The 72,089-nt window shown below is 36.1% G+C and overlaps 3 protein-coding genes across 6 annotated transcripts in view; 1 reads left to right on the top strand and 2 right to left on the bottom strand.

The window, feature by feature from the left end:
- The first annotated feature begins 21,180 nt into the window (after nt 1-21,180).
- Nucleotides 21,181-37,647, top strand: LOC116302756 (uncharacterized). Its single transcript, XM_089030645.1, has 23 exons — nt 21,181-21,226; nt 22,103-22,428; nt 22,828-22,969; nt 23,253-23,569; nt 23,868-24,018; nt 24,221-24,534; nt 24,903-25,041; nt 25,123-25,430; nt 25,985-26,126; nt 26,692-26,926; nt 27,132-27,247; nt 29,143-29,445; nt 29,940-30,239; nt 31,059-31,168; nt 31,677-31,872; nt 32,518-32,617; nt 33,006-33,264; nt 33,676-33,724; nt 33,877-33,936; nt 34,808-34,879; nt 35,799-35,820; nt 36,026-36,065; nt 36,490-37,647. Exons 1-23 carry the CDS (start codon nt 21,181-21,183, stop codon nt 37,021-37,023), a joined length of 4,281 nt encoding a protein of 1,426 aa, XP_088886771.1. The 3' UTR covers nt 37,024-37,647.
- Nucleotides 37,648-38,513: 866 nt separating this feature from the next.
- LOC116302754 (antigen WC1.1) lies at nt 38,514-65,741 on the bottom strand. Of its 3 annotated transcripts, none has more exons than XM_089030276.1 (33): nt 65,519-65,741; nt 62,996-63,062; nt 61,386-61,553; nt 60,847-60,954; nt 59,471-59,730; nt 58,677-58,803; nt 58,092-58,229; nt 57,620-57,867; nt 56,700-56,838; nt 56,289-56,603; nt 56,028-56,189; nt 55,307-55,566; nt 55,107-55,230; nt 54,534-54,854; nt 54,196-54,408; nt 53,095-53,265; nt 51,942-52,088; nt 51,368-51,550; nt 50,600-50,740; nt 49,666-50,094; nt 48,572-48,846; nt 48,193-48,328; nt 47,888-48,055; nt 47,238-47,515; nt 46,136-46,262; nt 45,063-45,383; nt 44,177-44,497; nt 43,066-43,365; nt 41,726-41,860; nt 40,878-40,921; nt 40,337-40,416; nt 39,596-40,006; nt 38,514-38,816 (listed from the first exon to the last, which is right to left on the bottom strand). In XM_089030276.1, the coding sequence occupies exons 1-33, from the start codon at nt 65,522-65,524 to the stop codon at nt 38,720-38,722; spliced, it is 6,420 nt and encodes a 2,139-aa protein (XP_088886402.1). In that variant the 5' UTR covers nt 65,525-65,741; the 3' UTR covers nt 38,514-38,719. The 3 variants fall into 3 exon arrangements, with proteins under 3 accessions (XP_088886402.1, XP_088886401.1, XP_088886403.1); XM_089030275.1 differs by having other exon boundaries at nt 38,514-38,819; nt 65,519-65,734; XM_089030277.1 differs by lacking the exon at nt 41,726-41,860 and having other exon boundaries at nt 38,514-38,819; nt 65,519-65,736.
- A 2,807-nt stretch (nt 65,742-68,548) lies between these two features.
- Nucleotides 68,549-72,089, bottom strand: part of LOC116302779 (uncharacterized) — a 12,074-nt gene continuing 8,533 nt past the window's right edge. For both annotated transcript variants that reach the window (XM_089030286.1, XM_089030285.1), the window contains exons 6-8: nt 71,826-72,089; nt 70,471-70,739; nt 68,549-69,207 (exon numbers count right to left, since the gene is read on the bottom strand). The exon at nt 71,826-72,089 is cut by the window's right edge and continues 27 nt beyond it. In XM_089030286.1, coding sequence (XP_088886412.1) covers nt 68,972-69,207; nt 70,471-70,739; nt 71,826-72,089 — 769 coding nt within the window. In that variant the 3' untranslated portion in view covers nt 68,549-68,971. The remainder of the gene's footprint in view (nt 69,208-70,470; nt 70,740-71,825) is intronic.

The following is a 72,089-nucleotide window of genomic DNA, read 5'->3' as shown; positions in this document are numbered from 1 at the left end:
CCAAAAATGACCTATTTTTCATTACCATAAGTTAACGCATAGTTTCAAAAGGTGTGAAAAATGTCCCAAAATCGATCACAACCATGGGCTATAGTCCATGCTTTTAACCTGAAAATGTCCAAAATGACCTATTTTTCATCACCAATAAATTATGCATATTTTTCAAAAAGGTGTGAAAATGGCCCAAAATCGATCAAAATGATGGGCTATAGTCCATGCTTTTTACCTGAAAGTGGCCAAAATGACCTATTTTTCATTTACCAGAAATTACTGCATATTTTTCAAAAAGGTGTGAAAATTGGCCCAAAATCGATCAAAACCATGGGCTATAGTCCATGCTTTTACCTGAAAATGTCCCAAAGACATATTTTGCATCACCAATAAATTATCATATTTTTTCAAAAAGGGTGTGACAAAAATGGCCCAAAATCGATCAAATATGATGGCTATAGTCCATCCGTTTTACCTGAAATAACATGTGCCAAATGACCTATTTTCAATTTCCCTAATTTACGCATATTTTTCAAGGTGTGAACATGTCCGCAATAATTGATCAAAACCGTGGGTCAATAGTCCATGCTTTTACCTGAAAATGTCCAAAATTACCTATTTTGCCTTCCAATAATTCTGCATATTGTTCAAAAAGGTGTGAAAATGGCCCAAAATCGATCAAAAAAACCATGGGCTATAGTCCATCCTTTTACCTAAAATTTCAAAATGTCCAAAAATGACCCGGTATTTGCCCCCTACCCCATAAATTATGCATTTTTTTCAAAAAGTGTGAAAATGGCCCAAAATCGAATCAAAACATGGGCTATAGTCATGCTTTTTACCTGAAAGTGGCCAAAAGGACGTATTTTTCATTTACCATAATTACTCATATCTTTGAAAAGGGTTGAAAATGGCCCAAAATCGATCAAAACCATGGGCTTATAGTCCAATCACACTTTTAACCTGAAAATGGCCAAAAATGACCTATTTGTGCATCACCAATAAATTATATGCATATTTTTCAAAAAGGTGTGAAAAGGGCCCAAAATCGATGAAAACCATGGGCGATAGTCTATAGTCCTTTTTGACCTGAAAAATGGCGCAAACATGACCTATTTGCATCCCCAAAATAAATTATGCATATTTTTGCAAAAAGGTTGTGAAAATGGCCTAAAATCGATCAAATTGATGGGCTATAGTCCCATGCTACTTTTAACCTGAAAATGGCCAAAAATGACCTATTTTATCATCCCCATAAATTACGGCATATTTTTCAAAAAGGTGTGAAAATGGCCCAAAATCGATCAAAAACCATGGGCTATAGTCCATGCTTTTTACCTGAAATGGCCAAAAATGACCTATTTGCATCCCCAATAAATTATGCATATTTTTCAAAAAGGTGTTGAAATGGCCAAAAATCGATCAAAACCATGGGCTATAGTCCATGCTTTTTACCTGAAATGTCCCCAAAAATGACCTATTTTGCATTCACCATTAATTACGCATATTTTTCAAAAAGGTGTGAAAAATGGCCCCAAATCGATCAAAGCCATGGGCATAGTCCATCCTTTTACCTGAAAATGGCCAAAAGGATCTATTTTGCATCCCCAATAAATTATGCATATTTTTCAAAACGGTGTGAAAATGGCCCAAAATTAGATCACAAACATGGGCTATAGACCATGCTTTTTACCTGAAAATGGCCAAAAATGACCTATTTTGCATCCCCAATAAATTACGCATATTTTTCAAAAAGGGTGTGAAAATGGCCCAAAATCGATCAAAAACCATGGGCTATAGTCAATGCTTTTACCTGAAAATGTCCAAAAAGTACCTATTTTGCATCCCCAATAAATTATGCATATTTTTCAAAAAGGTGTGAAAATGGCCCAAAATCGATCAAAACCATGGGCTATAGTCCATGCTTTTTACCTGAAAGTGTCCAAAAATGACCTATTTTGCATCCCCAATAAATTATGCATATTTTTCAAAAAGGTGTGAAAATGGCCCAAAATCGATCAAAATGATGGGCTATAGTCCATGCTTTTTACCTGAAAATGGCCAAAAATGACCTATTTTGCACACCCCATAAATTACGCATATTTTTTAAAAAGGTGTGAAAATGGCCCAAAATTGATCAAAAACATGGGCTATAGTCCATGCTTTTTACCTGAAAATGTCCAAAAATGACCTATTTTGCATCCCCAATAAATTATGCATATTTTTCAAAAAGGTGTGAAAATGGCTCAAAATCGATCAAAATGATGGGCTATAGTCCATGCTTTTTACCTGAAAATGGCCAAAAATGACCTATTTTTCATTTCCCATAAATTACGCATATTTTTCAAAAAGGTGTGAAAATGGCCCAAAATCGATCAAAACCATGGGCTATAGTCCATGCTTTTAACCTGAAAATGGCCAAAAATGACCTATTTTGCATCACCAATAAATTATGCATATTTTTCAAAAAGGTGTGAAAATGGCCCAAAATCGATCAAAATGATGGGCTATAGTCCATGCTTTTTACCTGAAAGTGGCCAAAAACGACCTATTTTTCATTTACCATAAATTACGCATATTTTTCAAAAAGGTGTGAAAATGGCCCAAAATCGATCAAAACCATGGGCTATAGTCCATGCTTTTTACCTGAAAATGTCCAAAATGACCTATTTTGCATCACCAATAAATTATGCATATTTTTCAAAAAGGTGTGAAAATGGCCCAAAATCGATCAAAATGATGGGCTATAGTCCATCCTTTTTACCGGAAAGTGGCCAAAAATGACCTATTTTTCATTTCCCATAAATTACGCATATTTTTCAAAAAGGTGTGAAAATGGCCCAAAATCGATCAAAACCGTGGGCTATAGTCCATGCTTTTTACCTGAAAATGTCCAAAAATGACCTATTTTGCATCCCCAATAAATTATGCATATTTTTCAAAAAGGTGTGAAAATGGCCCAAAATCGATCAAAATGATGGGCTATAGTCCATGCTTTTTACCTGAAAGTGGCCAAAAATGACCTATTTTGTATCTCCAATAAATTATGCATATGTTTCAAAAAGGTGTGAAAATGGCTCAAAATCGATCAAAATGATGGGCTATAGTCCATGCTTTTTACCTGAAAATGTCCAAAAATGACCTATTTTGCATCACCAATAAATTACGCATATTTTTCAAAAAGGTGTGAAAATGGCCCAAAATCGATCAAAGCCATGGGCTATAGTCCATCTTTTTACATGAAAATGGCCAAAAAGGATCTATTTTGCATCCCCAATAAATTACGCATATTTTTCAAAAAGGTGTGAAAATGGCCCAAAATCGATCAAAACCATGGGCTATAGACCATGCTTTTTACCTGAAAATGGCCAAAAATGATCTATTTTGCATCCCCAATAAATTACGCATATTTTTCAAAAAGGTGTGAAAATGGCCCAAAATCGATCAAAACCATGGGCTATAGTCCATGCTTTTTACCTGAAAATGTCCAAAATGACATATTTTGCATCACCAATAAATTATGCATATTTTTCAAAAAGGTGTGAAAATGGCCCAAAATCGATCAAAATGATGGGCTATAGTCCATCCTTTTTACCTGAAAGTGGCCAAAAATGACCTATTTTTAATTTCCCATAAATTACGCATATTTTTCAAAAAGGTGTGAAAATGTCCCAAAATCGATCAAAACCGTGGGCTATAGTCCATGCTTTTTACCTGAAAATGTCCAAAAATGACCTATTTTGCAACCCCAATAAATTACGCATATTTTTCAAAAGGTGTGAAAATGGCCCAAAATCGATCAAATTGATGGGCTATAGTCCATCCCTTTTACCTGAAAATGGCCAAAAATGACCTATTTTGCACACCCCATAAATTACGCATATTTTTTAAAAAGGTGTGAAAATGGCCCAAAATTGATCACAAACATGGGCTATAGTCCATGCTTTTTACCTGAAAATGGCCAAAAATGACCTATTTTGCATCCCCAATAAATTATGCATATTTTTCAAAAAGGTGTGAAAATGGCCCAAAATTGATCAAAACCATGGGCTATAGTCTATGCTTTTTACCTGAAAATGTCCAAAAATGACCTATTTTGCATCCCCAATAAATTATGCATATTTTTAAAAAAGGTGTGAAAATGGCCCAAAATCGATCAAAATGATGTGCTATAGTCCATCCTTTTTACCTGAAAGTGGCCAAAAAGGACGTATTTTTCATTTACCATAAATTACGCATATTTTTAAAAAAGGTGTGAAAATGGCCAAAAATCGATCAAAACCATGGGCTATAGTCCATGCTTTTTACCTGAAAATGTCCAAAAATGACCTATTTTGCATCCCCAATAAATTACGCATATTTTTCAAAAAGGTGTGAAAATGGCCCAAAATCGATCAAAACCATGGGCTATAGTCCATGCTTTTTACCTGAAAATGTCCAAAAATGACCTATTTTGCATCCCCAATAAATTATGCATATTTTTCAAAAAGGTGTGAAAATGGCCCAAAATCGATCAAAACCATGGGCTATAGTCCATGCTTTTTACCTGAAAGTGTCCAAAAATGACCTATTTTGCATCCCCAATAAATTATGCATATGTTTCAAAAAGGTGTGAAAATGGCTCAAAATCGATCAAAATGATGGGCTATAGTCCATGCTTTTTACCTGAAAATGGCCAAAAATGACCTATTTTGCACACCCCATAAATTACGCATATTTTTTAAAAAGGTGTGAAAATGGCCCAAAATTGATCAAAAACATGGGCTATAGTCCATGCTTTTTACCTGAAAATGTCCAAAAATGACCTATTTTGCATCCCCAATAAATTATGCATATTTTTCAAAAAGGTGTGAAAATGGCTCAAAATCGATCAAAATGATGGGCTATAGTCCATGCTTTTTACCTGAAAATGGCCAAAAATGACCTATTTTTCATTTCCCATAAATTACGCATATTTTTCAAAAAGGTGTGAAAATGGCCCAAAATCGATCAAAACCATGGGCTATAGTCCATGCTTTTAACCTGAAAATGGCCAAAAATGACCTATTTTGCATCACCAATAAATTATGCATATTTTTCAAAAAGGTGTGAAAATGGCCCAAAATCGATCAAAATGATGGGCTATAGTCCATGCTTTTTACCTGAAAGTGGCCAAAAACGACCTATTTTTCATTTACCATAAATTACGCATATTTTTCAAAAAGGTGTGAAAATGGCCCAAAATCGATCAAAACCATGGGCTATAGTCCATGCTTTTTACCTGAAAATGTCCAAAATGACCTATTTTGCATCACCAATAAATTATGCATATTTTTCAAAAAGGTGTGAAAATGGCCCAAAATCGATCAAAATGATGGGCTATAGTCCATCCTTTTTACCGGAAAGTGGCCAAAAATGACCTATTTTTCATTTCCCATAAATTACGCATATTTTTCAAAAAGGTGTGAAAATGGCCCAAAATCGATCAAAACCATGGGCTATAGTCCATGCTTTTTACCTGAAAATGTCCAAAAATGACCTATTTTGCATCCCAATAAATTATGCATATTTTTCAAAAAGGTGTGAAAATGGCCCAAAATCGATCAAAATAATGGGCTATAGTCCATGCTTTTTACCTGAAAGTGGCCAAAAATGACCTATTTTGTATCTCCAATAAATTATGCATATGTTTCAAAAAGGTGTGAAAATGGCTCAAAATCGATCAAAATGATGGGCTATAGTCCATGCTTTTTACCTGAAAATGGCCAAAAATGACCTATTTTTCATTTCCCATAAATTACGCATATTTTTCAAAAAGGTGTGAAAATGGCCCAAAATCGATCAAAGCCATGGGCTATAGTCCATGCTTTTAACCTGAAAATGTCCAAAAATGACCTATTTTGCATCACCAATAAATTATGCATATTTTTCAAAAAGGTGTGAAAATGGCCCAAAATCGATCAAAATGATGGGCTATAGTCCATGCTTTTTACCTGAAAATGGCCAAAAATGACCTATTTTTCATTTCCCATAAATTACGCATATTTTTCAAAAAGGTGTGAAAATGGCCCAAAATCGATCAAAACCATGGGAAGGAAGGAAGGAAGGAAGGAAAGAAGCTTCTTTATTTTGCCACGGTAAAAACATCAGTCGATTGCCTAAAAATATTTAAAAGTAAAGATTTACGATTAAAAAGCTAGTTACTGTTTTACATGTTTGCCGTGGAGCCCTTAGTTACAACTTTTCTTACTGTACAAACTATCAATTTCCGTTTTAAATTTTCGTACTGACTTGACCTCTTTTATATTTAACGGTAGGTCATTCCACAATTTTGCCCCACTATAGCTGAATGATCGTTTTAGATATTCAGTGTGTGGCTTAGGTATTGACAGTTTATGATCATGATTTCGAAGGTTGTATTTAGTATGGTAGTCGGAGAAAAGGTTTTGTAAGTAAACTGGTGTACGTCCCTGCATCGTCTTAAACATTAGTAGGGCTTTTTGTTTTTTACGACGAACTGCAAGTGTATCCCAGTTTAATTGGTCAAGGAGATGGCTAGATCTTATGTCATAGTTAGATCTTGTGATAACTCTAGCCGCTCGATTTTGACGCTTTTGTAGTTGAACACATAGTTTATCACTTAATCCATCCCAAACTGCACTACAATAGTCCAGTTTGGGTAGAATTAAGGCTTCGTAGATTTGGATGGCACTATCGGTCGAAATAAATGGGCGAACACGTTTTAGAGCCCCTATACTTGAAGAGATTTTCTTCGAAATGTTGTTAACATGTTCTGACCAATTAAGGTTTTTATCGATAGTGACACCCAAAGATTTGGTGTGATCAACTTGTTTAACGCTAGCTCCATTAATCGCAATATTAATAGTGGAATCGCATTGCGCTGTGAACTTTTGGCGGGACCCAATAATCATAAATTCCGTTTTCGCTACATTCAAGCTTAGCTTATTTGCTAACAACCACTGATGTATATTAGTGAGTTCAGTGTTGATGCTTGGTTCCAAGTCTCCTACATTTTTACCATGAACGCTGATGCTGGTATCATCAGCAAACATTCTTGTTATGGCTTGCGCCAAACAATTTGGTAAGTCATTAATATACAGGAGAAATAAAAGTGGGCCTAAATTACTGCCTTGTGGTACACCGCAGCTCACAGTACAAGGCTCAGACAGACTTCCGTTAACACTGCACAGCTGAGACCTCGTCAGTAAATAAGAACGGAACCACTTGAGTGAGCCTTCATCTACACCATAATTCGATAGTTTGGACAAAAGAATTTCATGATCTATGGTGTCGAAGGCTTTTTGGAGGTCTATGAAGATTACTCCGTTAAGTAGTCCCTTGTCTATATTAACTGACCATTCGTTCGTTGCTTCGAGCAACGCGGTGACAGTGCTGTGCAGGGAGCGAAAGCCTGACTGGCATTCCGTCAATAACTGGTTTTCATTCAAATAATCGTATAGTTGATCATAAACGATCTTCTCAAATATCTTTGAAGCAGTGGGAATGACCGAGATTGGGCGATAATTGTTTAGGTCAGTTTTCTCCCCTTTTTTAAATATAGGCGTTACTTTCGCTATTTTCCACTCCCTAGGAAAAATGCCCATTTTAATAGATTGTCGAAAAATCACAGTGAGAGATGGTCCCACTATAGAGGCGGACATTTTTAGCAATTTGTTGGGTATGTTATCTAAGCCTGCAGCTTTCTTTTCCTTTATACTTCCTAACAAGTCCTACCATTCCCATGCATTATGCATGGGCTATAGTCCATGCTTTTTACCTGAAAGTGGCCAAAAATGACCTATTTTGCATCTCCAATAAATTATGCATATGTTTCAAAAAGGTGTGAAAATGGCTCAAAATCGATCAAAATGATGGGCTATAGTCCATGCTTTTTACCTGAAAATGGCCAAAAATGACCTATTTTTCATTTCCCATAAATTACGCATATTTTTCAAAAAGGTGTGAAAATGGCCCAAAATCGATCAAAACCATGGGCTATAGTCCATGCTTTTAACCTGAAAATGTCCAAAAATGACCTATTTTGCATCACCAATAAATTATGCATATTTTTCAAAAAGGTGTGAAAATGGCCCAAAATCGATCAAAATGATGGGCTATAGTCCATGCTTTTTACCTGAAAATGGCCAAAAATGACCTATTTTTCATTTCCCATAAATTACGCATATTTTTCAAAAAGGTGTGAAAATGGCCAAAAATCGATCAAAACCATGGGCTATAGTCCATGCTTTTTACCTGAAAATATCCAAAAATGACCTATTTTGCATCACCAATAAATTATGCATATTTCTCAAAAAGGTGTGAAAATGGCCCAAAATCGATCAAAATGATGGGCTATAGTCCATGCTTTTTACCTGAAAGTGGCCAAAAATGACCTATTTTTAATTTCCCATAAATTACGCATATTTTTCAAAAAGGTGTGAAAATGGCCCAAAATCGATCAAAACCATGGGCTATAGTCCATGCTTTTTACCTGAAAATGGCCAAAAATGACCTATTTTGCATCCCCAATAAATTATGCATATTTTTCAAAAAGGTGTGAAAATGGCCCAAAATCGATCAAATTGATGGGCTATAGTCCATCCCTTTTATCTGAAAATGGCCAAAAATGACCTATTTTGCACACCCCATAAATTACGCATATTTTTTAAAAAGGTGTGAAAATGGCCCAAAATTGATCAAAACCATGGGCTATAGTCCATGCTTTTTACCTGAAAATGGCCAAAAATGACCTATTTTTCATTTACCATAAATTACGCATATTTACCAAAAAGATGTGAAAATGGCCCAAAATCGATCAAAACCATGGGCTATAGTCCATCCCTTTTACCTGAAAATGGCCAAAAATGACCTATTTTTCATTTACCATAAATTACGCATATTTTTCAAAAAGGTGTGAAAATGGCCCAAAATCGATCAAATTGATGGGCTATAGTCCATCCCTTTTACCTGAAAATGGCCAAAAATGACCTATTTTGCACACCCCATAAATTACGCATATTTTTTAAAAAGGTGTGAAAATGGCCAAAAATTGATCACAAACATGGGCTATAGTCCATGCTTTTTACCTGAAAATGTCCAAAAATGACCTATTTTGCATCCCCAATAAATTATGCATATTTTTCAAAAAGGTGTGAAAATGGCCCAAAATTGATCAAAACCATGGGCTATAGTCCATGCTTTTTACCTGAAAATGTCCAAAAATGGCCTATTTTGCATCCCCAATAAATTATGCATATTTTTCAAAAAGGTGTGAAAATGGCCCAAAATCGATCAAAATGATGTGCTATAGTCCATCCTTTTTACCTGAAAGTGGCCAAAAAGGACGTATTTTTCATTTACCATAAATTACGCATATTTTTCAAAAAGGTGTGAAAATGGCCCAAAATCGATCAAAACCATGGGCTATAGTCCATGCTTTTTACCTGAAAATGTCCAAAAATGACCTATTTTGCATCACCAATAAATTACGCATATTTTTCAAAAAGGTGTGAAAATGGCCTAAAATCGATCAAAGCTATGGGCTATAGTCCATCTTTGTACATGAAAATGGCCAAAAAGGATCTATTTTGCATCCCCAATAAATTATGCATATTTTTCAAAAAGGCGTGAAAATGGCCTAAAATCGATCAAAACCATGGTCTATAATCCATGCTTTTTACCTGAAAATGGCCGAAACGACCTATTTTGCATCACCAATAAATTATGCATATTTTTCAAAAAGATGTGAAAATGGTCCAAAATTGATCAAAACCATGGGCTATAGTCCATGCTTTTTACCTGAAAATGGCCAAAAATGACCTATTTTTCATTTACCATAAGTTACGCATATTTTTCAAAAAGGTGTGAAAATGGCCCAAAATCGATCAAAACCATAGGCTATAGTCCATGCTTTTAACCTGAAAATGTCCAAAAATGACCTATTTTGCATCACCAATAAATTATGCATATTTTTCAAAAAGGTGTGAAAATGGCCCAAAATCGATCAAAATGATGGGCTATAGTCCATGCTTTTTACCTGAAAGTGGCCAAAAATGACCTATTTTTCATTTACCATAAATTACGCATATTTTTCAAAAAGGTGTGAAAATGGCCCAAAATCGATCAAAACCATGGGCTATAGTCCATGCTTTTTACCTGAAAATGTCCAAAATGACATATTTTGCATCACCAATAAATTATGCATATTTTTCAAAAAGGTGTGAAAATGGCCCAAAATCGATCAAAATGATGGGCTATAGTCCATCCTTTTTACCTGAAAGTGGCCAAAAATGACCTATTTTTAATTTCCCATAAATTACGCATATTTTTCAAAAAGGTGTGAAAATGGCCCAAAATCGATCAAAACCGTGGGCTATAGTCCATGCTTTTTACCTGAAAATGTCCAAAAATGACCTATTTTGCATCCCCAATAAATTATGCATATTTTTCAAAAAGGTGTGAAAATGGCCCAAAATCGATCAAATTGATTGGCTATAGTCCATCCCTTTTACCTGAAAATGGCCAAAAATGACCTATTTTGCACACCCCATAAATTACGCATATTTTTTAAAAAGGTGTGAAAATGGCCCAAAATTGATCACAAACATGGGCTATAGTCCATGCTTTTTACCTGAAAATGTCCAAAAATGACCTATTTTGCATCACCAATAAATTACGCATATTTTTCAAAAAGGTGTGAAAATGGCCCAAAATCGATCAAAGCCATGGGCTATAGTCCATCTTTTTACATGAAAATGGCCAAAAAGGATCTATTTTGCATCCCCAATAAATTATGCATATTTTTCAAAAAGGCGTGAAAATGGCCTAAAATCGATCAAAACCGTGGTCTATAATCCATGCTTTTTACCTGAAAATGGCCGAAACGACCTATTTTGCATCACCAATAAATTATGCATATTTTTCAAAAATATGTGAAAATGGTCCAAAATCGATCAAAACCATGGGCTATAGTCCATGCTTTTTACCTGAAAATGTCCAAAAATGATCTATTTTGCATCCCCAATAAATTATGCATGTTTTTCAAAAAGGTGTGAAAATGGCCCAAAATCGATCAAAATGATGGGCTATAGTCCATCCTTTTTACCTGAAAGTGGCCAAAAATGACCTATTTTTCATTTACCATAAGTTACGCATATCTTTGCAAAAGGGTTGAAAATGGCCCAAAATCGATCAAAACCATGGGCTATAGTCCATGCTTTTTATCTGAAAATGGCCAAAAATGACCTATTTTACATCCCCAAAAAACGTTTTGCATATTTTTGAAAAAGGTGTGAAAATGGCCCAAAATCGATCAAAACCATGGGCTATAGTCCATCCCTTTTACCTGAAAATGGCCAAAAATGACCTATTTTTCACATCCCATAAATTACGCATATTTTTCAAAAAGGTGTGAAAATGGCCCAAAATTGATCACAAACATGGGCTATAGACCATGCTTTTTACCTGAAAATGGCCAAAAATGATCTATTTTGCATCCCCAATAAATTACGCATATTTTTCAAAAAGGTGTGAAAATGGCCCAAAATCGATCAAAACCATGGGCTATAGTCCATGCTTTTTACCTGAAAATGTCCAAAAATGACCTATTTTGCATCCCCAATAAATTATGCATATTTTTCAAAAAGGTGTGAAAATGGCCCAAAATCGATCAAAACCATGGGCTATAGTCCATGCTTTTTACCTGAAAGTGGCCAAAAATGACCTATTTTGCATCCCCAATAAATTATGCATATGTTTCAAAAAGGTGTGAAAATGGCTCAAAATCGATCAAAATGATGGGCTATAGTCCATCCTTTTTACCTGAAAGTGGCCAAAAATGACCTATTTTTCATTTACCATAAGTTACGCATATCTTTGCAAAAGGGTTGAAAATGGCCCAAAATCGATCAAAACCATAGGCTATAGTCCATGCTTTTAACCTGAAAATGTCCAAAAATGACCTATTTTACATCCCCAAAAAACGTTTTGCATATTTTTGAAAAAGGTGTGAAAATGGCCCAAAATCGATCAAAACCATGGGCTATAGTCCATCCCTTTTACCTGAAAATGGCCAAAAATGACCTATTTTTCACATCCCATAAATTACGCATATTTTTCAAAAAGGTGTGAAAATGGCCCAAAATTGATCACAAACATGGGCTATAGACCATGCTTTTTACCTGAAAATGGCCAAAAATGATCTATTTTGCATCCCCAATAAATTACGCATATTTTTCAAAAAGGTGTGAAAATGGCCCAAAATCGATCAAAACCATGGGCTATAGTCCATGCTTTTTACCTGAAAATGTCCAAAAATGACCTATTTTGCATCCCCAATAAATTATGCATATTTTTCAAAAAGGTGTGAAAATGGCCCAAAATCGATCAAAACCATGGGCTATAGTCCATGCTTTTTACCTGAAAGTGGCCAAAAATGACCTATTTTGCATCCCCAATAAGTTATGCATATGTTTCAAAAAGGTGTGAAAATGGCTCAAAATCGATCAAAATGATGGGCTATAGTCCATGCTTTTTACCTGAAAATGGCCAAAAATGACCTATTTTTCATTTCCCATAAATTACGCATATTTTTCAAAAAGGTGTGAAAATGGCCCAAAATCGATCAAAACCATGGGCTATAGTCCATGCTTTTAACCTGAAAATGTCCAAAAATGACCTATTTTGCATCACCAATAAATTATGCATATTTTTCAAAAAGGTGTGAAAATGGCCCAAAATCGATCAAAATGATGGGCTATAGTCCATGCTTTTTACCTGAAAGTGGCCAAAAATGACCTATTTTTCATTTACCATAAATTACGCATATTTTTCAAAAAGGTGTGAAAATGGCCCAAAATCGATCAAAACCATGGGCTATAGTCCATGCTTTTTACCTGAAAATGTCCAAAATGACATATTTTGCATCACCAATAAATTATGCATATTTTTAAAAAAGGTGTGAAAATGGCCCAAAATCGATCAAAATGATGGGCTATAGTCCATCCTTTTTACCTGAAAGTGGCCAAAAATGACCTATTTTAATTTCCCATAAATTACGCATATTTTTCAAAAAGGTGTGAAAATGGCCCAAAATCGATCAAAACCGTGGGCTATAGTCCATGCTTTTTACCTGAAAATGTCCAAAAATGACCTATTTTGCATCCCCAATAAATTATGCATATTTTTTAAAAAGGTGTGAAAATGGCCCAAAATCGATCAAAATGATGGGCTATAGTCCATGCTTTTTACCTGAAAGTGGCCAAAAATGACCTATTTTTCATTTACCATAAATTACGCATATTTTTCAAAAAGGTGTGAAAATGGCCCAAAATCGATCAAAACCATGGGCTATAGTCCATGCTTTTTACCTGAAAATGTCCAAAATGACATATTTTGCATCACCAATAAATTATGCATATTTTTCAAAAAGGTGTGAAAATGGCCCAAAATCGATCAAAATGATGGGCTATAGTCCATCCTTTTTACCTGAAAGTGGCCAAAAATGACCTATTTTTCATTTACCATAAATTACGCATATTTTTCAAAAAGGTGTGAAAATGGCCCAAAATCGATCAAAACCGTGGGCTATAGTCCATGCTTTTTACCTGAAAATGTCCAAAAATGACCTATTTTGCATCCCCAATAAATTATGCATATTTTTCAAAAAGGTGTGAAAATGGCCCAAAATCGATCAAAACCATGGGCTATAGTCCATCCCTTTTACCTGAAAATGGCCAAAAATGACCTATTTTTCACATCCCATAAATTACGCATATTTTTCAAAAAGGTGTGAAAATGGCCCAAAATTGATCACAAACATGGGCTATAGACCATGCTTTTTACCTGAAAATGGCCAAAAATGATCTATTTTGCATCCCCAATAAATTACGCATATTTTTCAAAAAGGTGTGAAAATGGCCCAAAATCGATCAAAACCATGGGCTATAGTCCATGCTTTTTACCTGAAAATGTCCAAAAATGACCTATTTTGCATCCCCAATAAATTATGCATATGTTTCAAAAAGGTGTGAAAATGGCTCAAAATCGATCAAAATGATGGGCTATAGTCCATGCTTTTTACCTGAAAATGGCCAAAAATGACCTATTTTTCATTTCCCATAAATTACGCATATTTTTCAAAAAGGTGTGAAAATGGCCCAAAATCGATCAAAACCATGGGCTATAGTCCATGCTTTTAACCTGAAAATGTCCAAAAATGACCTATTTTGCATCCCCAATAAATTATGCATATGTTTCAAAAAGGTGTGAAAATGGCTCAAAATCGATCAAAATGATGGGCTATAGTCCATGCTTTTTACCTGAAAATGGCCAAAAATGACCTATTTTTCATTTCCCATAAATTACGCATATTTTTCAAAAAGGTGTGAAAATGGCCCAAAATCGATCAAAACCATGGGCTATAGTCCATGCTTTTAACCTGAAAATGTCCAAAAATGACCTATTTTGCATCACCAATAAATTATGCATATTTTTCAAAAAGGTGTGAAAATGGCCCAAAATCGATCAAAATGATGGGCTATAGTCCATGCTTTTTACCTGAAAGTGGCCAAAAATGACCTATTTTTCATTTACCATAAATTACGCATATTTTTCAAAAAGGTGTGAAAATGGCCAAAAATCGATCAAAACCATGGGCTATAGTCCATGCTTTTTACCTGAAAATGTCCAAAATGACATATTTTGCATCACCAATAAATTATGCATATTTTTCAAAAAGGTGTGAAAATGGCCCAAAATCGATCAAAATGATGGGCTATAGTCCATCCTTTTTACCTGAAAGTGGCCAAAAATGACCTATTTTTAATTTCCCATAAATTACGCATATTTTTCAAAAAGGTGTGAAAATGGCCCAAAATCGATCAAAACCGTGGGCTATAGTCCATGCTTTTTACCTGAAAATGTCCAAAAATGACCTATTTTGCATCCCCAATAAATTATGCATATTTTTCAAAAAGGTGTGAAAATGGCCCAAAATCGATCAAAACCATGGGCTATAGTCCATGCTTTTTACCTGAAAATGTCCAAAATGACATATTTTGCATCACCAATAAATTATGCATATTTTTCAAAAAGGTGTGAAAATGGCCCAAAATTGATCAAAATGATGGGCTATAGTCCATCCTTTTTACCTGAAAGTGGCCAAAAATGACCTATTTTTAATTTCCCATAAATTACGCATATTTTTCAAAAAGGTGTGAAAATGTCCCAAAATCGATCAAAACCCTGGGCTATAGTCCATGCTTTTTACCTGAAAGTGGCCAAAAATGACCTATTTTTCATTTCCCATAAATTACGCATATTTTTCAAAAAGGTGTGAAAATGGCCCAAAATCGATCAAAACCATGGGCTATAGTCCATGCTTTTTACCTGAAAATGTCCAAAAATGACCTATTTTGCATCACCAATAAATTACGCATATTTTTCAAAAAGGTGTGAAAATGGCCCAAAATCGATCAAAGCCATGGGCTATAGTCCATCTTTTTACATGAAAATGGCCAAAAAGGATCTATTTTGCATCCCCAATAAATTATGCATATTTTTCAAAAAGGCGTGAAAATGGCCTAAAATCGATCAAAACCATGGTCTATAATCCATGCTTTTTACCTGAAAATGGCCGAAACGACCTATTTTGCATCACCAATAAATTATGCATATTTTTCAAAAATATGTGAAAATGGTCCAAAATCGATCAAAACCATGGGCTATAGTCCATGCTTTTTACCTGAAAATGTCCAAAAATGATCTATTTTGCATCCCCAATAAATTATGCATGTTTTTCAAAAAGGTGTGAAAATGGCCCAAAATCGATCAAAATGATGGGCTATAGTCCATCCTTTTTACCTGAAAGTGGCCAAAAATGACCTATTTTTCATTTACCATAAGTTACGCATATCTTTGCAAAAGGGTTGAAAATGGCCCAAAATCGATCAAAACCATGGGCTATAGTCCATGCTTTTTATCTGAAAATGGCCAAAAATGACCTATTTTACATCCCCAAAAAACGTTTTGCATATTTTTGAAAAAGGTGTGAAAATGGCCCAAAATCGATCAAAACCATGGGCTATAGTCCATCCCTTTTACCTGAAAATGGCCAAAAATGACCTATTTTTCACATCCCATAAATTACGCATATTTTTCAAAAAGGTGTGAAAATGGCCCAAAATTGATCACAAACATGGGCTATAGACCATGCTTTTTACCTGAAAATGGCCAAAAATGATCTATTTTGCATCCCCAATAAATTACGCATATTTTTCAAAAAGGTGTGAAAATGGCCCAAAATCGATCAAAACCATGGGCTATAGTCCATGCTTTTTACCTGAAAATGTCCAAAAATGACCTATTTTGCATCCCCAATAAATTATGCATATTTTTCAAAAAGGTGTGAAAATGGCCCAAAATCGATCAAAACCATGGGCTATAGTCCATGCTTTTTACCTGAAAGTGGCCAAAAATGACCTATTTTGCATCCCCAATAAATTATGCATATGTTTCAAAAAGGTGTGAAAATGGCTCAAAATCGATCAAAATGATGGGCTATAGTCCATGCTTTTTACCTGAAAATGGCCAAAAATGACCTATTTTTCATTTCCCATAAATTACGCATATTTTTCAAAAAGGTGTGAAAATGGCCCAAAATCGATCAAAACCATGGGCTATAGTCCATGCTTTTAACCTGAAAATGTCCAAAAATGACCTATTTTGCATCACCAATAAATTATGCATATTTTTCAAAAAGGTGTGAAAATGGCCCAAAATCGATCAAAATGATGGGCTATAGTCCATGCTTTTTACCTGAAAGTGGCCAAAAATGACCTATTTTTCATTTACCATAAATTACGCATATTTTTCAAAAAGGTGTGAAAATGGCCCAAAATCGATCAAAACCATGGGCTATAGTCCATGCTTTTTACCTGAAAATGTCCAAAATGACATATTTTGCATCACCAATAAATTATGCATATTTTTCAAAAAGGTGTGAAAATGGCCCAAAATCGATCAAAATGATGGGCTATAGTCCATCCTTTTTACCTGAAAGTGGCCAAAAATGACCTATTTTTCATTTCCCATAAATTACGCATATTTTTCAAAAAGGTGTGAAAATGGCCCAAAATCGATCAAAACCGTGGGCTATAGTCCATGCTTTTTACCTGAAAATGTCCAAAAATGACCTATTTTGCATCACCAATAAATTATGCATATTTTTCAAAAAGGTGTGAAAATGGCCCAGAATCGATCAAAACCATGGGCTATAGTCCATGCTTTTTACCTGAAAATGTCCAAAATGACATATTTTGCATCACCAATAAATTATGCATATTTTTCAAAAAGGTGTGAAAATGGCCCAAAATCGATCAAAATGATGGGCTATAGTCCATCCTTTTTACCTGAAAGTGGCCAAAAATGACCTATTTTTAATTTCCCATAAATTACGCATATTTTTCAAAAAGGTGTGAAAATGTCCCAAAATCGATCAAAACCGTGGGCTATAGTCCATGCTTTTTACCTGAAAGTGGCCAAAAATGACCTATTTTTCATTTACCATAAATTACGCATATTTTTCAAAAAGGTGTGAAAATGGCCCAAAATCGATCAAAACCATGGGCTATAGTCCATGCTTTTTACCTGAAAATGGCCAAAAATGACCTATTTTGCATCCCCAATAAATTATGCATATTTTTCAAAAAGGTGTGAAAATGGCCCAAAATTGATCACAAACATGGGCTATAGTCCATGCTTTTTACCAGAAAATGGCCAAAAATGACCTATTTTGCATCCCCAATAAATTATGCATATTTTTCAAAAAGGTGTGAAAATGGCCCAAAATTGATCAAAACCATGGGCTATAGTCTATGCTTTTTACCTGAAAATGTCCAAAAATGACCTATTTTGCATCCCCAATAAATTATGCATATTTTTCAAAAAGGTGTGAAAATGGCCCAAAATCGATCAAAATGATGTGCTATAGTCCATCCTTTTTACCTGAAAGTGGCCAAAAAGGACGTATTTTTCATTTACCATAAATTACGCATATTTTTCAAAAAGGTGTGAAAATGGCCCAAAATCGATCAAAACCATGGGCTATAGTGAATGCTTTTTACCTGAAAATGGCCAAAAACGACCTATTTTTCATTTACCATAAGTTACGCATATCTTTGAAAAAGGGTTGAAAATGGCCCAAAATCGATCAAAACCATGGGCTATAGTCCATGCTTTTTATCTGAAAATGGCCAAAAACGACCTATTTTTCATTTACCATAAATTACGCATATCTTTGAAAAAGGGTTGAAAATGGCCCAAAATCGATCAAAACCATGGGCTATAGTCCATGCTTTTTACCTGAAAATGGCCAAAAATGACCTATTTTGCATCCCCAATAAATTATGCATATTTTTCAAAAAGGTGTGAAAATGTCCCAAAATCGATCAAAATGATGGGCTATAGTCCATGCTTTTTACCTGAAAGTGGCCAAAAATGACCTATTTTTCATTTCCCATAAATTACGCATATTTTTCAAAAAGGTGTGAAAATGGCCCAAAATCGATCAAAACCATGGGCTATAGTCCATGCTTTTTACCTGAAAATGTCCAAAAATGACCTATTTTGCATCACCAATAAATTACGCATATTTTTCAAAAAGGTGTGAAAATGGCCCAAAATCGATCAAAGCCATGGGCTATAGTCCATCTTTTTACATGAAAATGGCCAAAAAGGATCTATTTTGCATCCCCAATAAATTATGCATATTTTTCAAAAAGGCGTGAAAATGGCCTAAAATCGATCAAAACCATGGTCTATAATCCATGCTTTTTACCTGAAAATGGCCGAAACGACCTATTTTGCATCACCAATAAATTATGCATATTTTTCAAAAATATGTGAAAATGGTCCAAAATCGATCAAAACCATGGGCTATAGTCCATGCTTTTTACCTGAAAATGTCCAAAAATGATCTATTTTGCATCCCCAATAAATTATGCATATTTTTCAAAAAGGTGTGAAAATGGCCCAAAATCGATCAAAATGATGGGCTATAGTCCATCCTTTTTACCTGAAAGTGGCCAAAAATGACCTATTTTTCATTTACCATAAGTTACGCATATCTTTGCAAAAGGGTTGAAAATGGCCCAAAATCGATCAAAACCATGGGCTATAGTCCATGCTTTTTATCTGAAAATGGCCAAAAATGACCTATTTTACATCCCCAAAAAACGTTTTGCATATTTTTGAAAAAGGTGTGAAAATGGCCCAAAATCGATCAAAACCATGGGCTATAGTCCATCCCTTTTACCTGAAAATGGCCAAAAATGACCTATTTTTCACATCCCATAAATTACGCATATTTTTCAAAAAGGTGTGAAAATGGCCCAAAATTGATCAAAAACATGGGCTATAGACCATGCTTTTTACCTGAAAATGGCCAAAAATGATCTATTTTGCATCCCCAATAAATTACGCATATTTTTCAAAAAGGTGTGAAAATGGCCCAAAATCGATCAAAACCATGGGCTATAGTCCATGCTTTTTACCTGAAAATGTCCAAAAATGACCTATTTTGCATCCCCAATAAATTATGCATATTTTTCAAAAAGGTGTGAAAATGGCCCAAAATCGATCAAAACCATGGGCTATAGTCCATGCTTTTTACCTGAAAGTGGCCAAAAATGACCTATTTTGCATCCCCAATAAATTATGCATATGTTTCAAAAAGGTGTGAAAATGGCTCAAAATCGATCAAAATGATGGGCTATAGTCCATGCTTTTTACCTGAAAATGGCCAAAAATGACCTATTTTTCATTTCCCATAAATTACGCATATTTTTCAAAAAGGTGTGAAAATGGCCCAAAATCGATCAAAACCATGGGCTATAGTCCATGCTTTTAACCTGAAAATGTCCAAAAATGACCTATTTTGCATCACCAATAAATTATGCATATTTTTCAAAAAGGTGTGAAAATGGCCCAAAATCGATCAAAATGATGGGCTATAGTCCATGCTTTTTACCTGAAAGTGGCCAAAAATGACCTATTTTTCATTTACCATAAATTACGCATATTTTTCAAAAAGGTGTGAAAATGGCCCAAAATCGATCAAAACCATGGGCTATAGTCCATGCTTTTTACCTGAAAATGTCCAAAATGACATATTTTGCATCACCAATAAATTATGCATATTTTTCAAAAAGGTGTGAAAATGGCCCAAAATCGATCAAAATGATGGGCTATAGTCCATCCTTTTTACCTGAAAGTGGCCAAAAATGACCTATTTTTCATTTCCCATAAATTACGCATATTTTTCAAAAAGGTGTGAAAATGGCCCAAAATCGATCAAAACCGTGGGCTATAGTCCATGCTTTTTACCTGAAAATGTCCAAAAATGACCTATTTTGCATCACCAATAAATTATGCATATTTTTCAAAAAGGTGTGAAAATGGCCCAGAATCGATCAAAACCATGGGCTATAGTCCATGCTTTTTACCTGAAAATGTCCAAAATGACATATTTTGCATCACCAATAAATTATGCATATTTTTCAAAAAGGTGTGAAAATGGCCCAAAATCGATCAAAATGATGGGCTATAGTCCATCCTTTTTACCTGAAAGTGGCCAAAAATGACCTATTTTTAATTTCCCATAAATTACGCATATTTTTCAAAAAGGTGTGAAAATGTCCCAAAATCGATCAAAACCGTGGGCTATAGTCCATGCTTTTTACCTGAAAGTGGCCAAAAATGACCTATTTTTCATTTACCATAAATTACGCATATTTTTCAAAAAGGTGTGAAAATGGCCCAAAATCGATCAAAACCATGGGCTATAGTCCATGCTTTTTACCTGAAAATGGCCAAAAATGACCTATTTTGCATCCCCAATAAATTATGCATATTTTTCAAAAAGGTGTGAAAATGGCCCAAAATTGATCACAAACATGGGCTATAGTCCATGCTTTTTACCAGAAAATGGCCAAAAATGACCTATTTTGCATCCCCAATAAATTATGCATATTTTTCAAAAAGGTGTGAAAATGGCCCAAAATTGATCAAAACCATGGGCTATAGTCTATGCTTTTTACCTGAAAATGTCCAAAAATGACCTATTTTGCATCCCCAATAAATTATGCATATTTTTCAAAAAGGTGTGAAAATGGCCCAAAATCGATCAAAATGATGTGCTATAGTCCATCCTTTTTACCTGAAAGTGGCCAAAAAGGACGTATTTTTCATTTACCATAAATTACGCATATTTTTCAAAAAGGTGTGAAAATGGCCCAAAATCGATCAAAACCATGGGCTATAGTGAATGCTTTTTACCTGAAAATGGCCAAAAACGACCTATTTTTCATTTACCATAAGTTACGCATATCTTTGAAAAAGGGTTGAAAATGGCCCAAAATCGATCAAAACCATGGGCTATAGTCCATGCTTTTTAACTGAAAATGGCCAAAAACGACCTATTTTTCATTTACCATAAATTACGCATATCTTTGAAAAAGGGTTGAAAATGGCCCAAAATCGATCAAAACCATGGGCTATAGTACATGCTTTTTACCTGAAAATGGCCAAAAATGACCTATTTTGCATCCCCAAAAAACATTTTGCATATTTTTGAAAAAGGTGTGAAAATGGCCCAAAATCGATCAAAACCATGGGCTATAGTCCATTCCTTTTACCTGAAAATGGCCAAAAATGACCTATTTTTCACACCCCATAAATTACGCATATTTTTCAAAAAGGTGTGAAAATGGCCCAAAATTGATCACAAACATGGGCTATAGTCCATCCTTTTTACCTGAAAATGGCCAAAAATGATCTATTTTGCATCCCCAATAAATTACGCATATTTTTCAAAAAGGTGTGAAAATGGCAGAAAATCGATCAAAACCATGGGCTATATTCCATGCTTTTTACCTGAAAATGGCCAATTTTGCATCCCCAATGAATTATGCATATTTTTTAAAAAGGTTTGAATTGACCCAAAATAGATCGAAGACTTTTGCGATAGTGCTAAATGACCTTTTTTGCATGACACATTAATCATATTTGTCTGAAAATGGGTTTGTCATGAAACCTTTTTTTTTATTTGTATCAGGTTGTCAGGACAGTTTTGTTGGTATTGCAGACAGTAGTATTATACCAGATGTCAGATTTACAGCATCTTCATATTATATTGGTTTTGATGGCGACACTCGTTACAAACCAAAGGAAGCACGTCTGAATGGGGCTAGGGGATGGGGACCAAAGACAACAACTGACCCCAGTGACTATCTACAGATAGACTTTGGTCAAGTGTTTGCTATTTGTGCTGTAGCTACACAAGGAAGCAAAGTCATAAACGAATGGACTACCCAATACAAAATATCAACATCTGTGGATAACAGCACGTGGACTATTTACAAAAATGGCAGCAATGATAAGGTAAAGAAAACTACAAAATTGGTATTTTACTTGTAATTAATAATAAGAATACTGTTCCTGGTAATACAGATAGTAATAATGTTGTCAAGAATGTCTTAGATGTTGCTATTTGTCTTCTAGTTGTTTCCTGGTAATAAAGATAGTAATACTGTTGTCAAGAATGTCTTAGATGTTGCTATTTGTCTTCTAGTTGTTTCCTGGTAATACAGATAGTAATACTGTTGTCCAGAATGTCTTAGATGTTGCTATTTGTCTTCTAGTTGTTTCCTGGTAATAAAGATAGTAATACTGTTGTCAAGAATGTCTCAGATGTTGCTATTTTTCTTCTAGTTATTTACTGGTAATACAGATAGTAATACTGTTGTCAAGAATGTCTTATATTTTGCCAATCTACTTTAGTTGTTTCGTGGTAATGCAGATAAAACTACTGTTGTCAAGAATATCCTAGATTATCCAGTTCTGGTCAGACACATTAGGTTTATACCCACAAAGTATCACGTTTATAAGATACTTCGTGTTGAAGCTTATGGTGTTCGCAGAGGTAAGTCTGGTAAAGAATGTTTTCAATCTGATTAGATCTGATTTTTACTAAGTTACACGATGGTGTGAAGAAACTTTAACTGACTGAAGTAATTAGTAAATAACAATAGCATTTATAATAATATTGATATTAGGTAAAAGTTTTTTTTAAGGGCATCAAACAAAAGAATCTACTGATACTTTGTACACTTTATTTAAAATTCCAATTCAAATATAACTAAAGTAAAATATATAAAAAAAGTAGAAATAAAACTATTTAGAGTCTACACTCGACATTATTGCAGGTTTGTCGTGCAGCTCTCTACTAGTTGGTATTGGTAGTGGTAAGATACCAGACAGTGATATGACGTCATCAACAGCTTACAACAGCACCACGTCACCATCCAAGGCAAGACTAAACTACACAGCAGGGTCATCATGGTGTGCTGCTACAAGTGACTCTTCTCCATATCTACAGATTAACTTAGGATCACCTTACATCATTTGTGGTATAGCAACACAGGGTGACCACATGACAGATCAGTGGGTACAGTCTTACAACATGCTCACATCAAATGACGGATCTACTTTTACTAAATACATGGAAAACAGCCAAGTGAAGGTAAATGAACTGGGAAATTGCTTTCCATGTTGGAAAACAGACAAGCTAAGGTGATCATGAACAAACGTTAACTGAGTTGACAATTTTGCTTTTTCGTTTTGTTTCTTTTTAATTTCTTGCTCCTAAAATCATGAACTATATAGTTTAAATAATATGTGGAATAATATAATATCCTTCCCTGAATCTAAAAAATTGGGATACCGTATAAATTGCCTACATCGTTGGAGACTTGGTTTTCCTAACAAAAGTGACTTTTGTCTCTACGACTGTTGACTTTTGAAAGTTTTTATTCTAATAGTCCTTTGCTGGTAACTTCGATTCTAATACTACAGTCAAGAATCTCTTGTATGATGGTACTGTTAGTCAGTACATACGTGTTGCATCCACAAGTCATTATGGGAGTACAAGCTGCATGAGAACAGAACTCTATGGAATAAAACACGATGGAGGTACGTTTTTTGATGGATGGAAAATATGTGTGGAAAATAAACAGAAATAGAAAACTCCTAACTTCTAATCATTTAAGTAAAGGCAAAGAAATAAATTAATGCATTTACATAAAGTTAATCGTGAAAACTCTTTTTTTAAGTCAAAACTAACTGTAAGCTTTGAAATCGATTAAAACAAATAATAGTTATCTTTTTTCGACAGGTTGCAAATCAATGTTCGTTGGTTTGTCATACCCTAGTATCATACCAGATCACAGGTTTACTGCCAGTTCTTCATATGGCGGAAATTACATACCAAGCAATGCTAGGCTGAAAACATCTGATAAAGCTTGGACACCAAAAACAAAGTCTGGTGGTGACTGGCTGCAGATGGATCTCGGTTCTGTGGTGTTCGTGTGTGCAGTAGCTACACAAGGTGCTGGGGCTCTTGCTAATGAGTGGACAAAATCATACAAGATGAAAGTGTCATTAGATAATGTGAACTGGGATAATTACCAGGAAAATAATATTAACAAGGTAAATACGTAACAAGATACAAAATGAGTTGCTTTTTATATACTTTATTTACGACCTAAGCACATCTTAAGAAAACCAGTTGCTGGTAGTAGCTATAAACAAGTGGCAGAATAATCGAAAACTATGATCTTCGAGACACCATGTATTAATAAGTTCATTACTGACTACTGCCAATCACCCTTTAATCGATGCCTCTTTTTCCGTTCGTTGTCGTTTTTTTTATTTTTTATTATTTTTATTTTTTTATCCCATTTTATTTATAAATGTTAGACATGAGCAGCTTTATGATCCAAAATAAATTAAGATTTCTACATATTTTGGTATTTGTTTTTACAACCTACTTTCTACATTAACTTCCTACATTTTAGACATTTACTGGCAATATCAATCACGATGGAGTTGTTACAAACAGTCTCAATCCAGTCAAGGCCAAGTATGTTCGATTCTACCCATTAACATTTAACGCATGGCCGTCCATGAGAGTAGAGGTGTTTGGCATATCATCAGGTTAGTTTTCATTTTCAATTATTTGTGGTTTTTTTAACCCAACGAAAACAGCAGTAATTTATAAGATGCATGCCATCACAGCTTGCAGCTTTCCTGTTGGACTCGAAGTACCTGGAGTCATTCAAAACATTCAAATGACGGCATCATCTCACCTTGACAACACCCATACTGCATTACATGGTCGTCTCTATGGCAGCAGCGCCTGGTGTAGTAGCACGTCGTCTAACACTCAGTACATACAGATTAACTTGGGACAAGTGATGACAGTGACCGGTATAGCAACACAGGGTGACCACACCATGGATAAGTGGGTGAAGACCTACACTATCAGATATAGTATGGATGGTAATCTGTGGAAAACCTACAAAGCTGGAAGCAACAGTGATAAGGTAGAAACTGATGTGAAATACAACGGTGAAATGTTTTCACCATCAAATGTGTCAAATGTGTGTTGTGTTGTGTTGTTTTGTTTTGCTTTGTTTTGCTTTGTTTTGCTTTGCTTTGCTTTGCTTTGCTTTGCTTTGCTTTGCTTTGCTTTGCTTTGCTTTGCTTTGCTTTGCTTTGCTTTGCTTTGCTTTGCTTTGCTTTGCTTTGCTTTGCTTTGCTTTGCTTTGCTTTGCTTTGCTTTGCTTTGCTTTGCTTTGCTTTGCTTTGCTTTGTTTTGTTTTGTTTTGTTTTTTTGTTTTTTTGTTTGTTTTTGTTTGTTTGTTGTTTGTTTTTTTTGTTTTGTTTGTTTTTGTTTGTTTGTTGTTTGTTTTTTTTTGTTTGTTTTGTTTTGTTTTGTTTGTTTTTTGTTTTTTTTTTTTGCAAACTTCCAACTATTACCAACTTGCAACTGCTAATACTCGATAGCAAATATACTGTTATTGAATTGGCCATATTTCATTGTTATCCATGAGGTTCGATTCCACATTGCGGTGCTTAAAAACTGTTATTTCATCAGATACTCGAAGGACATACTGACAAGGAAAATGTAAGAGTGCAATGGCTGAGTCATCCACTGACAGCCAGGCATGTTCGAGTTACACCACAGACATGGAATACTGCTATATGTATGAGACTAGAACTGTATGGATGTGACTATGGTAAGTACAGATAAGGAATACTGCTATATGTATGAGAATAGAACTGTATGGGTGTGACTATGGTAAGTACAGACATGGAATACTGCTATATGTATGAGAATAGAACTGTATGGGTGTGACTATGGTAAGTACAGATAAGGAATACTGCTATATGTATGAGAATAGAACTGTATGGGTGTGACTATGGTAAGTACAGACATGGAATACTGCTATATGTATGAGAATAGAACTGTATGGGTTTGACTATGGTAAGTACAGACATGGAATACCGCTATATGTATGAGAATAGAACTGTATGGGTGTGACTATGGTAAGTACAGATAAGGAATACTGCTATATGTATGAGAATAGAACTGTATGGGTGTCACTATGGTAAGTACAGACAAGGAATACTGCTATATGTATGAGAATAGATCTGTATGGATGTGACTATGGTAAGTACAGACATGGAATACCTCTATATGTATGAGAATAGAACTGTACGGTTGTGACTATGGTAAGTACAGCATATTAATAAACTTTCTTTAAAATATATTATAATATCATTTTGTGTCTTTTTCTACAGCTACCAGACCATCGATATCAGGTCTGACCAATCAAAACCTTACAGCAGCATCCAATAGCTATGTAGATCTGGTGTGTATTGTACAAGAACCATTGATACAGTACATCAAATGGTACACTGGTAATACTGACATCACCACTCAATCTACTGGAATGGTGCATTTTGCTAATGGGACCATGCGGTCTACATTGAGAATTAACTATACTTCTGATGCAGATGTTCTGAATAATTTCGAGTAAGTGATCAGAACGGACTTCGTACACGTCACTGAGCCCATCCATATCGCTGCCCTTCAATAAGACAAAGAATAGTGGCTGGATAGTTACAAAATTGAATCAAAAATAACTAGAAGGCTGTACGAACAGAAACTATCATTATAAATTCATAATAATAATAATAATATTAATAATAATAATATCTTTTTTTCACTACTTTTGCAGCTGTTTCAAGCTAGCCTGGGAGTCGTGTTATAAGCCTTTTGTTTGTAGAGCAATGTATGACGAATCCCAAACTAACGCTGATGGGTTAAAAGGTGTTTGGGTTAAAGTAGGAGTAGGTGAGTACATTGAGGATTTATTCCATTGACAATGATATGGATAACTTAATCTACGAGTTGACCAGCTATACGCCAGATTCAGGCAAGGAATTAAGTTGAAACATGTAACACTTTAAATATTGCTCCGATTTATTCAGAAATACAATTTATAACTTTTGATACCATATTTGGAATGATGAGTTTTACTTTAAGATGGCCTATTCTTTCAGATCAAACTTCCCGCTGAATTAACTGGTTTTCAGAGTATCCAGCCAAAATTTAAGGGAGGGGGGGGGGGGGGAGGCTAGGATAGATGTTTTCTGCAAATGGGCCTCGGAAAGACCACTCAAGTAGTCTCAAATGTGTACAAATTCACCAGCTCCAAATGTGACTTTGAACGCCATCGCTGGAAATTATAATTCAGCAAAACCATCTTAGTCTGGATTTAATCAGTCAAAAAGCCACTTTATTCGCCTTCTTCCCAGAGGAGGATACACTAGTACCCCAAGTTACTTTGCGAGTTTCGTTTTCCAATATGGCGTCGCTTTCTACTCGTGTGTAGCGGTGTGCGACTTTCACTTTCCGTAGCAGCCGTTACGTGACCTGTACGAGGCAATAACTCATGAACTTGTATTGTTTATTAATAATACTCTTAATCTACATGCATATTTGTTTGGATTTGCGCCAATTGTCAGAGTTATATCGCTCGAGTTCACTTTGTCACGCGGTGTCATACCTGATGTCATATTGGATTTTATATGGTACATCAAGTAAATGCTGCTTTTCACATATTTGAGTATTTTAAGTTTAAGCAACAAATATGTGTAATTCAGATATTTAGGAAAAGCAAAACCTTGAAATGACCAAAAGTGAACCATGATTTATAGTCTTTTGGACAGTCACAATTGAAGTATATTTACGAGAATTTATCGCAAACGCGACTCGTAAAAGGTCTGATATTTTTTGCCCATTTCATACAAAACAAAAATATTTAATAAACCTTACTTACTCCTATATACTAAATGTTGAAGTAAGGGGAATAAGAGCTGGGCTACGGACGTTATTGAACAAGTAATCAATCGAAGAGTTGTCACTCGTTGTTGTTGGAACAAGAGCGACACATCTCTCTCTCAATTTCTCCAAAAAACTGACGTGAACGAGTCTAAAAACGACTTCTACTCCTTCAAGGCCGAGTACACAAACAGAAAAATCATCTTTTGAAACACAATGAACATACAATAATGAAATATCTTGAAAAGCATTTGCCGAGTCTGAACACCGCCATCTTGTTGTTCACTCTAAGCCGGTCAAACCAAAGTGATGACGTCACGAAAAAGTGATAATATAGTATCAAACACAATGCATTCTGGGATACTAGTGGAACCTCCTCTGGCTTCTTCCTTTGGATTCTGATTCAGATTAAGAACTTTGTTAATAGGAATCTAGTTTTGTGCAAGTTTTTTATGGTATTTTACGTTTGCCATTCTTTCGGTTGAAGCACTTTTTTTCATCATTCAACAGTTCATTCAGCGGGATCCAATGGAAACTTGGCAAATAATTATTGTTTAAACTCAGTGGTCAATGGTATTCTTTTGCACAGGAGAAAACCTTGAAGTATTATTGCCGAAAGCTTGCAGAGAGCACACGTAATGAAGAAACGCGTTTGAATTCTGAATAAAATCCTTTTGAACCATAACTACATTTGATTTGTAGTTGAGAATAAATGACAGTGCACGGGCATTATATTGGTTTCGAGACGAATTTTTTCGTTGAATTTTGCCCTATATATGATTATAAACGGGTAATCGTATGGTTCCTGGTAATATTAAGAATAAATCTTACGTGTGTTTTCAAAGTTTTAATTTTACTTGGCCCCATACGATTACCTATACTAATTTCTTTCTTTCTAATCTTAGCTCCTTCAGTTCCCCTCAGACTTCGCGCGAGCGAAATCCCACCAACTGCCAACGCAGGGCCACACGTGCAATTAACCTGGGATGTTCCAGCCTTTCCAAATGGAGTAATTAAATCATATATCGTATCCTATGGTCTCCAAAAAGACGTTTCTGTTATTAGTGAAGACAAAGGCCTGAACGGAGCTAAAACAACTCACACGCTTTCTGTGTTGGGCGGGGAAAACTACTGGTTTAGTGTTAGAGCCATGATTGTAAAAGAAAGCAAAGACACTCCCAAGCTTAATGTATCTATTCCTGTTTATGGTAAGTACAATCAAATAATGAAACGTTTACTCTGTAACGGTCATACGAAGATTTCACCTTAATTCTACTCATTACAAGAGAGAGAGAGAGAGAGAGAGCAATTTTCACGCCACTTTCATTAATTTTTCATCAATCACAATCCAGCCTAGGTCGAGAAAATACTTTTTAGGAGATGATTTTACATGGTTTGGGAAAAGTAATGATTTTGATTCAGCATAAATATTGCTACCACCACCTAACAAAAGTAAAATAAAATCTAAATAAGCCTAAAATCCACAAACAAGCAAATGCGTTCAAGTTACCTTGAAGACGAAAGGAGAAGAAAGAAAAAATGTTTTTGATACAAGGCCATGGTTGTTACTCAGCCTTATCGGTTCTTCCAATAGGTCTACCTCAAACCAAATACCTTTACATTTGTCTAGACACTTGCCTAACATCGTGACGTTATTTTAAATAAGACTTTCTTGTCTTTTTTAAAATATTTTTTTGAATAGCACCTAGAGTCTCACCTCGAATATTGTCTTCGTCCAAGAAAGATTCCTACTCAACGTTTGTTTTATCATGGCAGCCAATATCACGTGACAAAGCCAATGGACCAATCATAAAGTACGAGATCATGTGGACTAAGATACCGACATCAAACCCTACAATTAACAGAAAAATGGTTAACTCCAATGTATCTCAGACAACTCTTGAAAACTTAGAGGAATGTTCAATATATAACGTATCTATACGAGGATATACAACTGCTGGAGCAGGACCTTATGGTCAGCCAATGAGTATATTCACGTCTGGTAAGTAATAAGTTAGTTGAATTGCCTGTGGTTCGCGTCCAGAAATTCTGAATAATCCTTCGTACTAGGGTCACCAGACATTTAAAGAAAATGTTGTGAATAAATACAGAAAATGCATAGGGACCCAAATGTTTTGTCTACATTGTCCATTCCCCCTTCCCCGATAACTTAAAAAGGAAGAACAGCGCTATGATTGCGAGATCAGGATTTTAAAGTTTCCTAATCGTGGATCCAAGGAAGGTGGATTGGAAAGGTTACCATCTTTATCTGACTTATACGAAAATTAAGAATAAAGGAAAACCTAAAAAAAGACAATATGGGATCGTTTTCTAGGCAACAGCTACCTAACTCTCGTCCCTTCCCTAAAATCGTTCTGAATCCGCCACTGTTCCGCTTAATACAAGTGTTGTTTTGGTCACTTTGTTTCGGGCACTTTCTTCTTAACTCTGAATTTCAACTGTATTCCAAGCTTATGGCCTATTGCACAGGGCCGTAACCAGAATTTTACAGGGAAGGGGGTGCACGTCGAATAAAATCTGACCATTGATCTTTTTTTTATTACCAACTCAGTACCAAGCGAAGGCAGAACCAACAACAACAAAACAAAAAAAACAAAAAAAAAAAAGGAGATGGATGAGCGAACCTTCAACTTTTATGAGCGGGTGCACTTACAAAACAAAACAACAAAAAAAAAGAGATGGGTGAGCGGACCTTAAGCTTTTATGGGGGAGGGGGGGGGTGCACGTGCACCCTGTGTTCCCCTTCCTAGTTGCGGCCCTGTTACATGATGCATATATTTTGTTATTTAACTGGCAATAGCACCTGGTGCTCCAACGGAACTTTCAATATTTGGCACTGCTGCGAAAAGGGAAGTTGTTTTGCAATGGAAAAAGCCTTTACCAGTCATCGGACCGATTGAAAAATATGCCGTAAGTAACAATGAAAATTGTTCTTTTTGTTTATGTTGTCTTAAGATATTCCATTTATTCAGATTCCTCTTATCCATCAAGTTATTCACAGTAGAATTGAGCTATATTATGTATTACAGCTATTTGATCGACGGTAGGTAAGGGAAAAAAAGGAATTCAGTTAAAATATCATACCTAATTTGAAGAACCAATTCTTGAAATGGTAACATAAACCATAGAAATGTCTAATCAATTATTTCTCTGGGGACCTAAATCGCCCATATTTATAGGTCAAACAAGGTGTATTCTTGCTGTTCGTGTGCATCATTAACTTTCTTCCAGCAACACCCTTCTGGATACTTTTGTGGTTTATCCGATACTACGGCAAACACATTCGGCCTATTTACCAAAAATAGGCCTGCGGTCTGAGGCATCCCTGTGAAACTCCTAGTAAAAACTGAAATATTTATTAATTATTATTATTATATCATTATTATTATCATTGTCATTTTTTGCCTTTTCACTACAGATAACATTGCTGGGGACGAAGACTTATAACAACAGCTTTCTGCACAGCGATGAAAGGGTTTCTACCAATTCTTTGGAAAAATTTCAAGTTGACAAACTTTATCCAGACACGAACTACAAGTTCGAAGTGTCAGCTATAACGAGATGTGGAAGAGGCGAGAAAAGCATTTATGTGATGGCAACTACACAGAAAAGTGGTAAGCTGCTAATTTTAATCTACTGTCTCGTAGAATAAAATAATGATACTGTTTGTTACTCGTGCGCCATTTTCGATACACGTATATGATCATGATAACATATGTAAACTATTTATTGAACTGCGGTTGTAATGTATAGAGCGTATTCACGTGACGTCACAGCGGCCATTATGGGGTATCAAAACAATACATTTTTCATCCTCTGGGAATTGAACTCTATTTCTATACAAATACTGAGCAGAAAGTTTCTATTGTTTATGGCTGCCTTCTCACGTGAGTGAAAACGCTCTATCAAATTGAGCTGATTCTCGGAGTATATCAAGCACCTTATTGAGCTGGAAATTGAGCTGCAAACCCAAATTCAGCAAACCCAGCCAAACCATGCAAATTCCAAATTTTCAATTTGCAGCTTCAAAATATAAGTTGCTTGATATACTGCGAGGATCAGTTTGATAAACATATGATCAAATGCGCAATGCACATATACATGCATGCACCTATAGATATTTGGCCAACTTTATTATTACATGGCTATTTAGGAACCCCTGTTTTTTTTCCAGTCTCTTCATTGTTTTCAGAATATTAATTCCTGACACTAATAAGATTAGGATTTAAGAGTTAGTTTATGTTGTATTACATGTTTAGCCCCGCCAGCGCCGTTAAGGAAGTCTCACATTGTAAACATCACTTCAACAAGTGTTAACATTAAGATATGGCCAGCATCAAACATCAATGGACAAATAAGGTAATTATTTTCTCATTAAAGGGGGACTAGCACAAAATTTAATTCAACCGAAACTTCAATTAAATATTCTTTAAGGATCTAATAATCACTGGGTAAAGTTTTTTCTTTATATTCCAATGGGATGTATTATATTTATAAGAATTTCTATAGGTGTCTGTAACGTCATACACTCAACACTAAACATTACTCCATTCCAGGTGTCTAAAAATAGCTTGGCATGACTTTCTAAGGGTGGGGAGTGATCTCCATTAATATAAACGTATTGATACGTCCCTGGGTGGTCCTCGTCCAAGTGAAATTAATAAGATGTGTTGACATTCTTTATGTAAAATAATTGGCAAAAGTTGTTTTTATCCTTAATTAATCGTATTTATAATACCTTCCTTAGAAAGTATCAGGTGATTGTGAAAGAAACGTCCAGCTCTTCCCCAATTGACGCAACGAGTTTAACAGACCACAAAACCGCAAAACAAAAAGGCCTGTATTACTATATTACAGCAGAACTGAACGCCAGCTCTGATGCATTCCAACAAGATCCTGAATTCATTCTTGGTGACGGAAAACGTTATGGAAAATTTGAGAATGTAAAACTCGAAGAGAACAAATTGTATGAGATATTAGAAAGAGCGATGACTGGCGAAACACAGGTGATTGATCTTGATACTTTATTTTAGGTTTATGTGTTAGCCACGAGTTTATGCAGAATATTCACGTGCTACTGCTACTGCTACTGCTACTGCTACTGCTACTGCTACTGCTACTGCTACTGCTACTGCTACTGCTACTGCTACTGCTACTGCTACTGCTACTGCTACTGCTACTGCTACTGCTACTGCTACTGCTACTGCTACTGCTACTGCTACTGCTACTGCTACTGCTACTGCTACTGCTACTGCTACTGCTACTGCTACTGCTACTGCTACTGCTACTGCTACTGCTACTGCTACTGCTACTGCTACTGCTTAACTGCTTAACTGCTACTGCTACTGCTACTGCTACTGCTTAACTGCTTAGTGTGCCAGTGATTGCTAACATTTTCATTTAATGTTTTTCATAAGGATTTGGCTGGTCCAATGATTGTGCTGGCTAGGAGCCACCACTCACTAGGTGGGTATGTATTACGGTACTTAGAAATAATATCATTGGAGATAGAAAAGCAGATAAAGGTCCTTGACTGCTTTGAAAAAATGTTTTATTGAATGCGTATATGTGTATGAACATTTGGCCACTGATTTATCTCAATATGAATTTTTCCACAGAGAAAGGAAAGAAAGGACGTGAACTGCCTTCACCAAAAAATGATAGTGCGACACTCTACAGTTAGTTTTCAATGCATTTTATCTTAATAAAGCTTATGGACCGGCCTTGATATTCATGCTAACAACACACAGTTGTCTTAAAATATATTGATTATACACTCAATTGAAGAATCGTTGTCGTGTTCAGAAACATATAACATAAAAGCTGAGACCGAAATGGCACATGGAAAATGACATAACATATTCATTTGCGCCATCCATGCAGTCGGTTTAGAATGCCAAACGCGTATTAAAAAACAGTGGATGATGCCACGGGTCGCCGGTCACAGCATGCATCTAATTAACGTACTTCCCATGTGCCATTTCGGTCTCAGCTTCTATGTTCTATGTTTAATTTCTGAACTCGACAACGATTCTTCAATTGAGTGCATGTGTAGGCGTTTTCAGGGCTCTGCCTCGGGACTAGGTCGATATGCGTGTTTTTTCAAAGGTTTTATTCAACGTGGTTCGTCCATCAATCACATATTTCCTTCGTAATCGTTTACACGTTCACGCGAATATAGGTTCACAAAAGTTCACGATTCGCTGTAGGATCAAAAAGTTATAGTCACCAAAATGTCAATAAACTTCTAACAAACTCAAACAATTACTTACACATTTTTATGGCTGTCCCGAGGGGATTTTAGGACAGTCTCGATCTCCTTCCGTATAACAGTCAACTCTCTCTCTCTCAACTCCTCACTTCCACTCCCCCCCGGGCCCTACGACACAGCACCTCCCCAGGAAGCCCGCGGCCAAATATTATACGTCGCAACAGCATGTATGCACAAACTAATTGAAATGAGTAAATATATGGTATTTTCCTTTTGTGATTTTTCACATACATTTGTTTTCTGTTATCAAGCTTGTTTTGCTTTTTTCTGACGTTTAGGTACCATTGGAATAATGGGCCTCATTATAATAATTCTCTTGGCTATTGTTTGGAAGCTCAGAAGGCAAAACAGTAAGTAAACTGCCATTTGTGTTTTAACTTTTAAGTGATCGAAGACAAATCTCGAAAATCTTATCTATATACGAAGCCGTGTCTTTTACACTTATTTAAGAAGTTAAGAAGGTTTTGGGGTCGGTGTCCACTGGTAGAACGAAGCCTGGGATTGGATAAATTAACAAAAGCAAAGAAAGCATGGATTATAGTGAACAATGTGTATTGTTCTACATGTGAGCTGCGTTCTTCGTTTTATCTCACCATTCATTGTTTATTCATCCACTCTCAGTCTTCGTTCTGCCGGTTGTGGATTACCCGGGGTTTTGCCAAAGGTGTCATAGAAAAGCTAAGCGCAACACAGCTGGGCTTCAATAAAGTGTACCCTGAAAAAATCATGTGTTGCGAAAATATATATATATCGATTAGATCCTTTCAGGTGCATTCGGATTTTTTTAGTCCAGTCTTCTTCAGAAGCTAGTGACTATTGGACAACCTTTCTATCACTTTTTCCTAGCTGCTTGTATTCTATTTGTTAAAACATATATTGCTTGTCATAACTATAGCAGTTGTTGTTCGTTTGACTCACTGAAGCTCATATTTTATCTCTGCGATTCAACGAGCAATAACATGATCGATCACTGATCTTTGGGTGCATGTCACCTCACAGAGCCGCCATCTTGATGTTATTTCATAGTGGTAAAAAAAAAAAAAAAAAAGAAAAAAGAAAAAGAAAAAAGAAAAAGAAAAAAGAAAAAGAAAAAGTTTTACCTATTGAAAATCAGCATAATTAAAAATAATGGTAATTTAGACTTCAAAGAAGATAAATAATATTTTACCAGAATATTTATAAATGTAAATTATTATAGCATCGTCTTTCGTCATTTGATTTTCACACTGCACTTTTTTGTACAATAAAATATGCTATTTTCTTTTACAGGGAATTTGAAAGCCTGCGAAAGGTAATATAGTTAACTTAGTTTGAATACCTTTTCGTTACAAGTTTACTCTGATGATTAAAGCTACACCAGCAGTCTCGTAACCTTGAAAAATGTCATGACTACCGTTTTTCGTTTCCGTTAGTAAAGCCTATTAGAAGCAAAACTCCATGTGTAGCTGGATGTGATTTGGTTTGTTGCAATCTGATTTAATTTGAATTTTTTTTAGGATTTCCTCGAGATCTAAAACCAGAGACATCGAGTTTAAGGTAAGATTTCCTTTGCGCTACTACCAATGCTACCAACAATGAACGACATGTTCATCATCGTCATCGTCATCGTCATCATCATCATCAACCATGCACAGGAACAAAAGCAGCAGGAACAATATTCACCACTTTTCACACAATGGTTAAATGGTGAAATACAAATCAGTTAGTGGAGGCTAGTGGTTCAAATTTGAATATACCTTTGAAACTACCTTGAACCTACGCTTCATAAGTGCTTTGTGCTTGACCAGAGTACCGATGTGTACAGAGAGTGGTGAATTAGAAAAAGTAGCAGCAATAGCAATAGTGTTTTGCCAAAGCACAAAACCATTAATTTTTAAGCAAATAGATACGAATTCATTTTTGTTCAAATCTTTAATCTTGACCTGAAAGGATTTCTTTTTAATCTTATTTTCTTACGCAGAATATGGCAATGCAAGACCAACCATATCATTTCAACGAGAACACGAGACGACCTGCAGACCAACCGGCTCCAATTATAAATGATGATGTCTACGATCAAATAGACAACCAATGGAGACCCGAGGTTGGGAGTACTTCAGGTCAAAGCTCAAGGGCTATCGCTCTACCTACTCTACCTAAAGCAAATAATAAAACCTTGAATGAGGGGACCGTATCGTCTTTGGATCAGACAAATACTTTCCAAACAAACGAGCCTATTGATGAGGATGAATATGTCGATGTAGACCAACCAATGAAAGCACATGACTCTGCACTTGAAGAAGATGATTATGAGAGTATGAACTGCTTAGCAAAAAACAACGTAAGAGATAAGGAAATAGAGGATTCTGATTCAAGAATCTATGCAGAATGCGACCCCGAAAGCCAAACTAAATACCAACCTCTAAACCCAGCAGCTGATTCAGAATACAAAGGACTTCATGGCTACGGAAATACTGGATTCAAAAGACAAGAAGAAGATGAGTCTTTTACTTGAATGTGAAATGGTACTGTTTAACAGTAGTAGTAGCAGCAGCAGCAGCAGCAGCAGTAGTGACACGTATAATGCTCGTTGCATTTTTGCATGCTATTCCAACTTTGTTTAACTTGATTTAAAGTCACAGAGAAAAAAGTTAATAAGAAGGAGGGGAAAAACGGACAGGCAAGTTTCAATAACATTACAGAGAGCGTAATACCCGGAATTTTGTTTGAAAATCGGGCAAGTTTTAATTTTTTTTCTCCAGCCTTTACTATTTATTATTATATGCCAAGGTAATTTCACGCGCTATGATTGGTCAATTTGCGGTCCATGACTTACGGTAGGGACCGAAAAATGAAATGGTTTACTGAGAGTACTTATGATCTTTTAAAACATTGAAATCTTCGTTATTTTAGAAAAAGATTTCTAAATGCAAATCGCCGAAAGACCTTAATAAATTATTAAAGATAACTTATTTTAATCAAAAATCACAAGGAATATCCATGAAATTCGCCTCATTTAAGTTAAGGCCCTACACGGTATTAGTTGAGCGATTTGGTACGACTTACAAAACTAGGAATTACGAACTAAAGGGTGGTGAATAGCTAATTCAGTAAATGAAATAAAGATAGTTTGAACTTATGTGAATTGATCGGGTGAAGATCTAGAACTCAGCCATTGGTTTCTTTAACGTTTTAGCAGTTTTCTAGACTCATCCGCTCTTGCAGTATTTTCATATTTCAGTAATATTTCATTCTTACTTGAATTTGAAATCACTTATGGACAGAAGATCAAACAGTTGCTTCAAACAGTCAAACCATTGAAAAGTGACGAAAAATTATCCATGTTTAGCGAGTTGTCGGTATTTTTTTCAAAGCTTCTTATTCATTTCTGGAGAGATTTTGATTTTTTCCCCCACAAGAAAAAACAGAGGAAAAAAAGGCTGTAGTATTTTTTCATCTTGGTTGTGCGATATCTTGAAGTTTGAAGTACGACAGCTCAATGTCATGTTGAGTTCTTGAGGTGTTTTGATGCCATTTTTGCTTTGCAGTCGTATGTTTTGCAGAAGAAAGCCTCACTGTCATTAGCGTGAAAGCCAACAATAATAATAATATTAATTCATAATAGTTCGTTTTGTCAACCATAAATTTTAATAAATATGATCCGAGCTTTCGGCCTACTCGGCCATCCTCAGGAAAATAAAAAACGTTTCAATTGACAAAGAAAACGCAATAATAATAATAATGATAATGATGATAATAATAATAATAACAATAATGATAATAATAATAATAATAATAATAATAGTATTATTATCATTATCATTATCATTATCATTATCATTATCATCATCATTATCATCATCATTATCATCACCAGTATAATCATTGTCATCATCATCACCAGTATCATCATCGCCATCATCATCATCATCATCATCATCATCATCATTGCCATTATCATTATTATTATCATTTTGCATTGCATATAAACCAACTGACGCTGAATTAATTTTTGCGTTTCTTTAATCTCTCCTTTTAACATATTCTAATTACACTACAATTAAGAAAAAGCTATTTTTGTTGTCAAATGTAATATTAAATCAAAAACACCAATAATGCATTTTGTGTCAAAAAGATGAATAAACGTCCACAGAAAAATAAAACAATCATATTATAACAGTTATTTTGTTATTTGAAAAGGTTAGGATTGTTTAACTGTCCTCTTCGTTGATAAGTGTCTCGCAGTCTCGCTTTGTAGTCTTGTTGAGCATTTTCAGTTGGTAATCGTTACTGGGAGGAATCTTCTTTCTACTACACAAAGAAATGGTCATCAACGTTAGTGTTTAACCCAGGTTTGTAAATTGATCATATCTGAGAGCCCGACCAATTTTTTTTTTCTAGTATTTTAAATGGAATAAAATGGAATTTCCAATAAAGGCTGAATAATCTAACCTTCAAAATAAAGAATATGAAATCACAGCTCAAAACTGGAATGCATGACAATGAACAAAGTCGAATAATGGATTAATCCACGCCCTAAAATACGAAATTCACTTATGATCCCACTTTAAGACCTGTAAGAAAGTTTAAGTCTTATATTGCATATGGTTTTAACTCGAGACGATTTATCATGTGGCGTCTTCACATGTATAATAATAATCATCATCATCATCATCTATATCATAACAAATATTTATAACAGGATTTAACCCATCAGTGTATAACACTGTTTTTCTTGGGGTCCTGTAAAAGAAAAATAATAAATAAAGAAATATGAAGATATAAAAATGTATAAAATTCTAAAAAAAGTTCTAAAAATTCTCAAGATTTAGTGCATTTCATGAATTATAATAATTGAATAAGCTAGTTATTTGGAATTAAAATGTTTTCTAAATGTGTTCTTAATTAATATTGTTTTGAATTTGCAGAACTTAGCTTGTTGTTGGAAATGGTGAATGAAATGGCGAAAGGCGTGGCACTCCTGTCAATACTAAGTTCCACAATGGTTACCAGAAAAAGGGGGTTAACGTACCACTTTGGGCAGATTCGGGGGAATTCATTAAATATTCGGATCAAATATGGCATACCTTCTTAGAATAAACACCATCACTGCAATTACTGTTAAAGAGGCCACCATGAGTACCAAAACAACAACAAAAGCAATCTTGAAAGTACCAGACGATGTACCAGATACTTTTTTCCTTGCTTGCATTTCAGGTTGCAATAGGATGGTAAGATTGTAAGGTGCCTCATTATTATGATGTACAGTTTCATCTGCTATGACGTCAAACCCAGCAATCCCTGTCTTACGTTCTTTATCTATAACTTTTTGAAGTCGCACGGGCTCAACAACGTGGGCTTTGCCATTAATTTTCTTAACCACAGCAAACTCGATATACAAGAAGCCAGGCGGAGAACGAGTAGATGGATCTTCAACTATGATGATGTCATCAGGAGAAAAATTGAAATTCGTAAATGTGTCGCTTTCTCTTTTTGATCTTGAAAAAGAAAAGTAAAATTGTCAATTAATTAGACTGCAAAAAAGTTATTTGTTGATAATAGTTACCATTAGTATAAACCTTCTAATGTCTGTCACAAATCCTGCGCTCTGATTGGCTGCGGTACTGATAGTCTATTATAGTTATACACCAGTAGCCTTGAAAAGTGCCAGTCTTCCAAACCGATGAAATGTTACGTTTATATATGTTTAATTTATTCAGTATATCTAGCGGAATATGAATCGACTTGCATAGCTATTAATATTACAAAAGATCAAATAAAGATTTTTTAAATCAAAATGGTGACCATGAAAAGATAACAGTATTTACCTAATGCTATTTTTGTTGCAGTCGTTACAGTATTGGTTGAGCATCGCTGCCAGAGATTTCTTGAACTTAAGGGGTTCCCACTATCATGAATAAAAAGTATAATCATCTTAGAATTAAAAGAATTTACTTCAGAAACAAGAAATCGTGTTTACCACGAGTCATACAGAATAAAAAGGCAACAGTAGTAATAAGCCTGAAGCGAGATGACTTTTTACCCCCGACTCTATACCATAATAGTTTTTAAAATTCTTTCATATTAAAAATTTTGATTCCTTAGAGAATACAGAAACAATAGCCAGAATTAAAGAACAACAAAGCAGTGTGAAAAGGATTATGGTCTAGAGACGGGGGTAAAACTCCATCTCGCTTCAGGCTTATTGATGTCAGCATATTATGTGAATTTTATAATGCATGTTATTTGAATTTTTTTGAATCATTATTATAAGGAGGGGGGATTTGGGTCTGAATTATACATAAATGCTATTAGTACGCGGAAATCATAATGTCAAAAGATATATGAGTGGCCACATGCATGGTTCACCTTTTCAATGTCACCTTTCAATAGAACTCCAACAATGCTGTCACCTAGATAGAAAGAATGCAAGACGGTACATTTAATTTCGGAGGCATGAAAACGAAAATAACAATAGCAATGATAATGATAATAATAAATTGACGATAAATAAACTGAGAAGCGGTGATTATGAGGTTTTCCAAAGTTTTCCTAATCGGAGTTAATACTAAAAGGTTTTCTTATCTTGAAATTCGACTTTTCTCTAATATTTAGTGATTATGGTGAATCTCGAAGACTCGCGTCTCAGTAAATATTCTTCGATATTCACTTCGCCTTCGGCGAATACTGTTGTTAAGTGTTTCCAAATGAAGTCTTTGACAACATCATGTAGAAATTCCTACCACGGTGGTAGAAGGTTCTGAAAAAGTTTTATATTTTACATGGTGATAACGACTCGACGAGAACGATGATAAGGATGCATGTATTCGGTTGATGTGATACCACTGCTCGTCGTTATTCATGATGAAGCTGACGACAAAGGTGGTGATATAGAGAATGCTGTTGATGATTTTGCTTGAATCATCATGACTATCATGTTTCTAATGTATAACTTTACTAAAATTCGTTCACCTGACTTATAATATTATCAGCCTTGCATGGAGCGCCTTTTTAATGACGGCAAATTAGGATATATGCATACAATTTTTTCCCCCGAGCACTTAAAGAAGTTTTTACATTTTCCTCGCTACCTTTAGCTCTAACAGCATGGGATGTTATATCGCAGCGTGGGACAATCACAATCGGAGTCTTAAGCTCTCATGTTAGGTAAAAGTCCAAAGATTGAATTGGATTAAGGAGGTAGGAAAAGTATTTACCGATATAAGTTTGGCAATTCTTGCTCGTAAAATTTCGAGGGCATATACAACTAAAGTTATCTTCCTTCTCGACGCATTTTCCATTGTTGCTGCACGGTCTCAGTTGGCAAGAGCTACTTACTCGCTGGTCTTCGCCTTCAACAAAATTATAAGCTTTCATGATCATGCATTTCTATATATAGAGCAATTGCAGCACGCCGGAATGCAGCTCAATTTGGAGGACAGAACAAGTAGGTCTCCAATTCTCATGAGATTTAATGTATTTTGTTTTGTTCTCCAAATTGAGCTGTTTTGACGTCACATGCCGGTATTTATTTAACCAACAATATGTAATATCTGATAAATAAATAAATCAATTCGTTATCATAGATTCCCATGAAGTCTAATGTATGCAATCTATCTTCCTTCCCGAAGCGAACCTGTAGCATTCGTTCTAAATTGGGTTAGGTATTTTCAATGTTCGAAGGAATGCAATAGTTTTACTATGTCTTATCATAGTTAATGGAGTGGAATGGTTTGGAAACTCCATAGAACAAAGCAATTGCTTTGCCTTTGATGTTGAATCGTACCATCACGTGTTACTGACGGTGCACGCACAATGAACCAAAGCAAGTTTGGCTGAAAATGCTCATTTCCTTATGATTTTCATGTATGAACACTTTGAAAGTACAAACTTTCATTCCATGACCAAAAACCATGCGAATAAATATTTCAGCGCAGATACAGTTAATAAGAAAGCATTAAAAAGGGCAATTTCATTTTCAATAAACAATTAATATTAATCATATAGGATTAATAAACTAATAATACATATTTTAGAACGATTTCTAAGGGCAAAGAACTTTTATATTCCCTAATACTGTGAACAAATGGAGAAACTTTTCCTTCACTGTGCACTGTCAACGTCATATAACAATGGATAAAGACGAATAATCAAAAACATAGAACAATAGGTTTCCTAACCATTCCGCTCCATTAACTGTAATGATGAAAAGGTAAATTATACACCGTGAAAAGATGAAAAAACTTACTGACGTTTCGGAATAATGTCTTATTCTATCATATATACACTCCTTTCTACCACTTCTTTCTCTTTTACTCCGACGAAGGACTAGCGTCCGAAACGTCAGTAAGTTTTTTCATCTTTTCACGGTGTACAATTTACCTTTTCATCATTACTGTTTCATTAGAAACACCGACGCAGCTCACACTAGTTTTTAGCTAGTTATATCTTTTCGCTCCATTAACTATGGTCTTATGGCGACACATCATGGAATATCCCACTTGTCATATGTAGGCTGCCATAGTGCATCCCCATTGTATATCTAGTATTTTCTAACCTTTTTTACACTTCACGACAACGACTTTGGAACTATCACACCTGTGAAAGTTCAGCCCACGGTGAAGACAAAACATTATTGATGATTCATCTCCTTGACATTTCACTTCATCAAGCACTACAACATCACTGCCTTTGGCAACTAAGGAGGTAGACTTTGCTCCAAGGTAACCAAGGTTACGGCATATCACGTGAGCAGCATTCATATTCCATTCTTTGCCACATATTGCTCCCCATTTGCCTTTGTACTGGATTTGAACACGACCTTCATTAGAACTTTTACCGCCAATTAGTCGACCACCTTTTGAAAGATAAAACAATGAAAAAAGTTAAATGAAATCACTATGAAATTATTAGTTTATTGTTATTGGCTATTGTTATTATGGAAGTTAGTTTACTGATCCATGTATTTCCAGTGAACCATTTTTTAGAGTAGTTGAATTTGGAGGCCAATGCCATGGATTTCAATTGTCATGAAATTATTGTGCTATCATATGCTTTCCCTCTAGATTAAGCTGCATATTCTAATTGGGAATACCGCGCTGAAAAGGCTTAGAGTTCTATTCTTTTCTATAGCCCAAGTATTTTACATTTTTTAAATAATTTCAATTCATTCAAATGCAGTTTTTTCATTATCAAAGCGATGGGAAAAAAGTAAAATCCTATAAACTGAAATAAGCTCGGTAACAGTGATGACACACAGTGCAACATTGCACGCAACATTGCAAGCAACAAATTTGAACCGGGGTGACACACATTGCAACAAAATCATGCCACATACATCGCTTGTGTCAGCCTGCTATGTTAAGATATTTGGTCAGCAGTTATGAATTTGGTGCAAGCTGATTGGAACCTTCTCAAAAGTATCGTAAATGCGATGTCAACTTGAAAATACAAAATAAATCACACTTTCCCTCGATGAAAGTTGTGGCATTTCTTTTGTATTTAGACGTTGGCTTCGAATTCACGATACTTTTGGGAAGGGTGCATTACTTTGCTTAAATTTGCTTTTTAATAGCAATAGTGCATTCCGATTGAAAATGTGAATATACACGATCCGCTAACCATAAAGTTCGTTTTAATGGACTTAAAACGACTAACATTACACTTACCAAAGCAATCAACGCCAGCATCATTCGCGTGATTCCCAAAAGAGAGGAGCTTGCCTGTATTACGCTTGTAGCCGCACTGAGAGAGTTTGGTTTCATTTCCAAAACATTTTGCATCAGATAACCATATTGGTCCTTTTCCCTGTCCGAAGGCGTTCCCAGTGAACGCTGCTACGGCTCCTGCAAACCTTAGCTGTCGACAAACTACAGTCGCATCAAAGATATCCCAGCCAGTTGAATCTATAGTTCCCCAGATACCAGCGTAAAGCACTTCGACCCGACCTCCATGGGCTTCCTGTGATCCACTTAGACGCAAATGTAATTCTATAAGAAAGTTTAAACACAAGATAAAATCCAAAACAAGGTTTGCGAGAAGAAAAACAAATTACATGATTTGATGATTTTTTTACTTCTATTACGCTGTTGATAACCATTAAATTACGAATTATCACACCTCATAGCGCGAAAAGAGATATAAGAAATTTTTATTTTTGCAGAGGAAGCCCAAGGAAAACCGGATAACCCAGAGAAAAACATTGAGCTAAGGAGGAAACCTAAAAAACCTCTATTAAGCTGGATACTGTGTTTTGTTAACTGAATATAGCACTGTGTTCAATTGCAAGTCTGTCGAAATCTTCGACAATTCCGGACTTGAAGTGATATGTGGAGAATTGAACCAGGGTTGCTGTAGTGATGGGCAGGCGTTCACTGTTTTTCTTTTTCTTTTTCTTTTTCTTTTTCTTTTTCTTTTTCTTTTTCTTTTTCTTTTTCTTTTTCTTTTTCTTTTTCTTTTTCTTTTTCTTTTTCTTTTTCTTTTTTAACGTCAGATTGTTGTTGTGTGTTTATATGCGTTTCTATGTTTTTTTCCCTCAACAAATACCATACTTACCTTGGGTTGCGAGACTTTTACAGACTACGGCAGCATCTTGATCGTGAAGACACTTGTTATTTCCCCAACCTTTATGAGTACATGTTGCAAGTGAAGCCTCTTTTCCAGTGCATCTAACATCACTTAGCCATACAGGACCAGTTCCTCTACCATACAGGCCACAACAGTGAGCATCGAGAGCACCTTTATAACCTAACTGACGACATACCACCTGGGCATTGTTAAGTGTCCATTCATTTCCACAAACCGTGCCCCAACGTCCACGGTGATAAACCTCGACTCTTCCTGTTCCATTTGTAGAAGAAGAAGCTAACCTAATAACTAAAATCACCAATAGAATTTAAAAATTTGATTTACAGCAGCGTATCATTAATTAAATACAATTTTTTGGTTTGGTATAAAAACGGTCACAATTCATTATTACATCGGATAACCAATTTTAACACCAAACATAATAAAGTGAAATTACACCCAGTCCCTATGCTTACAAGATTATAAACCTCGCCTTGTTCATTTATATAATAAGACGCCAACTTAATGGCTTTTAAAAATTACGAATGGCATCATATGCTGCAGCTCGTCAGTTAGGAAAGAAGAGAAATTTAATTGAGGTTATATCAGTCGAAATTCATACCATTTTTAAACAATGCCCGGTAAACAATTTATTTTAGCAAGAGCACAAGGCTTTGAATGGATATACATAACTCATATAAATACCAGCCCCATTGATGATTGGAATACAGTGCTAAAATATCATTTAACCATCTCAGTAAATATCTATAGAGATTGCAAGTGCATGTTGCAATTTTTGTTTTTGTTTTTGTTTTTGCTTTTGTTTAATTTTTTTTTTTTTAAAGATTTTTTTTTTTTTAAGATTTTTTTTTTATTTCAAATTTTTATTTTTATACCAGACCATCAGTGCATGGAAAGTGTTAAAGAAAATTCCTTAGCTACCTTTTTACGGAAACAGTGAATGGTAGCGGTAAATTCTAGTTGACAAAATCTCTGTATTTGTTTCATTTAATCTAGCTTTAAAATAATGAAAGACAATAAGACAACAAGAGTTTTCTCACCACCACTTGTCTCATAAGTCGAAGGAGAGGCATTGCTCGGTGCCAGGGTGCACTTAGCTGATGACGATATCAAGATATCATCAAGGCCCACTACACCGTTTCCATTTATTAGCCCCTCAAATACCACCTAATAAAATAAAAAAATAGAAACATATCATACAGGTTTTGTTTTTTGTTGCGCCATTTTTGGCCATCTACAAATAATAATAACGGGGTTCTTATATAGCGCATTTTACATGGTCTCAATGCGCTTCACAATCATGACCAGTGGAGGACTTTACGGGCTGCGTATTTAGGCGCTAGTAGCAGCCGTGCAGCTTACAGTCATGAGTGATTTGTTAGTACAATAGTGTTATGCCTCCAAATTGGGATAGGCTGTTGAACCGGGAGACAATCCCCTACTCTTTTACGAATAATTCAACAGATTCTTTTATGTCCCCCATTTTACTGCAGGTTAGGAAGGGTTGGAAGACAGGGCCTACGGTTTTAAGTCCTTGTCCGAGAAGACTTGAAGGTCTAACCATTTGCAGATGTAATTTGAAAGGCACCACCTTCTCCTCAGTTATTTTAAGACCCTGAGTGTTGGTCCGGCCGAGGCTTGAACCACGACCTCCCGCACAACAGACCGACGCTCTTACCAACTGAGCTAACCAGCCGCAAATGGTTAACCCGCATGTCTTCTCGTAAAAGGGAGTTTAGCAGGTAAGCTCCCTACCCTTTCTTAACCAAAAACCCTACCCAGAGTAAGCTAGTTGTCTACTATTGAAGAAATATATAACGCGCGCGCGTGCTGTGTGCTGTTATAAAGCACGCGGGTGCTTCTCGACACTTCTCGAGTAATCTGCCAATCCCCATGCTTTATAACTCCACACAGAACAGCAAGCAAGTTTTTTTATTTCATTTATAAAATACAAATTACGAAATGACGAAACTGAAAGTGCGCGCATGTGCTGTGTGCTCTCATAAAGCACGTGCTCCCAACCAATCAGAACGCGAGGTTTAGAGCAGTTATTTTATAAAACACAGCACTTGAGGGTCTTAAGACAACTTACCGCGAACATTACAATGCTATATTTTTCAAATGGTGCCAAAATTCACTAACCTGAAAAGGATGTTTCTGCTGTAGAGGTAAAACACCTTTTTTCCAATAACCTATAGCTTCTACGTCTTTACTAGTTACCTCCCAAACAGGAGTTTCTACAAAGGTTTGGCCAGATCGAATGAATATAGTGAAATCGATATCAGAGGATTTCGTCTTGACAATGAGAAAGAAATAAAAAGACAGGCATTTTGCTTGGGTTGGTGTTAGTGGTGGGCTGACGAGACGTGCTGATTTTAAACTTTTTTGAGCTATAGAATGCTGCATGAACATGTATGTACCTGTGAAATAAACAGAACAAGGTATATGAGCTTCAAACATCTTATGTTACTAGCAATTGACTTTTTTTTTTTTTTTTTTTTTTTTTTTTTTTTTTTTTGTTTTGAGAAACAAATACTCTTGTTTTGGCGAGCCTTTAGGGGAGCCAAAACACACCTGAACAAGTAAAAATGCACAGCCGTATCAGATGCTTAGCCGAAGTTGTTTATCATTTAATTGTGCAAAGAAATGCTCAACATTCCTTTAAACTGTACCGTAGCGAGCAGATGAGCAGTGCTGATACGGTCTCATATCAGGCATGGTATTTTCCCGTATCACGCATATTTTTCGCAGAATTAAATCATAATTGTCTTATATGTTTCCCTGTTACTAACCGCTGTTGAAGGAGTACGTGGTGTGATCGTAAGGACCCTTGTAGCCTAATATACTGCTAATTCTTGGGTTAGCAAGATGATTTTGTAACCAATCGGTGTATTCTTTGTCGGTCTTGTCGCTGATGTAGCCGCATGTGCCATTCGTGAAGGTACAACTACCGCTTGTTTCTAGTCCAAACGAGAAAAAAAATAAGATAAGCAAAAATGACACTCTTCCAAGTTGCCGATCATTAAGGACACCAAAAAACAGTCCCGATTAAAAAATTGTAACGAGACTAGTTTAACTATATATAAGCATAACCCACCCCAACTCCTTGGTTTCGCATTTGGTGGAAAAAAATCACACGAATCGCTTCCTATTGAAGTGTTGATTTTGACGTCATCAATAGCAATATCTCCGTCTAATGACGTGAGTATTGTCCTTGCTGCCTGGATTTCAAACTGTAAAGAAGAAAAAAATAATATTAAACAACCAATGCAGTGAGGCTTGCACTGATAAGCTGAGGTTGTTTCAGGTCTTGATAAAATGGATGTTAGTTAACTTCACGAAAAAAAAAAACTTGTCTGGTTTGGCCATAGTTAATGAAAGCTGAATAATCAATTCTATAGGCTTACTGCGCGCAAAGTTGTTATTCAAAGATATTCTACGATGGATTGAATGTCGTTTAAGAAGAAAGCATTTACCGAAAACCGATCTCCCTTCACTATCCTGATGGGTATCTGAGCTTTCCTCCATTTACTGCTTTGGTTGCTACTGACATTAGTTTCGTTTTCCTGTAGCTCCCACACAATAACGTTCTTTTGTGAACCTGGACGTAAAACAACTCTAATAGAGTCTACGTGATTGCGAACTGCGTGATAATAGAAAGAGAGACAAGCGAACGTTGTTGGAAATACATGGCTAACCAGTCTTGCTATTGGTTGTTGCTGGTTCGTTCCTGGCATCTCAAGATAATATCCTATGGACAAAAAGTGATTAAAATCGGTCACTCATAAAAGCTACAATCATTACCATAATTAGTTGGCGTCCATGAACTTGTAGACCATGAGGGCTGCGGTTCTCATTGCTAGATATGCTTTATCTATGATTATTAAGTGTCCTTAATTTTTCCTCGACTATTTAAAGATTTTAAGGGACGGCAGACCTTTTAAAGTGCACATGAACCCTTTGACAATACATTCAGTACTGGTTCTGCATAAAGTAAATAGTTGATTGGTAAAATATTTCTTGATTTGAGTGATGCGTCTTTAAGTTATTAAGGTTTATACTTCCAATATGTTAATGATGATGACGTCAGGTAAGGTATTTGAGTGTTTTTGTTGTAACTAATAATACTAAATGCTGGCCATTTTGAAAATAAAAATTGTAAATAGCTTTCATGTAAACCATGAGTAAAATAATGATGCTTCTTAAATACTGTATCTATGAACCAGTTCGATTTTGTATATTTGATTAAGCCTTAATAGACGTCACACTCATTAGCATATTGGAAGTATAAACCTTCATAACTTAGAAACGCATCACTCAAATCAAGAAATATTTTACCATTCAACTATTTACTTTATGTAGAATCAGTACTGAAAGTATTGTCGAAGGGTTCATGTGCACTTTAAATTTCTTGCTACTGACTTCATCCACCACCATGTAGGATATGTCAAATTAGGAATCATAAAATGCCGCTTTCAACTTGATTTTCGACGGGAAAAGAAAAGGGCAAGGATCCCAGAAATTGTAAAGCATTCTTTATGCCCACGATATACCTAAACCTAAATCTTACCTGAACCTGTGCGCTGATACTTTGCTTTGCATAAGTAAGAGATTCCGTTATAAGTCGTGTCACAGTGTACATCATTGAATCCGGCACCATAATACAGTAGAGACGCGCAGTCTTCTTGTCCGGCATCAGACGTTTTGCCATTTGGCCATATATCTGTTAGGTTTACCACTTTACCATTGAGATATGACCAAATTCCATCTCCATTTTTCTCGTGGAGGCCAATAAACAACTGCCTTATGCCACTTGGGAATCTATAATCCCTGATAAAACGTAATTCTTCATGAGTTTGGATGTCTGCAAGTGAAGCATTTTTTGCTTGGCATTTCTTTACTGCCTGGCGCCAGGTGACCATATCTTCTGTTTCAAATTTGTAGCAGTATCCTTTGTAGACTTTGCTTGTCCAACCTTCCAAACACATTGGTTTTTTAACTTAAAAAAAAAGACATCATTAATGATATATAGGTTGTGTTTTCACTAGAAATGTTAACTTGCCTAAAATTCCTGGAGGTGTTTTAATCCGACAACCACCTTTCAAGAACAACACTGTGATTGGCCCATTTATTTGGTAGGACAACTTAAACCATCTTGCTAGGTAGTTTAACTTTGCCTTTTTTCCGGTGTTATATTTAAGCTAGTTTAAATTGTCCTAGTGAAAACACATTCATAGAAAAAACAATATATTGTTTAAATCGATACTTTTAAGTTAAAACTTTCATGGCTTAAGATTGTAAAAAGCAAATAACGACCCTATTTAAGACAGCGAAAAACGTAAACAGAAAATTAGAAAGAATGACAAAACGACATTTATCTGTGAAGGAACAGAAAGTAGGCTGGTAGTAAAGGAGCACGCTTGGCTGCAATATAAGCGTTCAAACACACAGACGAGTGCTTTTAACTTATTTAAAGGTCAAATGCCTGGCTTTGGTACCCTTACCTTCAGCATAAGTGTGATCATATTTTGGCTGGTAATACTTTGCAGGCGAAGATGCTTGTTTTCTAATCCATGTTAGTTCATTATTAACGCCAGACGTGGTTTTAAACAAACACAGATCAGTTTCAAAGTTGCAAGAATACTCTATCATTAAAAAAGAAAAACAAAGATAGGTTTATGGTTAACCAAAAATCGATCCCATTTCCTTTTTTTGAAAAATAATGTAAAAAAAAAATGCTCACATTTTATACTCAATTCCCTTCTTAAATGGATTTAAGGTGGAACCAAACTAATTGAGATCGAATTTTGGACAACTTTATTCTCGCTCGCTTCGCAAAACTAATTTAGCGAAGCGAGCGAGAATAAAATTGTCCAAAATTCACTCTCAATTACATTAATCCATGACGTAATGTTTTGCCCAATTCAGACCACGTGTCACTCTTTTGATAATAAGATTATTTGTTTGAGTCTTATCCATATTCATGTGTCTTCTCTTGTTTAACATTTAAAGAAATAAACAATACTCTGCTGAATGACAAGTGGTCTGAAATGGGAAAGCAGTGGTTCAGTCTAATAAACAGATATATTTTTTCTAGGCAATTTATTCTAAGGAATTACTCAAACAAATGATTTGTTTGTAGGTGTGTATGTTCAGATTTTCCAAGCGTTCATTTTTAATGTTAAAAAGTAAATAGGCCAGGGTAAACAACTCGATCACTATTATAGATGACAACCTAAATTTTAGCCTAGATAATACCTAACTGCATTCACCTTTATCACTTAAGCAAGTAACGCCAGCGTCGTTATAATGATCACAAGTGCCACGTTTTCCCCATCCGGCATGTTTGCAAAATCCAAGGTCTTTTTCATCTCCATTGCAGCTCACGTCGTTTAGCCATATATGTGGGCCAAACCCCAGTCCAAATGTTGCGCTTGGATGCGCCTCCAATACACCTTTAGAGATATAACAAACGACCAATCAGCGTTTCTCCAGCTCCAAATGAGGAATGACAATAGACCAAATCGATAAACGTAATGTTTTGCCAGTTCAAATCTACTGGCAATACTTTATTAACCTTATATTAACATGCCATTCAAATCTACACGGAATACTTTTTAGTCAATGTTACATGTCAATGAAGCACTGATTTGGATATGATATGTAAATACAATAGACAAAGAAAAGTATCCCCAGTAAAGTTGTATTGGGTCAAACATTGCGTTAGCCGATTAGGCTATTGGTCAATGATAATTCGTATCTTCAGAAGTTCAGGTTTAAAACTATTCATTAGAATATGTAAACAAATTAATCTAAGCAAGCCATTAATCGAAAAAAAATGCATACCTAAGAATCCTAACATTCTACAAACGACTTTTGCGTCATTAAGATCCCATTGGTGGTCACAAACAGTACCCCACTCATCTTTATGGTACACCTCCACACGGCCAGAATAATCGTTGTCACTGCCAACCAAACGTACCGGCGTTGTATCTGTACAATTTAAGTGGATGAAAAAATGCGAAAAGCCATAGGAACAACAATGAGTTTTTAAATACGATTAATAGAATACTAAAACAGATCTAATTAGCACATCAACTTTAGAGGAACTGCGTTGTAAAAAAAGCAATAAGCGAAAATATTGGTAGTAGTATTGCGTGTTATAATGGTAGTTACGATCTCGTGGGGGGTGATAGTGGTTTTCATGGTGATGGCGATAAAAGTGATTGCACGAATAATTATGGGGATAGAGACATATGCTAAGGATTGTAATGCTTATATATGATGATTATGGCGATGTTGAGTTCATAATGATTAATTTTGATAGCTATATCGTAATGGCTGGATAACGAGTATGATTTTGCTACATTTATGTTAAAATTATAATAAAAAAGATGATGGTAAAGATGATAATGATGATGATGATCAGTAATGATGATGATTATGATGATAACTTTTTTGATTATTATTAATATAAGAATGATGATGATGATGATTAAATGATTATGATCATTATGTAATGATTATATGATGAAATTTAGAGCTTTAATTGCTGAAAGAAGCCTAAACATAATAAAAACGATAATGACGATCGTAATGATGATAATAATGATGATGATGATATTCGGTTGGTAATGTGATGATGCATGATGATGATGGTGATGATGATGAAGATGATGTTAAGGATGATGATGGTGATGATGATGGTGATGATGATGATGGCGATGATGATACTGGTGATGATGATGACAATGATGATAATGGTGATGATGATTGCGATGATGATGATGATTAATATGATGATAATGATGATGATGATAATGATTATATGATTGAATAAGATGAATGAGTTGTAGGGCTTTGCTGAAAGAAGCCTAAACTTAAATGTTGTTGCTGATGATGATGGTAATGATTATATAATTCAATAAGATTAATGATGAGTCCTAGGGCTTTGCTGAAAGAACCCTAAACTTTAGCTTTAAGCAGAGAAGTGTGGTACCTGGTCCATTGCCACAATATCGTAGGATACAAGATGGTGGTTTTTGAAGCTCGTAGACATAAAACCCTGAACAATTTTTGACTCGAATAAAAGTTGACCATTTACAGCACTCGCCGAGAAAACTAAAACAGACTTTTCTTGTGACAATTCCTTTTTCTACCGTTGGGTGATCTGAAAAGTAAATAGAAACAAAGATTTGGAAACTCAAAGTGGAGTAATGTGTGTAATTATTATTAGGTTAAGTATGACTTGAGAAGCAGCCATATTGAAATTTATAAAGTAGGACAAAAAGTAAATATAAAGCCAGGAATAATAAGTGGAATTTCATTATCCTTGTCCGCAGGCTTATCTGTTTAATTTGGCTTAACGTCATGCATGAGCCTCTCAGTCGAGTAGCTTGGCTATATCCTCGATTTCGGTGAATCGAGTGGTCTATGGCAAGAGGATATGAACTAAGAGAAGGAATCCTACCTATATAGCCTTCTAACCATCATGTGCACAGTTTGATGCTATTTTTAGCTTGGAGATATTTTGAGCGAAGAACCTCATTGGTTGATTTCTTGAGGGTAGGCGGCTTCTAGTCTTGCAGTAAACAAAGCCTGTGTTTTTGTCGTGGACGTAGCGAAATATGGCGCTTTTAGTGTCCTAAAACGAGGCATTAAAGGGAAGTATGATTATCGCGCGGGCATGGTAACAAGTTAAAAATAGCATCGATGATTCTAAAAATAGCATCAAAGTATGCACATGATGGGGCACGGGGATTCCTTCTCTTAGTTTATTTTCTCTTGTCTATGGTCAATGCGTACATGATGTGAAAAGTAATTGTTTTAACAGAATGAATATATAAATAAGACTTAAAAAATAGCTTTTTACATTAAATGCCATTCGTCTTCTTTTAAAGATATAACTCCAAGCAATTCACCAGGCTACGTGTGTTAGCTCTTAATCGTCCGCCATTTTGGATTTGGCAGAGCTGAAAATGAGTAGTAAGCTAGTTGGAACATTTGATAATCTAATGCCGAATTTTATCCACACTTCTTATTTTTGGAAAAGTTTTTAGCACTACTACTGGGTTTGTACTGGTCCCATCTGAGAACTCACCTCCATTCAGCCATCCCGGAGCTTTTGTATTGCACTTCCCCTCAGGAACACAAGTAGATGGCATAACATTGCCGGCAAGTCCCATGAAGCGATGCCACTGACCAGGGAATATGTCACTGTTTCTGTCGCATTGATCTGCTTGTCCAGCGAAGGTCTTGGCTCTATCGGCACTGTTTAGCACCTTATATCTTCTGCATTCGTCACCAAATGCACCTAGTTTATTGATTCAGTAAAGAGGACAAAAACAAGTATTAAGAGAACATACCAGTTGCACTCGATGTCTTATTTTCCTGACCTAACAAAAATGGACTACTAGATATCAGGGATCAGCTTCTTACCATTTGAGCAAACAGCCCAGGAATCTTGAGAATGCAAACATCGGTGGTATCCCCATGGATTCTTACGGCATTGCAGTAAGTTACTCTCTCCTCCTGTGCACTGTACGTTGTCAAGCCAGATTGGTACAACACCTTGAGTGATGTTTAACGACGCGATAGCACGACCGAGGCCTGAGTACCCCAACATCTTACACACTACTGTTGCATCTTCGTCACTCCACATATTGTTACAAATAGTACCCCACTGTCCATTGTGGAATACTTCGACACGACCTTGAAGAGGATTTGGACCATCGACTAATCGTGCTTCACCTTCGAAGGCTGAGAAAGAAATGTTATATTCATAAATAATACAATAAGCTGCTTTCGATGACATATCGTATGTATGAAAATGGCTGATTTTAGCCCATGTATTAGCATCGGCTAAAATTAATTATTGTCAATGATACAAGTAAACACTATTTATTGCCTTATTAAGCAAGCCAATACACGTCAAATATGTAGCATGGCAAGGGTTAAAATGTTTTGACCAAAATCACATAAATTGTCGCTAAAAAACATAATTTTGCTTACCATAAATCTTGGGTGGTGACGTTGCTGTGCTAGGTGTCATGTTACAAGTTTTGTTGGACACGGTAATGGTATCTATGGCAATATCTCCTCTTTCAGAATTTCCACGAACTCCTTCAAAGATAACCTGAATAATAACCAAAACAGCATTAGATAAATAATGGATTGTTCGTTTTAAGTTCATTTAATTGTAAGTATTTTACCTTTAATCCCTCATCACCAGTAACATTGATCGGGACTTGTCCTTGGATCCACGAGTTTCCTTGTTCTCCACTTAATGTCCATAGCTTAACAATAGATCGAGAAGTTTCTCTCTTACTGTACACATTGAGCCACCCAATATCAATGCCCCTCATATGGTAATAGAAAGAGATGCACTTGGTATTTGCTGGAATCACAGGACTTATTAGTTTTGCTCTTGCTCCTGTATTGCCTGTAGAAACCTCGGTGTACACATAGTAACCTGCACAATAAAAGACCGGACAAATAACATATTCACCAATAGTATAGTTAGTCTCGACCTTTCGACGGACCTGTTGCTTAGTATCTAGTTTAGTCATCATTCGCTCTTTTCTTATTTTAGTAACTCCTATTTTTCCTCCCTTCACCCTACCCTCTAGGAACAAATTTACAAATTATGGATTTTCTAATCTACCGACCTACCGACCTACCGACCTACCGACCTACCGACCTACCGACCTACCGACCTACCGACCTACCGACCTACCGACCTACCGACCTACCGACCTACCGACCTACCGACCTACCGACCTACCGACCTACCGACCTACCGACCTACCGACCTACCGACCTACCTACCGACCTACCGACCTACCGACCTACCGACCTACCGACCTACCGACCTACCGACCTACCGACCTACCGACCTACCGACCTACCGACCTACCGACTTCATAAGATTACCTCTTCCGCTTTGGTCATCATGTGGTCCAGTGCCTGAAGAAGGTGTCGGTCCTCTGTTCCTCGTCCAATCAAATTCACTGTTAGTTCGGTCTCCATTCTGATATCCACATGTGCCGTACTCGAAGGTACACTGTCCGTCTGCGGTAGCTATCGTTTTGTGATCTAATTATGAAATCAACATGTTTTTTACTTCAATTATATTATGAATAATTAAGAACATACAGTGATACCATTGAATACGAAGCTTCAGGGGATTGTTACCTAGTTGACAGACAACACCGGCATCCTCGTAATGATCGCAGTTATTGTTACCCCATCCACCGTGACTACATTGAACAATCGAAGTCTCACTTCCTTTACAGTTTACGTCATCCAGCCATATTGTACCAACTCCTCTTCCATAGACTTGGGATTTGGTAGTCCTTACAGCTCCAGGGAAGCCGAGTATTTTACAGACAACATTAGCATCAGTTATGTCCCATAAGTCATCACAAACAGTACCCCAAACGCCGTTGTGAAAAACCTCGACTCGACCTTCGTAGTTTGTTTGTCCATTGACAAGGCGAAGTGAGCCATCTAAAAGAAAAAGAAATCCAATATTATATAAGACAATGATGTTCATCTGTGCCAGGAGGTATTTGTCTTATTGCTAATGCTAATTGCTAATCATACCTTTCCAAGCTGGTATTCCTGTAGGTTTGATATTAGGACCAGAGGAAGGATTTGGCAAACAAGAGGAATTGTAGACAGAAATGTCGTCAATTGCGATTCCACCAGAATACGCATTTCCATTGACAGCCTCGAAAACAAGCTGGAAAAAAATCCACCCCAAAAATGTGATACATAGAGGATATTACATGGGCGCGCGGAGATACGAATTTTATCTTCGAGTGTTCAATTGATTTCATCGATATCTATATAATAATAAAAGATATATAATTTAGGTATTAGTTAAAACTTAACTCGTAAGCTTCACCTGTGAGATTAATCCGTACGAAAAATGTGAAAAATAAGGAAGCATTAAACACGTTCCTTCTTTTCTGTTGTCAAGTAAACTAACCACGCTCTTGAAAATGACTTTTGAAGAAGTAGAAACGTTTACAACAAAACTAGTCGTTGTGAAGCAAGAGAAAATGAACCAAGAGAAGGAATCCCCGTGCCCCATCATGTGCACACTTTGATACTATTTTTAGAATCACTGATGCTATTTTTAACTCGTTACCATACCCGCGCGATAATCGATCATACTTCCCTTTAATGCCTCGTTTTTGAACACGAAAGCGCCATATTTCGTCTCGTCCACGACAAAAACACAGGCTTTTGTTTACTGCAAGACTGGAAGCCGCCTACCCTCAAGAAATCAATCAATCAGGCTCTTCGCTCAAAATATCTCCAAGCTAAAAATAACATCAAACTGTGCACATGATGGTTACATGGCTATATAGGTAGGATTTCTTCTCTTAGTTCATATTCTCTTGTTGTGAATTTAATAATTATATTTTTATCATGTTTTTTTGTTGTTGTACAAACTACCATAGTTCCGACCCGGCTTCGGTTAATTCTATTTTCAAAATAACCTGTAAACGACTTACATTAGAGGTTCTGTTCAAAGCGTCTTGGCCAAGGAAAATTTGTGATTTGTACCATTTGTTACCTTGGTTGCCAGTTAATTGTTCTAGCCGTGTGTAGTTCCCTTGCACCTTCAAGTACACGTTAAGTGTACCGAGTTGGGACCCAAACATGTAGTAGTAAAAGGTAACACACGAAATATTGTAGAGAGTTGGACTAACAAGGCGAGCCTTACTACCTCGTGTTGAGCCTTCTGCGTACATGTATCTGCCTGGTGACAAGGGAAAAAAGTATGGACCAAAGTTACCAAAATTAGGAGGAAGAGTTAAATCAACTGATCAGACCTCGAGCGATGCACCAAAGAATGTTAAACCCGAGAGAAGATGTTCTCAGGCAAAAACTACCACCTGGGTATTGATCTACCTCCCTCCCAGACCTCCTCTCCCTGAGTGAAATGCTTAGCTTGTTTATGAAATAACGAGACAGTGTACTTACCAAGGCTTGTAGTATGGTCTTTTCTAGGGCCTGACGTACTTGTTAATGACTTTGCATTCATTCCTTGCCAGTCAAAATCGTCAGAGTTCAAGTTCTGATAACTGCACAAATTGTCATCAAAAGTGCAACTTCCGGAACCTATCATTACAAATACGTTTTTAATTGGTTTATCAGGGGCAAATCCAGGGAGAGGGTTGTAAGAGTTACAGCCTGGCCCCTCCCCAACGAAATAAAATGATAATTCCCCCCCCCCCCCCCCCCATCCTCTTCATCACAGAACCCTCTCTTTAAGAATATTTGGGATCCGCCATCCGTCGAATTCTCTGTTAATTAGGGTTTGTCCCGATGTTGTATGTAACTATTCGTGTGTTCATTTGTGGATCTTTTGACATTGAAATAAGGCTGACTGAGTAAATGAACCCGTAATAAGGTAACACAGAGGCATATTACGAACTTGCATGAATTTCAATAATATTCAGCAATAAAACAACATACGTCTGTGGGAGAAAACAGAACACGTGGGGTAAACTTTCGAATAAAGTTGTAGTAGCATCGACTATATAGGGCCTGGCAATTACATTTTACCTTCAGTAATGACATCTTTAGGTTTTGCAGTTGTCGGGCTAAATAAGCACTGGTCTGATGTCATGCTGACGTCATCAATAGCAACACTTGCTATATTATTTACTCCAACTACTGCTTGGAAGTAGATCTAAAGCAATAGAATTATCAACGAGTCAGCAAAGAATTACTTCGTAACCCTTCGATCATTTTGTAAATAAGATCAAGATTTGTATAATGGAAGTATATAGTTATAATTTGTTGAGATGGGAAAAAATTCATGCAAGTTTTATATGGTTATAACTTTTTAAAGTGCCTATCACCCTTCTGACAATATTCTCAGTATTGATTCTACATGGGGTAAGATGTTGAATAACCCGAAAAAATTACATAGTTTGAGTGCGGCTTCTTGAAGTTATGAAGGTTTTTCCATGTCATATGCTAATGCTGTGACGTATGAAGAGGCATTTATGGTTATTTGTTGTTCCTCGTAATTCGAAACACTGGCTTCTATGGGAAAACTAACTTGCAATCATTTCTATAAGAGCAATGGGGAAAACAATGACGTATTTCAAATTTAATTTATCTGTACCAGTAGTGTTTCGTATATTAAATGATTACTCCTCATACGTCACAGCATTAGCATATGGCATGGAAAAACCTTAAAGACTTCAAGAAGTTGCACTTAAACTATATATTTTTTTCGGGTTATTCAACATCTTACCCCATGTATAATTAATACTGTGAATATTGTCAGAAGGGTGATAGGCACTTTAATATTAAAATATTGATCGTTTTTTAGGCTAGCGAATGTCTACCTGCACTGGTTGTTTACTATTTGACTTGAGTGGTATCGTTGCGAGTTTCCAAGCATTAGCCACGTTCCCAAACAACGACCACACTTTACTAGGAGTAAAGTTCCCCGTCTTGACGAGGACCTCGAGACCACCTATACCACTACCGTACATGAAATAGTAGAACTTAACGCATGAAACATTTGTATAAACAGGGCTGACAAGACGAGCAAGATTTTCGGCTTTCGCACTTTCTTGTCGGGGCTTTGAGTACAAAAAAAATCCTAAATAAAATATAAAAGCAATAAAATTAATATATATATATATATCGGATTCAGCAGTGGCATTTTCATAAAGTGGCTCTTTTTATTCACTGAGTTGCAATCGAAATTAAGAACTCAAATTGATTGTTGCATAGTAAGGAAAACCTGAGAACCCGAAAAACCCTTCGAAGCAGGCAGGAGGGAAAAGAAACTCATAAGGGGCATACTATAACCATGCTCCAGAATATTCAGATATGCAAATTAGAGATTTTGATACCATATTTGGAACTTTACGCTTGATTTAAGAAAACTGCTTCTATCACATATCACATTTTAGCTAAATTTCCTGACTTTCAGAGAAAATTTACTGAATCTTTCAATCAAACAATTCGGATATCTGTCTAATTTAGTTTTGGTAATTTTTAAAGCAAGAAGACTTGATATACTGAAAAGAAATTTGTCAAGAAAAATATTCCGGAGCATCGTCGTAAAAAAGAAATGTATGACTGTTAAACGTTCCAACCCCCTTATTAGTTTCTGGAGAGAAAAGCAGTAATAATAATGATATGTTCTTATATAGCACATTATAGCTTCTCAATGCGCTTTACAAATATAACGATGAAATGTTAAGTGAAAAAATAGATTAAAGTTACAAATTGAACTAAAATGTTTTTAGTTTTCTCTTGAATATTTCCAAAGACTGCGATGTTTTTATATCTGGTGGTAAACGGTTCCATAGTCTGGGCGCTGCTACGGCAAAGCAACGCGCACCATATGACTTAGTACGATATGGAGATTGTTCTAAAAAATACTCCTTGTGTGGCACTCCTTAGCTTACGAGTAGGTTGGTGTATTTTGAGAATATCACTTATATAGGTTGGAGCGATACCGTTTATAGCTTTGTATGTGACCGTTAAAAGCTTGAATTCAATTCTTTTGAATTTAAGCTGCTCTTCTCGCATACAACACCGAGATTGACAAGACACGAACGTTGGTCGGTCGCATTGGTGAGAGGCAAACATTCTAACCACCACGCCAACCGCATAAATGAAATAAGAAAACAACTAAGAAAATAGCCTGCTGATCAGTGATTCATCTTTTGTTTATTCATCTTTCATTTAATTAAAAGGTCCGAACCTTTTCCAGTAGTATCTCTCGTAGGCCCACGTATATTCACAAGATAGGGAACCTTCTTCGTTTCCCATACAGGACGCCCATAGAAAGGGAAACCAGGAATGTGAAACCCTGTAAATAGAAAATAATGATAATGACAACGAGGACGAGGACGAGGACGAGGATGGATGACGATGATGATGATGATGATGATGATGACCCCGTGACTGCATTAAATTTTCCCACTCATGGAGCACAGGCACCCAACCTCTCGTTCTGTGGTGTTGTAGTGATTTTAATGTTAACGTTAATATTTCGGATTTAACATTCAAATACTAAAGCACCACAGAACAGGAGATTGGGCTGCCGGTGCATGGAGCGGACATTACGGAAAAGAATGCGGCTTCCACCAGGTGAAATGGCATCACTACTTTTGACATTCTGTTTCGCATACACTTATGTTGTTTTCAATGGAAGGTTTTATCAGCACATCCACGGGGCACCAATGGCCTCACAGTATCGCGTACATGGATAGAAAACTATAACATTTGCATTCAACCTACCACCTATTGGTCTACTAATATGTCTTATTAAATATCTTGTAATGCGAAATCTTGTGACCGTTTCTCCTGCATGTTTTAGTCGTATCCAGTCAAAGTCATCGGTGCCAGATTGATCATTAACAAATCCGCAAAACCCATTGTCAAATGAGCAAAAACTTGGTGGCTTTCCTGCAAAAAAAAGGGTAAAATGTCATTAAACCCCAGATCTTACGGAGCTACGGCGGTTACAACCAGACCATGAGTTGCAGAAGCAATATTGGACAGTTTATTTGTTTTAACCAATCAAAAGAATTGTGGACATTCATTTATCAAATGGATATTATTTTAATAAATATATGTTATTTACCGGCCAGGAGGTCCGGATAGGGAAAAACTGTGCCCGAGGTCTTGAATAAACGCTTTCAAGACCATTTCAAGACCGAAGGTACAGTTTTTTCCTATCCGGACCGAACATAGGACGGTAAATGACTTAAATAATAACGGTAAATAATCGTTTCGTTTTGTTGTTTAGCAGCAAAGGATACCGAACCGCGAGCGCGGGCACATACTTACAAAATACCGCCCGCTAAAACAGCCAATCAGAACGCACGATTTTTTAGGATGCCGGACCGGAAAAAAATAAAACATCTTACATCTAGACTTCTAGCAACGGGAAAAAAAGGCTTATTCGAAACATTCTCATACCCAGACTCTTCGCAATATTTTTTCGTTACAAAGCGGAAAGGTTTGATACGAGAATGGAAGACTAGACAATGTAAGAATGCCTGGAGAACTTCTTTTGTTTAAGAATACATTTTTTTTCAATAATGAGCAATAATGGCAAAAAGCGCCAAAAACTAGACTTTCGCATGAGTTTTGATCCCAATTTTCGTTTTGGGGTAACACCCAAAACCTTTTTTAAACAGTAAAACTGATGTACTATGATAAAATGCCTGTATTAAGCGGTATTTTCAATTGTACAAAGATGTTTTGTTGCATTTGTGTTAGAATGTTGCTTTGTCAAGCTTTTTTATAGAAAAATGGCAAATAAGCAAATGAAGGCCTACACCGCATTTTCGACTAAAATTTTTGCTTTGGGTTAACACTTTGATTCCACTTTCATCGGTCATCTCCACTTCCAAACAAGTTAAACTTTTTGAATAACAAGATTTTATTCTTGTACAACAGCCTTTCTTCAAGAAAAAAGTTGTTTGCGCTCACTGCTTGAATACGAAAAGAATTCTCTCTTAATAGTTAAATAGTTTGGTCGAGATACATGTTATTCCGAGTAAATGAAATGAATATGGCGAACAAGTACAGTAAACACCCGCACATAAGAACACACATATACATAGCCATTTGCAAAAATTATGCACGCTTCAAATGCATACAACTATATCAACACTATATCAGACACGGTGGGATATCTTTCTTGATATCTTTTTCAGAAGGCCCTAGTAATAGACAGTTCGAAATAAATATCAGGGATGATCTCTCATTTAATTAATTTGATATTTACATTAAATGTTATGACTTTCAGATTCCTTATGATTTTAGACCAAAAATAATAATAAATAAAAATAATAAATAGAAATAACCAAAAACAAGTTATCTTTAATAATTTATATTACCTTTGGAGAAAGAGCAGCTTTCATTTAGTAACAAAAAACAAAAAGCCAAGATCAATATATGAGGCACCTGAAAAAAAATGTAAAGAAACAGAAGAAATAAACAAACAAACAAACAAACAAACGAACGAACGAACGAACGAACGAACGAACGAACGAACGCACGACGCACATACGCACGCACGCACGCACGCACGAACGAACGAACGAACGAACGAACAAACAATAAACAAACAAACAAACAAACAAATAAAATAAACGAATAAAATAAACAAATAAAACAAACAAACAATTATGTATTAAGAAAAAGTTGGAAAAATGATACATGTTTTTGGTACACATAATTTTTATAATATAAAAACTTGAATATAGATGGTAGATAAACGATGAACTTAACTTCCAGTAGAAGGATTCCAAAGAATTCAACAGTCTGTTCTCTTCATAGAAATATTCTAGTATATAAAAGTAAAAAGTAAAGAATGAATTCTTTACTTTTCATTCTTTGCTTTTTTACTTTTTGTCCTGTATATATCTTTATTTTTTTCTAAAGAAGGCCAAATGGCCGAAACGTGAAATACAATTTTTTGGAACAGTTAGAAGTTGCCTGTTTTATTCTTTTACTTTTATATACTAGAATATAATATATAATATTTATTATATAATTACCAATGAAATATCTATTTTTCTCTATTTCGAAAACTTGATATCTTCACACGTGAAAATAACATGTTATTTTCACGTGTGAATATAACACCATTGCGATGGCTATTCAAAAATACACGGAAAGAATTGCCTGAAAAAGCCAAAACATACTTCATTGATAATTATATAATAAACAGAATATTACATGGCCGCTTGGAGATAGGAATTTTATCTTCTCGTGTTGAAAATCTCTCACTCGTTCGCTGCGCTCACTTGTGAGAGATCTTTTCAACACTCGAAGATAAATTTCGTATCTCCGCGCGCCCATGTAATATCCTCTATATATATATATAATATAATATATACATATTTCAATTGTCTGTTTCGGTTTGAACAAACAAACAAATGTCATGCTTGCGATGAGCACTTGTCATACTATCTAGGCAGGACGCCTTTGTATCGAAATGATATTTTCAATACGGTTTTTTACTCCTCAGCTAAAGATTTTAAAAAAAGCCGTTTTCCCAATGGACGTTTCCTTCCTATGCCTGGTACCAAATAAGCCATGCATACTACTGAACGGGATTAGATTACCAAGCATATTAAGCACTCCTACCCCCATTAACATGAGGTCAGACAGCAAAATATAATAACGAATTTAAAAGAAACGGTATATCTTTTTTATGCTTTATCTAGATAGTTGATTTGTCGTCAAAAAAGAATATTGGATGGGGAAGAAAAAAGACGCTGGAAAGACGGGGGTGGGGTGGAGGGTGAGGGTGTAGGGAGTGAGAGCGGAGCGACTAGCGGACGGATCAAGGGAGCGGTACGATGGCTAGCTTATCTAGCTAAGGACTAGCTATCACTATTTATTTCTACTATCTGTATCTACTTTTCTATCTATGTATTCTTGGATGTATCACTTATCAGCTACTAGTCTACACACGACTATCGATCTTATCGGGTCACAGCACGAGGTAGCTTATCGAGTGGAGGATCTTATCTTATCTTAGCTACTATCTTATCTTACTTAATTTATCTATTTATCTATTTATCTTACTATCTTATCTATCTCTAGCTTATCTTACTTATTCTATCTTAGCTATCTATCTTATCTTAGCTTATCTGATCTATCGTTAGGTATTCGAGTGGCTTATTTTATCTTTACTTATCTTGGGAGCTTATCTATTACGAGCTATCTTATCTTATCTTATCTGTACGACTATCTTACTGCGAGGGAGCGGATCGGAGAGGAGGGAGCGACGGACGGAGCGGAGCGGAGCTATCTCATCTTACTATTTAGTATGATCTTACTTATCTTATTTATCTTATCTTATCATCTTACTGTATCTGATCTTATCGATCTAATCTATATCTTATCTTATCTTATCTATTTATTTCTTATTGACTTATACTTATCTTATCTTATCTTATCTTATTTTATTTTATTTTATTTTATTTTATTTTATTTTATTTTATTTTATTTTATTTTATTTTATTTTATTTTATATTTTAGTCATTTAACTCTGAATGACATCAATTTTGTTTCAACATCATCTCAGTTACCTTATCATTTTTGGTATTATGCTTTCTCGATCTAAGGCACAAAATAAACATTTTACTAAACTCCAACGTTTTGGACGCATTCGTTTTGTATATATTGATATATATTATTAATTAATCCCTTAACTATTTTCGAAGTGATTGGGATGCAAGTTTGAGCAGTAAACGTACGTTGTTGCATATCCTCACAACTGCGAAATGTCGAGGGGCAAATACCGTCTTAGCAGAAATTCCAGAAAACGTTAGAGCATATTTATTCGGTACCCGAGCCATAAACTTGCACGTATTATGAATACACACAAAAAAGGTATATCGACCTACCTTCATCGTTAGCTTTGCAGAGATCAGTGCTTACCATACGACACTAATGTTTACACACTTATGAAGTATGTTCTCTTTAACTCCAACATCTATGCAAGAAGGTGTCCAAACTCCCTTTATATGTTATATGCGAGCACAATTTGTTATAAAATATTAAGTTTTAAATCATTTAGTCCGGAAATACAGTGACAGATAATCGAGTAGTTGGAACTGTTCCAGTGTGGATTGAACGTAAATGATAAGTAATTGATAGTCTACAAGCAGCGGGCATTTTTGCGATACTTTAAATAGAGTAAATTATCTCACGCAATGGAGCCAAATAGGAATATATTGTTTCAGGAACATGCGCGCGCATGTTATTGTCACAGGCAGCCCAAACAGGAACTTTGACGAACTGCGCTACTTACTAAATCACGTTCCTTTCAACATTATTCTATTTGAAAATATTGATGACTATTGGCTTAAATAGAAAGATTTATTCCTAACTGTTGTTGATAAATGCATCCCCGTAAAATCAGTACAAGCCGAAGTTATTCTGGAGTTATCAGGCAATTCTGCATTCACGAGGGAAAGTGAAGCTAGCGTCGGATTGGCAGCGTCGGATTGATGTTCATTGAGATTCAGAATCATTTCCGGGGGAGGTCAAACAGGTCATTCTACTAAAATACTCTCTTCCTCCTAACGGTGGCAAAATCACAAACGAATTCCGATTAAACTTTCTTCTCTGATTTATATTCATGATATTCTATGCTCTTATCAATTAGAATACGCTGCCTATTCTCGACGAATTTACTGATTTTGCTCTCAGCCTCGGATTGGACTCGGATTACAAGTCACGTTCAAAACATTCAACTGACAACAACAGACTGACAGCTAATTTTTTTATCAAACATTCAACTTATTCACTTCCAACCTTCATAGTGAACTCAATTTTCCTTCTAACCTTCGTATCGGAATCTATTTACATTTCATCGTACTGATTTTGCTCTCAGCCTCGGATCCAATACGAGGCTGGGATGGAGTCCAATTTGAGGCTGGGATGTAATAGGATCCCAATCCGAGGCTAGGATGTAATACGCTAGCTTCACTTTGGTTCATTACTCATAATGGAATTACTGCAAAAACTTCAGTCGAGAAGGTTGAATCATTCAGCTTGTACATTTCCTCAGTTTTTTTCGCCACAGTCGTCTAAAAACGTAAACACAAGCTCTATGAATATTCAAAACCACTCGCTTTTGTCTGAAATATCTCTGTCAGTTGATGAGGTTGTTGGTTGTTTAAAAGATCTCGACATCACGAAAGCTTGTGGTCCCGATGGGATCCCAGCACGTCTTCTTAAAGAATGAAATGAAATTGCCCCTAGCTTGTGCTCAATGTTCAACCAATCGTCAATTAAAAACAGCTTCTTTACCAAAATAATGGAAAAAAGCAAAAGCCACACCTGTCCATAAAAAAGACCTCAAAGAACCAGCATCAAATTACAGACCGATTTCTCTATTGTGCCTTATAAACAAATTACTCGAACGATGTGTTGGAAAAAAACTGTACGATCATGTAAAACCTCTCTTCACACCATTGCAACACGGATTCATGAAAAAAAAGGATCGTGCGTCTCGCAATTGGTGACAGTTCTATATACAATTGGAAAAAACCTAGATAACAGCATTCAAACAGATATTTTGTAATCGAACTTCGCCAAAGCGTTTGATTCTGTAGACCACGTCACCCTTCTTGAAAAACTTAAGAATTATGGTGTGGTAGAGCATCTACATGACTGGTTCAAGAATATTCTGCATGACCGTCAACAAAGAGTAGTTATAGATGGTATTGCTCTAATTGGACGTCCGTTACCTCCGGGTTTCTCAAGTGAACCTGCTTGGCCCAATCCTCTTCATTGTTTTTATCAACGATCTACCAAACGTTGTGCCTAGTGGAACTCTGACAGCTCTCTATGCGGACGACACCAAGCTCTACAGGAGTATTTCATCACAGCTAGAGCCGAGAATTTACAGCTAGCTCTAACAAACCTTGATTCCTGGAGTCTCCAAAACAATAACAATGTGCCGAATGCATCTAAGTGCAATGTTTTAACGGTAACTCGCAAGAAAGTTCCATTATCCTACGTCTACCATCTAGGTCATGTGGAAATGCTAAATGTGAAAGACGAGAAAGACCTAGGTGTAACCATAACAAGCAAATTAACGTGGGACTCTCATCTACATGAAGTCACTGCCAGGCAAACAGATTTGGTTTATTACGACGTACTAAGCTGTACTTGTCCATTGCTGACTGATGTGAAAGTAAGGAGAGCATTATATCTTGTCCTGGTAGAATCTCAGATGTGCTACGCCACTGAAGTGTGGTCCCCTGGCGTTGCACATCTGAAACAGAAAGCTGAAAGGATGCAGAAAAGATCTACACGCTGGATTCTACAAGTCAGGCAAGGAGGACTATTATACAAAGAAAGACTTATTCAATTAGATCTGTTACCTCTTACCTATGACCGCTAAGCCAAAGACTTAGTTTTTCTTTATAAGGCTTTATATGGCCATGTTGACACTAATACTAGTTTCTTAAAATATGTAAGTCATGGACACACATTGACGACGATCTAAGTCTAGTGAAGTTAAGTACTTAGAAACTTTGTAAATCCACTACTTTTTAGTCCTCTTTTTTCAATCGTGTGGTGCAAATTAGCTATACTTAGTAATCGTTTTTCTCAGTTTAAAGTCTTTCAAGGGTTTTGTTACTAATGTATACAAGGATCAGTTAATTAATGTTTTTGATATTGATAGGCCTTGCACGTGGAGCCTCTATCATAACTGTGGTTGCCATTGGCAACAATAGATTTGATTTTTTTCTTTCCTTCGCCTAAGTCTTTTTACTCGTTTATCGTTTTAGTGTAGAGGTGCCTCGCATGGGACTCTAGGTCCCGTTCGCGCCCACCCTCTTGGTCCTTCTTTCTTGTATTATAATTATTATTTCTTCTATACTTCGTATACGTAGGTTTTTGTTTTTGTTTTTTTTTTTTTTTAATTTAATCAGTTATTGTTTTTTATTTTATTTAATGAGAAGTACACCTAAATGTCATTGGATGCGAAAACTTCAGCATTCTCGAATAAGCCATTCTGAGGTTTTTAACTGGAAAACTTGAAGCTCAGGGCATGCAAGTGTGGTGAGAAACTTTGTATTGAAAAGAAACAGTTCATATGCCAAAAGAAAGTGTTTGGCTTTGACAAAACAAATCTTGGAAATGCAACTATTGAAAACTTTAGCCCAGCATTCGTAAAATCCACTCAAGAATAAGAAGCAGTATTGAAACAGTCTAGAAACATGCATCGCGTGTTTCAATAAAATCCAAAGAGATCCTGAAATGTTGATGGTCCTACTACATTTAGGGCTTGTCTTATTTCGGATAGACGTCTTAGTTCCATTAAGATATGATATGGGTAATCAAACAAACGGCTTCTTACAAATATAAGATCTCTTTTCGCTGCAAAATTTATCAAACCATTTCCCGTTCCTTCCAAATAAGGCACATTTCCGACCAGACAAAGAAGGATTTGGTTGGTAAGAAGGTAACTGTTCCATCTGATCCATGAACTGGGTGTTGGTACCGTCACTCCACTTAAAGGTGTTGGTATTATCCTGGACAGACAGACCAATCCATGGGCCGTCTTCTCTATAATCTTGAAAATAAGCAAAAGACTGTGTTATAAAGATCACAACGGTTGTTTACCATTACATTAGAAATTCCACCAGAATAGCGCAGCGCAGCCGTGACGTCATAAAAACGAAGACAAAGGCGAAATTCGGACAAACAAACTTACAAGTTTACTTTCAGCAGATAATTTTCACAGCCGATCGCAGTTGATCTTAGTTTACATGGGTTATTATTGTAACTTTAAGTAAAAATAATAAAATCGGTTCGTATAATCCTCGTAGCGGTTAAACAGAATGCAATGTTTGTCCGAATCTTTAAGCTATTTTTAGAATCAGTGCGCTGCGCTATTTCCTCTTCATCCAGAATGAGCAAACGGTACGAAACTGTTTCCCTTTTCCCAGTCATTCCTGGGAGGTTTGTGTTCCATTTGCAATATCAACTGGACATTCTACTTTTAGGCTTCCTGTTCTGGGGCAGACCGATACATGCATGTGTGGAAAGTGTAAATGGTAAGCGATTCTCCGGTTATTGTTAATCGAAGTAATATGATCATCCGGGTGGATGTAGTCCTGAGAAGGACTGTTTGATGTGACTGACGTTTCGACAACCTGAGTGGAAGTCATCTTTAGAGTCAAGTGAAGAATAAAAGTCAGATTGGTCATATTTATTCTGCCACAATAACTTCTCTCCGGTTATTCTGGGCTTACTGGAACAAATGGGGTACCTATTGAGCATTTCCACTTCTACCAAACATTTTTTTGATGGGAGAAAGTTGTACCATTTACAGAAAAACCGGAATTACCGGAATTTCCAATCTAATTGTAAACAACCAACCTCTTTTGAAATAGCTGTTGGTGCAAATACTACCCCCCTCCAGCCACAATTAAAAAAATACACAATTTGGGAGAGAAACTATAGCATTACTCAGAGTAATTTTCATCTAGGTCCTTCTAGAGCGAACTAGAAGAACCCGTAGAAAAGTCCTCGAACCACAGGAAAGAACCAACTAACTCTACCCACCTACGACAAGTCCGAGGATCGCTACACCACTCATGCTCCCCACCGTGAAGCTAAATACAACTTCTGACAAGTTCTCTATATCATCTTGAAAGATAACGGTGGTGACCTTGCAATGATAGAGAAATGGGAATTACCGTCCAAAGTGTTTAAAAAATGTTTCTACAATTGCAAAGTCACACCCGTTCTCGCTTTGATGCACCGCCACGGTTGCCTTTCAAGATGGCACAGGAAACTGTCAAAGGAACCATAAAGAACATGCATGGCTTACACATTGCTTTTTGTATCTCCTCGACGTTTAGTGTCTTGTTAAATACCATCAGATGCTTCATGTGTCCATTGAATGTATTATCATTTTTGATCGTAGGCAATTCATCTGACTTGATACCAAGGTGGTAGATATTGTGAGCAGTGCGCTTGATGTCTGTTGTTAGTGTAGAAGTTGTCGTTCGCTTCACGGTTCCATTCAGAGCAATCTTGACTAGACTTTCTGTTTTGTTCCAGGTGACAGCGATGTGATTCCAGCCATCCATCGCAATGCTACACAAATATTTACATGATTAGTACTGCTGCTTTTGCGAAGCCGACCTTTGTACAAATATACTTGTGTAAACGCGGCGCAGTATGGCCGCCATTGCTTCTCTGATTTGCGATTTTTGGAAAGTTTTGGATTGATTTCGCGCGCAATGATTTCGCATTTCATCCGACGAATACAGATTTTCTATAACCCACCAGTACAAAGTAGTTTTTAGACGTCTAGAATAGTCCCTTTCACATTTGCCTGCACCATTTGAAAGGTAGCCGTGCCTTTGTATCGATGCGAGAAGAACGGTGAGCTTGAAATGATAGAGACATGTGAGATAATTGTACGTTCAAGTTGTTAAAAAAAATTAAAGATATATATCATCACAAGCTCACCGTTCGTCTCGTTTTAATACAAATGCACCGTTACCTTTCAAGATGGTGCAGGGAACTGTGAAATGGACTATTGTCTAGTTCGAGTGATTTCTTTTTTTTTTACAAGGATGAGTGGAAGGGGGAGAGAAACAACTATAATGGTTACAACTTCTAACTGCTATGATCCAGGGTTCGATGCCTGGAGTCGTTATCACTGGTGCATTACTTGTCTGTTCGTTTCTTCTCTGCTTTAGGATTTTTCTCCGGGTTCTTATATTTTCCTCCCTCTACAAAAAAGCGCCTTTTAAAATTCTATTCCATCTGGTCATTCGAAAGCTTACACACAAGAATTTTTTAGAGGCTGTGCGCGGGCAATCAATCACTGCAACTGCTTTACGACCAATTAATTCGATTTTTTTACGATACACCTATTTCAAAAAACGTCGTCGGTTGGATATCTGAAATCAGAAATCTGAGACCGATTGGAATTGTGGGAGACTGAGTGTTTTCTCGTTCAAAATTCAATATACACTTACCCAGATAGTTTGCCAGCGCAGATCATCGCTCAAAGTTAGTATATCAAGATATAAACTTTTTGCGAACTACCAATTAAAACCACAAACAATTTACAGCGTTCAACCCCCAATTCCTTTCGGTCTCAGATTTCAGATCTCTGAGCGTTTTTTGAAATAGGTGTATACTGATACTCTAAGAGAGGATTACACATACTTTAGGTAATAAGTCGAAACTTGGTTTCCGTCTTCCCCACGCAACCAGAAAAATATAGATTTGTAATTTCTATAGAGAGCCAGTATGAACGTGTGTGGAGAATACCAATCGGAATAGATACAAAGAGCGTGAGCACTCTGATTGGCAGGCTTAACCCATAACATGAACGTGAATCCCTCGGGATTGAACACCACTGCCGGGACTTCTGCATACGTTCGGAATCCAGGGAAGTACAGTGCATTTTCTCCATCCAGGACTCTGTAC

Source organism: Actinia tenebrosa, unplaced genomic scaffold (genome assembly GCF_029948245.1).
Source record: "Actinia tenebrosa isolate PJP-AT-01 unplaced genomic scaffold, QUT_ActTen_1.0 PGA_scaffold15__27_contigs__length_11533743, whole genome shotgun sequence".
Lineage (NCBI taxonomy): Eukaryota > Metazoa > Cnidaria > Anthozoa > Actiniaria > Actiniidae > Actinia > Actinia tenebrosa.
Note: the sequence above shows the minus strand (reverse complement) of the source record. Positions and strands in the feature narration are given on the sequence as shown.

Bases quoted from the DNA above. Each gene is read 5' to 3' on its own strand.
- LOC116302756 (XM_089030645.1), top strand. From the start codon at position 21,181: ATGTGCTATAGTCCATCCTTTTTACCTGAAAGTGGCCAAAAAGGAC. The intron at 23,570-23,867 runs GTAAATGAACTG...TTATTCTAATAG, and splicing joins TGGAAAACAGCCAAGTGAAG to TCCTTTGCTGGTAACTTCGA. The intron at 26,127-26,691 runs GTAAGTACAGAT...CTTTTTCTACAG, and splicing joins ACTGTATGGATGTGACTATG to CTACCAGACCATCGATATCA.
- LOC116302754 (XM_089030275.1), bottom strand. The intron at 60,955-61,385 runs GTAGGTTGAATG...TTCTATTTACAG, and splicing joins TATTAGTAGACCAATAGGTG to GGTTTCACATTCCTGGTTTC. The intron at 50,741-51,367 runs GTGAATGCAGTT...TTTTAATGATAG, and splicing joins TACTTGCTTAAGTGATAAAG to AGTATTCTTGCAACTTTGAA.